Source organism: Strongylocentrotus purpuratus, unplaced genomic scaffold (genome assembly GCF_000002235.5).
Source record: "Strongylocentrotus purpuratus isolate Spur 01 unplaced genomic scaffold, Spur_5.0 spur5_scaffold_1, whole genome shotgun sequence".
NCBI lineage: Eukaryota > Metazoa > Echinodermata > Echinoidea > Camarodonta > Strongylocentrotidae > Strongylocentrotus > Strongylocentrotus purpuratus.
The window spans coordinates 51,222,640-51,294,728 of record NW_022145594.1 but is presented as its reverse complement, the minus strand read 5'-3'; the positions used below and the strand labels follow the sequence as shown (position 1 = coordinate 51,294,728).

General features: G+C 36.7%; 3 protein-coding genes and 1 long non-coding RNA gene across 4 annotated transcripts; all 4 read left to right on the top strand.

The window, feature by feature from the left end:
* Nucleotides 1-19,037: 19,037 nt before the first annotated feature.
* Nucleotides 19,038-30,940, top strand: LOC115921516. Its single transcript, XR_004062924.1, has 4 exons — nt 19,038-19,134; nt 20,691-20,812; nt 28,901-29,089; nt 30,899-30,940. It is a non-coding gene; the product is annotated as an uncharacterized LOC115921516 (long non-coding RNA).
* A 42-nt stretch (nt 30,941-30,982) lies between these two features.
* On the top strand, nt 30,983-40,171 carry LOC115921439. Its single transcript, XM_030978924.1, has 5 exons — nt 30,983-30,992; nt 34,833-34,991; nt 35,893-36,069; nt 39,211-39,426; nt 40,146-40,171. The coding sequence occupies exons 1-5, from the start codon at nt 30,983-30,985 to the stop codon at nt 40,169-40,171; spliced, it is 588 nt and encodes a 195-aa protein (XP_030834784.1).
* On the top strand, nt 39,450-53,740 carry LOC115921209 (lactadherin-like). Its single transcript, XM_030978443.1, has 5 exons — nt 39,450-39,530; nt 40,146-40,302; nt 49,818-50,038; nt 50,717-50,866; nt 51,383-53,740. Exons 2-5 carry the CDS (start codon nt 40,263-40,265, stop codon nt 51,524-51,526), a joined length of 555 nt encoding a protein of 184 aa, XP_030834303.1. The 5' UTR covers nt 39,450-39,530; nt 40,146-40,262; the 3' UTR covers nt 51,527-53,740.
* An 11,633-nt stretch (nt 53,741-65,373) lies between these two features.
* Nucleotides 65,374-70,094, top strand: LOC115918450. The gene is made up of 3 exons (XM_030979013.1): nt 65,374-65,693; nt 68,340-68,455; nt 69,753-70,094. The coding sequence occupies exons 1-3, from the start codon at nt 65,612-65,614 to the stop codon at nt 69,909-69,911; spliced, it is 357 nt and encodes a 118-aa protein (XP_030834873.1). The 5' UTR covers nt 65,374-65,611; the 3' UTR covers nt 69,912-70,094.
* Nucleotides 70,095-72,089: the final 1,995 nt, after the last annotated feature.

Here is a 72,089-nt window from a genome sequence, read left to right as displayed (position 1 = left end):
GTATTATTTACTTTTATTTCTCCACACTTTTTTGTTGCGACGATAACTCAAGATCAGTTCAGTCAATTTTTTTTCAATTTTGGCACAGTCATAGATCATTGTCATGAGACGTGACAAGAACATTTTCAAGGTCATCAAGTCTTCATGACGTCAACTAGGCGCCATTTTTTTTTTTTTTTTTTTTTTTTTTTTTTTTTGGGGGGGGGGGGTACTTTCAACTCATGATCATATCTTCATAACGGAAAGGCATTTCTTATTCATATTTATCATGATTAAAACGCGCGCATGCATACGTGTGGGCTTCAGCGCGCGCGCAAAAAAAATGCTCAAAATCGTCTCAAATTTGTTTGCATACGTTTTAGGCCATTTTAAGCATTTCGCAAAAAAAAACTCGCACACGAGCGTGCGCGCGCGTTTTCGTGCGTCCTGGCATTTCGCAACATAGAATCATCGAATTTCTTCTTTCATCATATTTTGCACATTTTTCCAAGCATTTTGATATTTGTTCACTTTTTTCTGACCATTAATAACGGAATGAGCGTCCGTTTAAGATACATGTCCGTGCGTGCGAGCTCGTGTAATACATAGCATATATGGGCAGAAACATGACTATACAAAATGCATTGTAGCTCATTAGGATGTAAGAGGACCTAATTTTTTTCTTCATGTTTTGATAGAGTATGAATTGGAGATATGATTTCATGTCTCATTTGACCCTCAGTTAACTCATGACGTCATCATAATGGCCTCTGAACTCAAAATTTCAATTTGCATATTATGACATTAGCATATTTCGTCGCTGTTTTCACAAAATGACGGTAGTGAAAAAAAAATTGCATTCACTTTGCGTGACGATTTTCCTCACTACCGTCACTTCGTGAAAATAGGGACGATTTTATTTAAAATTGATTGTATATCTGTAAATATTGATCGATTTTCTTCCAAATGTTGATAGCTTCTAGCTAAGACAAATCTCTACAAAATGTAGTCACCACAATTTTTCATTTTGACAAAAGCATCATGGCGTATCTTTGCGATTAAAGGAGGCATGTCAATTTTTCACATTTTGCGTGTATTCTCTACAGAACATGACCTTCTTTCTCAAAACTGGATTCTACATTCCCGTCTTTCGCGAGCAATATCATCATGATCATCATTGTTTACATGTCTATATAACTTCTTCCATTCTGAAATATATCATAAGAAGTGAAGAAGACCACCTTATTCGTCCCCATGACGAATTAAATTTCTAGTTATATACTATTTTCATTATTGTTATAGAAATTATTATGATTATTTTTAGAAATATATATCATCCATTGCTTTCGTTATTTTTCAGACATATGCAGGACACTTTGATGCTGCTACACATGTGACCACACTGTTTCCAGTGCCAGTAACAGCACGGTACGTCAGGTTTCATCCTTTAGCATCATTTGATGATACGTCTTTGGGATTCGAAGTACTTGGTATCAACACCTGAACAATAACGAATTATCGTTGAATTGATTTATTGATTTATTTAATTATTTTGTTATCCTTGTTTATACTTATTTATCTATTTATATATTAAAGAGAGTGTAGCATGGCAAACAATTGTTAACGCCATCTACGTCTTCTTTCGAATTACTGCACGTAAAAGAATGGACTTCGTAGTCAGCGACCTAATCTCTACTTGGTCAGCGCGCGCTAGCGTTTGCGAAACAGACCGAGTTTCTCCTTTGCGCTTGGTTTCGCGTATGTTGCACGCACGTGAATGCTGCGGTCGCGTCGTCCGTATTCGTTTTATACACGATTGGCCCCCAGTCAGGCCACGGGAAAAACACATAGTCTCGTCATGCTACACTCCCTTGAATCTATTTATATTTGAATTGATTAATTAATTTATTTATTGAAATATTTATTGTGCTATAGCATCTAAATTTAATTGTGAGTAGATCACCATTTTAAATGATTACAGTATAGCGCCATAGTTTTGCTGTCATACGAGTACAGGTATTCACGATTACACGATTACAGGTGACAGCAAGATCCTTAAAGACAAATACAAATAGTCTACTTCCGCTTTTTCATGGAGATTTTGAACTCATGTTTGAATCGGGTGTTTATCCGATAATAGCTGTATTTGATAACCGAGAGTAGACTTCACATTTACGATGGAGCGACAATTAAGTCTGAAATTATCAACAATATACGGCGAACTTCAATAAACTCTACTCGTATGGAAAGCTCATCATAAAAAAATGTCCCTCACCCGAACGCTCTCCGAGAAACGAAGACAAGCTCGAGCAAGTTCCCAATGGGACATCAAGTTTCGCTGCTTGCGATATCGAGATTCCTAGTCGTGTACAATCTTATGCTTTTGTTTTAGTTCTCATTTACATATTTCGTATTGCATGACTTATTCTTTATTTAGAAAGGTGTTGTAAATGTTTTATATTATGTTTTATATATCGATTGTTGCATTACATTGTAAAGTGATTATAACTATGTCTATAAACAGAATATTGATGTACATCAATGATGTTTAATAAATACAATACATACACGATTACTAGTAATATCACCTCACCTACCATCCCAGTTTAGCTTCCTGAGTAAGCTGCCAAAGGAATTACTCATCAAAGTACCAAGTACCAAGTTTGGTGTAAGCGAATTAAAATGCACTGCACACGGATACTATATTGTGTATTTCTTTTAATTATCTATGATAAATTGTCTTATTTGGAATGAGTAATTGCTTGCATGTAGAGTAGGGGAACTCTCCAAGCAGAATTATGGGATCCCTGATGCCACGAAGGAGAACTGGTTCATGCAGAGAAACCTAGACGTACATGCATCTCAATTGACAAAGGTCACATATTAACAGACGTCAAAGTCACCACCAAAGATGTTGAAATGCTACATATGTAAAATAAGCACAACAAATGCTTGGCAATTTGGTAAAGCGTTTGCTAAATGTGGGAAAAATAACTACTTCTCCATCATGTGTAAAACTAAATAATAGCCGGAGAAAGTTCGTTAAGAAAAAAAAGAAACGGTGTTAAATAAATTGTTTTGAGCATTTCACATGCATATGAAAACCACTCAATAAAACCCAAATTATTATCAGGGTGAACTTTCCCTTTGACCCATGATTTAGATGCTCACTGAAAGTGGCAAATCCGAAAAGTACATTTGCATTGTTATACAAAAGTTGTTTTTCCCCCTGAATCATTCTGCAAAAAGATTGATATGTGGTTGACAAATCTGACTTGTGGTGTTTCAGTAGACGCCTACGGCCAGTAGAGTTTACAGATATTTGCAAAGGCACCTTGAATTTTAGAAAGCAATATACATCTGTGTTTCATGTATCTATTACTACTCCTACTACTACTACTACTACTACTACTACTATCACTAATACTTATAATAATGTATTTATGTAGCTCATTTTCTATATACATGTTCAAATGCGATTCATAATTACTCAATATGATAATGCTTATTGATAATATAGGATACGATAAAGTCATTCTCTGTCAAATGTTTGAGATTATATTTTGTATTAATAGATTTTGATGAACGGTAGTTTGTTTGGCAATTCTGTCAGAAAGGTCGATTCGGGTCACGTTGGTGACGAAGGCATTTGAATATTTTAAAGGTACAGATTTTGTATTGAGTACAAATGTACTTTCATGATTGTTTTGTAGATTGATTTAATCTTTCTTTATCTGAGATCTAAAGTAAATGTAACATTTGATTTTTAGAGGTGACGTAGTCGAGTGGTTCAATCTCTTGATTGGGTATGGAAAGGTCGTGGGTTCGAACACCGGCACGGCTGTTATGTCCTTGAGCAAGACATTTTATCTTCATTGCTCCTCTCCACCCAGGTATCAAATGGGTGCCCTGTAGGATACAACATTTAAGGCAACCAGCTGGAATGCTCCCCAGGGAGACGAGAACGTACACCTTAACATGCGGAGTATTAATTGAATCCAATGATCGTGGTAATATTAATACTGTAAGCGCTTCGGTGTTTTATAACTGGTAAAGCGGTAAAAAGAAAAAGTTATTATTATTGGGGTTAAAATGATTTCAGACATGCCTTTAATAACATTATGTGTCCAATTCTCAAGCAAAGGACAGTACTATTTGTTTTCATATATGTGTCTAAATGTTTGTGAAACTGCTGAAAGTTATTGCATTGTATATTAGCACGTTATGCTAAAAGTACTTAACTGGACTGATAACTATTTCACTATGCTGAAAATACGGCAGTAGTTGATTTGTGATTATGCTTCTAGTAGGTTTGATGAAATTATTGATTATTGATTATTATGCGTGCATTTGATATTCTGTGAATTCAACAATGTTTGCATTTCATAAACTCATTAAGTAGTGCTAAATTTAATCATTGGCGGCGCTTATTCATTGTTTTCACACCAAAAAAAGGAGAGAGGAGAAGGGAAAGGAATTATCAGAATTGTTTAAGAGAGTCTGAGACAATGACTCTTGACGTAAGGCTTCAATACATCGAAATATGTTTCTTGTTAGTTATGTGGGCTTGGTTATTGAACATTTCATAATTTTGGGTAGAAATTTTTGAGCCAAAGCGTAAAGTTTTTTTTGTTGGAGTTAGCAATTTTAGTTAAACACAAGTTTTAAATAGAAATGCTGTTTATCTAAAGCAACCGAAACTTTGAAATTGATATGTCAGGAATTTCACCTAAACATGAACGATTGAGGTAATATGGTATATTCGATGGGAGCTGAAGAGTGGAAAATGATTGCATGTGCAAAAGTCAATTCATTCACCTTTGTTACCATGGTTTCAGCAAATGTGGATGATGCAAGTGGTGAAGCGCCACCTCTTGTCGGAGACAGGACGAAATCAATTTATTTTGACTCAGACGATGTATAACTATACTATATTGAAATATCATTGTTATTTTAGATTTTTGAATAGATGTGAAATAAACTAAATTGAAATGAATTGAATCATGTTTATTGCCTCACTTGTATAGCCTTAAGGCTTGTTCAGATATGGCGCGCTGAAGTGCCGCAAGAATTAAAGCCGCCATGTAAATAACTGGCAACTGCGGGCCACATAGGACTTGCGGTATTGAAGCGCATTAAATTCTACATCGTTATATACACACATTATACTGGTATAATATACTCTTTTCCCCCATATATATATTAAATATATGGGGAAAAAAGGTAAAACAACGCCTCAATTTTGTTGTGTCATATCTGAAGGAGGCTTAATTAAGAATAACCCGATTTCCATGTCACACTTAACAGAACAATTACATTTCACAGCCGAGACTGGCAGCATGAAATAATAATCATCTGTGAGCCCGTTTGGCGTTCATCTTGCTTGTGAGTTGTGTTGCGTGTATATGATTTGGTGAAAAAAAACCTAGAATTGGGGATGGCATTGAAATAATGCCATAACGTCACGACTTGACACTCAGACGCGATCTCAACCCTTGTCAACTACATAATAAATATATATCTGATAATTTGGCGAGATATTCGACTAGCCTAAAAAAGGTATTAAAACTTAGATTAAAATTATATTTAACTTAAACATGATCAGTAAACGTTGTAGCGAATTTATGTCGAATACTGTTCGGGTTTTCAGTTTGTAAAATATCGGACTAGTGTAAGATAAATATTGTGAACCAGTACATATACGAAGGGCTTTCTTTTGCAATTAATAAATATAGTTGATTTTGATTTTGGCGCTGGTGGCCCATACTGAATTGCAATAATAACAGTAATATCAATAAATTATAAAGTATAACACGCGTATACCATGGGATTTATTTTTTCATTTTGTTATAGTGGTGGTGGTGGTCATTTTACCCGACTGCTATTAAAGAAAGCATTAATGTTTGTTAGTGAGGAACCAGAGGACAGACGGCTTTAGGTCCTCTCTCGAACTTACGGGCTCAACAGGGGTGAAATTTGCCACAGTTAATATGACGACATAACATGTGGACCCGATCGGTTCGTTTATATATATATATATATATATATATATATATATAAATATATATATATGCATATATATTTCATAATGTGGTAACTTGTAAAACGGCCTTGTATATGATGAGAGAAAATCACAAGTCTTGCAAATTGGAGGTTGTAAAATACAACCCCTCGTTTTAATTAATTGAATGTCAGAGGAGTAACAGCTCTGTGAAAATTGAAAGATATCAATCTAAAACAGATTATCGACGTGGTGACAATGACGATTCACAGTGACTTGTCATTAATTAAGTACGGCTCATGCTCCAGCTATATATAATAAAAATAATCAACGTTATTTGTATAGCGCATATCACTCACACAAAGAAAGTCCCGGTGCGCTTTGAAAAGAAGGAAATAGAGATACGGCAGAATAGAAATGAACTTTTATGCCTGATACATATACATAAATAATTACAAACAACAATAATGATACGTAATTCCTATATAGCTTACATGTACAAGATTATACATTCCGGTAATACAAATTTAAAAATTAAAATTAAATGAAAACTAGATTTTAATTCGTCATGAGGACGAATAAGGTGGTCTGTCTTCAATTATTACGATAGAATTCAATATTTACTATAAAGACAAAGGGAGAAGTTAAAAAGACATGTAAACAATGATGATGATGATTATGAACATGATGATGATCATGATAGTAATGGTGATGATGATTATGATAATGTTAGATGATGATACTAATGATAATGCTATAATGATGATGATGACAATGATAATGATGATCATGATGATGATGATGTTGATGACAATGATGATATTGATGATCATGATCATGATCATGATGATGTTGATGATACTCATCATCAGACCATAATGATGATGATCATGATGATCATCATGATATTGATCATGATCATGATCATGAGCGTGATCCTGACAACTGATTGGAAAAATGATTCAGATACCTCATTGTCTCAGCTACAACATACTCAAAAATCGGCAAAAACCAAGCAGAAATAATGGCGATATTGCTCGCAAAAGACAGGAATGTAGAATCCAGTTTTGAGAAAAAGTCATCTCTCATAGGGATTACACGCAAAAAGTAATGGATCAAGTGAAAACAGGGTAATAATAAAGTAAATAGGGTTTTATATAACATTATTTGCGATTCTACGTGTTTTAATATTCAAAGGAGACGGTACAGTGAAAGGTCAAAAAGGACAAAAAAAGTGAAGAAAACAATTGTTGGAGACGCCGTGACTCGAACCAGAGGTCTCGAGGACGGAAGTCAAGTGCGTTTAATACCGATAGACCAAAACATGTCCCATAGCAAATACACGTAAACGGATTTGTTTCTTTCTCAAATCCCACATTGCAGGCGAAATATGAGCATGATCCCGGCATCTGATCGAAAAATAAAGGACACACATATGATAGCTTATTGTCTCAGCTACAACATACCTAAAGCTCAGCGTAAACAAAGATAAAACGACTGAGATATTGCTCACAAAAGACGGGAATGTAGAATCCAGTGTTGAGAAAAAGTCATCTCTCATAGGGCTTACACGCCAAAAGAAATGGATCAAGTGAAAACAGGGCAATAATAAAGTAAATAGGGTTGTTTATTACATTATTTGAGATTCTACGTGTTTTAATATTCAAAGGAGACGGTACAGTGAAAGGTCAAAAAGACAAAAAAGTGAAGAAAAAAATTGTTGGAGACGCCCGGACTCGAACCAGGGGTCTCGAGGACGGAAGTCAAGTGCGTTACCGAAATACCAAAACGTGTCCCATAGCGAATACACGTACAGTACACGCCGAAAATCTCCGCAACACGATTTACACGATTCAAAATTTACACGATTCGACTGCTCGCGGGAATCGTGTAACCATTTATTTTTACACGATTCGTTTTTTGCCAATGAAGCGAAATTTGAATCGTGTAAACGTGTAATCGTGTAAAATTACACGATTCCTCAATTCAGGTCGAATCGTGTAATCGTGTAATCTTCCCGCCGAAAATCTCCGCAACACGATTACACGATTCAAAATTTACACGATTCGATTGCTCGCTGGAAATGTGTTACAATTTATTTTCAGTGGTGATGGTGAGCAGGTTAAGGATGTCTAGTTCAGTAAAAGCAAGAAGTTACTTCTTGGTTGAACGAGGACAAGTGGACGATACGAGCGGATAGCGAACATTACGCTTTCTTTCTCTTGTATATATTTTTAATTGCAGTGTCTTGTCTCTAGTTTTATTATAGACTGTTTGAAAGTTAAAAAAATCAGTCCACTTCCCGAAAAGCACTCTCGGATTCAATCCTCGGTGAGAAAAAAAGAAAAAAGCGATGAACGACGAAGGAAGGGGGGAATTCTGCTATTCCTAAGTTGTAAATAAGTAAAAATGATTACAAAATGTAAAGGAGGGCTAACATAATTAAGTATGTTGTGATACTCTTACATTACAAGGCTGTACCAATTAGAATTATGTTCACCAGCTCATTCGTTACTATGAATATCGTTATACTTTTTTTTAATTCAATCATTATCCATTTTACAAACCTGGTTTGTAAAAACGCGTCAAAACGCGTCATATGACGCACAAAAACCAAGGTTTGACGACAAACCTCCTTTGTGAATTCGGGCCTTAGACTTTGATCACTTATTGCTTTTTTAGCGTTCCTCATTTTCGTAAATTACCTTTTACAACATTGCATTATTCAGCTATATGTATAAAGAGCTACGGTCAAGGCTTAAGGGCACACTTCCTGTCACATACAAAAGAAGCTTACTCTGAATGTGGCCTGCCATTGACCCTCGCCGGGGACAAAGGCCGTTGCCCTAGCTACAGGCAGAGATCCTTACATAATACCTATTGTTCAGGGGGTTCCCCTTGAACATAGGATCCCCCTGAACAATAGGTATTACATGTAAGTAAGTATGTAAGCCACTGGCTACAGAGTGTAGGGAACAGTTGCAAGCCGAGAATGAATAGAATAAGTGAATGGCCAACTGTCTTTGAGTTACGTTAAGCTAGCGGCACATTGTCCCCCCACTTTTTCAAGTTCCCCCAAAGTGCCCCTTTGAGTGTAGGAAAAGTACCTATTTTACTTTGAAAAGTGTCCCTATTAATTTGTAAAATTGCCCCTTCCCCTTTCAACTCTGATAAGTGCTCCTTTTCTTTTGACACACGCCCCTTTTCCTTCGACGAGTTCCTATTTTACTTTGCAATAAGTGTCCATTTTCCATTCTCATTAGTGTCCTTTTAATCTCTAGTAAGTATCCCCCTTTAAGTACGAGAAGTGCCCCTCTTCACTTTTGATAAATGCCCCCATCATTGAACTCCGATAAATGCCCCTATTAAAATCTGATCGGTTCCCCTTTTCTTTCAACTAAAGCTTTTTTTATCGCTCTTTCTCTCTCTCTCACTCTCTCCCTTTCTTTCAATATCTTTCCATTCCCCCATATCTTTCTCGCCTCTCTTTCCCTCATTATGTTCCCCTCTTACCTTATTAATTTGTCTCTTTTCCTCTCCGTTTCATAGCCTTCTCATTTCTGTTAATTTTACTATGTTTCGCCCTTTTTTTTCTTTTATCACTCTATTTCACTCTTTCTTTTCTTCCGGTCAACTTTTTAGTTTTCCCATTTTTCTCTCTTGCATAATTTTTTCTGTTTATCTTTATCGTGCCTCCCAACCCTCATTTTCCTTTTATATGTTCCCTTCTCCTCGTAGCTATCTTTTTTTCCTTTACTATTTCATCTGTCTTCCTGTTTCTGACGTTTTCCTACCTTGTCTCACGGATTAGTATACGATACATGTTAGTGGAAAGTGCTGAGGTTTATATACACGAATATAAAGTACAGTAATTAACTGATGTACACTGAAGGTAAGTTGTGTATAAAGCAATTGGTGTCAGCAGGATACGATTTAACGATTGTTGCAGCTTGTCGCATCGTTCTACCAATGCCCTTATAACCCTAATAACTATTTACACGATTACACGATACAAAGCGACATTCTTCAATCGTGTAAATTTACACGATTACACAGTTACACGATTGTTGCATCTGGTCGAATCATCCGACCAACGCACTTAACTATTTACACGATTACACGATTCAGAGGGACATTTTTCAATCGTGTAAATTTACACGATTACACAGTTACACGATTCAGGTGAATCGTGTAAACCGTGTAATCCTAAAAATAAATCGTGTAATCGTGTTGCGGAGATTTTCGGCGTGTACTGTAAACGGAAAATGGAAAATGGAATTCTCAAATCCCACATTGCAAGTGAAATATGAGAATGATCCCGGCATCTGATCGAAAAATAAAGGGCACATCAGTGATAGCTTATTGTCTCAGCTACAACATACTCAAAGCTCAGCGAAAATGAAGCCAAAAACAACGCAGATATTGCCTGCGAAAGACGGGAATATAGAATCCAGTTTTGAGAAAAAGTCATGTCCCTTGGAGAATATAAACAAAATGTGAAAAATTGACATGCCTCCTTTAATCGCAAAAATACGCCATGATGCCTTTGTCAAAATGAAAATTTGTGGAAAATTTATTGTAGGAAATTGTCTCAGCTAAATCATTTTAAAATTTGGAAGAAAATCGATCGATATTTACAGAGATACAATCAATTTTCCGTAAATATGCTGACGTCATAATATGCAAATTAAAATTTTGAGTTCGGAGGGCATTATGATGACGTCATGAGTTAATTAAGGGCCAAATGAGAAATGAAATCATATCTCCGACTCATACTCTATCCAAATATGAAAACAAATTGGGAGTTCCCATCCATGCTGAAGAGTTACAATGAATTTTGTATAGGCATGTTTTTGCACATGTATTGTGGATATATATAGCGAAGGTCCGCGCGTGCTTTTAACTTTAACGGACGCTAATTGCGTTTTTACTCGTCAGAAAAAGGTGAACAAGTTATCAAAATGCTTGGACAAATGTGGTTAATATGATGACAGAGAAAATTTGGCGATTCTGTGTTGCAAAATGCCAGTACGCGCAGGTACGCGCGGAAACGCGCACGCATAAGTGTGCGCGCGCAAATTTTGAAAATGCCTTAATTTTTTGAAACGTGTGCAAAAAAAATTTGGGACGAATCAGAGCATAATCAAATTTTGATGCGCGCGCGGATTTTATCGACATTTCTTGTTGACCTCTGACCTGAAGTTGATGTATACCAAATATGGTTGATTTTTGATGACTCGTTATCGAGATATGATAATGACCTGATTTTTATAAAATAGCGCCTGGATGACGTCACGATGATCCCATGACCTGCGTTTGGTTCTAGCAGGGAGGAGTAGAATCAAGCCGCTTTCCTTTGACCCCATGCTCCAAGCCGCCGAAAAGTTATGCGCTAATCTGCAACTGTTGACCAATTTCAAGATTTGAATTCCTACATCAGAAAATGGTATCACAGCTACTGTTCGCTGTCCCTTTCAATGATTTATCATTAATTATTGAATGTGTAGTGAGTAGAACAAGCAGATAAAAAACTTGTGTAATTTTATCCTTTTTTCATCTGCAAAAATACAAAAAAACATGCGAAAACACGCTTTAGCAAACTTAAAGTTTACTTATCGAAGATTGTAAATCATGGATTCAATGACGGGACATTAAACCATGCATAAACTAGAGCATTATCCTAGAATATTGAGTTTTTGTCAGGATCTATTTTTTCTTTTACCAACTGTAAAGCACACAAATGATAGGAAGGGCGGAGCGCCTGGCCTCCGAAATTTCCCGCAGTGCAAGCGCGGCTCGGAGCATGGAACTTAAAAGCCAAGTGGAATGTTACATATCCCGTGGTTACACTTTAGAACTCACGAATGCGTTTGAATAATTTACAAGAGTTTTTATTCCTTTCTGTCACCTCCCTGGTTCTAGTGATTAATCTGGCTGCTGAGTTTTGGATTCTTTGTAATTTATTGGTGTGAATATCAGGATGAGCATATAGAAAAATATTGCACAAATCTATGTGAGATATTATCAGGGCCTCAACCAGCGGCTTGGTAGCATCTTTGTTTAGGAATTGGTGGATTTTTCCAATATTATGCAGAGAAAACGAACGTGTTTTACACACAATATTGATACAAAATATATATAGATATACATATATATATATATATATATATATAGTTCATAATGTGGTAACTTTTAGAACGACCTTGTTTATGATGAGAGAAACCATAAGCCTTGCAAATTGGAGGATATAAAAAAAAACTCATTTTAATTAATTGAATGCCAGAGGAGTAACAGCTCTGTGATAATTAAAAGCTATCAATCTAAAAACAGATTATAATTAACGTTATTTGTATAGCGCATATCACTTACACAAAGAAAGGCCCTGGAGATAGGGCGGAATAGAAATGAACTTTTTTGCCTGATACATGAACATAATTAATTACAAACAACAATAATGATACGGGAGTGTGAAAAAGATTAACAGAGTGGAATTGCAGAGGGAGTGAGGGAGACTAAGACAGATATAAAGGGGAAGAGGGATGGAAAGAGAGAGGGAAAGAGAAAGATAGAGATAGGAAGAAAGAGGGGAGGGGTAAGGAGAAACGGAGTGTGAGACAGTAAGAGAGGAAGGAGGAGAGTTAGAGAAATGGATACGAGGAAAATAGGAAAAGTTATACATTTTTGAAGTGTTACTGGTATTTACCCCCTACCCATAGGATTTCAATTCAATTCAATTCAATTTCAATTTATTTGCTCATAAAAATCCAGAAAACACATTCAAACATTCATAAATCAACATGATACAAAGGGTAAAATTCACAAGAAAAATTGATAACAAAGTATACATTGGATTAAGTATGAGAAGGACAGCAAAAAAGGAACAAGCCTTGTGATTAGCTGACCCTGTAACATAATACATTAAGGACGCTACAAAAAATAACAAATCACTTACAACAACATAAAGGGGGGGGGGTATACCTATACATTTAAACAAACAAACTTGGTGAATACCTGTCTAAAATAAAGTGCCTAGATTTTGACTTAAAAACATTTAACGAAACTGCTTGTTTAATATCTGAAGAAAGAGAGTTCCAGATTTGGGGTCCTTGAAATAATATTGAGTTTTTAAAAGATGAGAGCCTCGGTTTGGGTAAATGAAATTCATTAGCATTTCTTGTATTGTATCCATGATATTCATTATTGAACTGAAAGAATGTTTTAATATAGTCTGGCAAGAGGTGATTGTTACATAAGTACATAAATATAAGTACCTGAAAACATACATATCATGAAATTTCAAAACACCTGATTCAATAAATAAAGGGTTGGTATGGGCAAGGTAATGAACTAGTATGGAGCTTAAGTATTTAATGATTTGTTTCCTACGGGTTTATAACTTTTCCTCTTTTCCCCGTATCTAATTTCTCTATCTCTCCTTCTTCCTCTCTTAATCTCTCGCACTCCCTTTCTCCTTACCCCTCCCCATCTCTCTTTCCCTGTCTCTCTCTCTTTCCCTCTTCTCCCTCCTCTTCTCTATATTTACCTCTTTCTCTCTCTCTCTCTCTCTCTCTCCATCCCTCTTCCCCTTTATATCTTTCTTACTCTCCCTCACTCCCTCTCAAATTCTACTCTGTTAATCTTTTTCACCCTCCCGTATCATGTTTGTTGTTTGTAATTAATTATGTTCATGTATCAGACATACAAGTTCATTTCTATTCCGCCCTTTCGCTATGTCCTTCTTATGTAAGTGCACATGTACTTTCTTTTTGTTGGTGATATGTGCTATACAAATAACGTCTACTATTATTATCATACATAGCGGGAGCATGAGCCGTACTTACTTAATGTCACTGTGAATTGTCATTGCCGTCAAGTCGATAATCTGCATTTAGATTGATCTTTCAATTCTCACAGAGCTGTTACTCCTCTGACAGACAATTAATTAAATTGAGGGCTTGTATTTTATAACCTCCAATTTGCAAGGCGTATGGTTTTCTCTCATTATATACAAGGCCGTTCTACAAGTTACAACATTATGAATATATTATATATACTAGCAGGACCCGCGGAAATCCGCGGGATTTTAGAGGGGGGGGGGGTGTAAAAAGATATATAGAGACTGTCTAAATTAAAACCACCAAGAACTTTATTTGCCATTCAGGCCAGTAACAAAATATACGTGTTTAACGTCCCCGCCCGCTTCCTTTTTGGGGGCCGCCTCCATTTTTTTTTTTTTTTAATTTGTTTAATTTTGTTTTTTGTTTTTGTTTTTGTTTTGAAATTTTTTAAAAACAGCGTCCCCGCCCGCTTCCTTTTTGGGGGCCGCCTCCTATTTTTTTTTTTTGAATTTTTGAATTTTAAAAAAAAAAATTGAAAGAAAAAAAACATGAAAAGCACTGCTAAAATTTATTTCTGATTTAAAAAAAAAAATAAAAATAAAATGTCGGCCGCCATCTTGAAAAATAGCCCGAATGTCACGGAAAATGTACGGAGCGGCCATTTTAAAAGAAAGAAAAAAAAAAAAAAAAGGGTCTCCTCCTTCCCATTTTTCGAAAAAACAGGACGCTGAACATGTTTGTTTTTTTAATTTGGCCTTATATAAAAAATTAAAAAAAACGATCCAACTGTACCGGTACTTATTCTTTAAGCCACTGGAACTGCGTAGAGTTTCGTAGTGTGGCGTACCGACTACGCAGAAATTAGGCTGCGTATTAATGGGAAAATAGTCCCTGCGTAGGTTATGCGTAGGCTGGCGTACAGGTTTGCTTATGGTTGCTTACTGTGTGGAAAGCTTTTACTGCTTTGTCGATCTGGCGTAGGGTAGCGTACTGTTGCGTAGGCATGTAGCGTAGTGTTGCGTAAAAAGTCGTACTTTCTGCGTCAAGTTTCTACGCCGAAAGTACGCGAAAAAAATTAAACATGTTAAATTGTTTTCGTTCATCTTGCGTACCCCTTTCCGTCCCTCAGCATATAGTAACGTAGGCCAGCGTAGTTGGTACGCAACACTATATACGCAACTCTACGTATTGACCCCACGCCAATTAGTAACCCGCAAGTGTCACAAATAAAGTATTAAAAATATGCTCATCTGACCCTAATTAAACGCCTAAAACCCCCCAGATTTCGGGGGTTAATGGCCCCTTGAAACCCGTGGACCCCACGCCTATATACCCGCTGCGATCTAACTGACCCCCCCCCCCCCCCCCCACTTTGAAAAATGTTTCTTGGAGCCTTCATGTAACATGCAAGAATGGTGCATGGTGATGCCGATTTTTTTTTCTGCACCCCCCCCCCAAACAATTTTACTCATTACGCAACTGATTGTTTTGCAATGTATGAAGTCACATGCTTCTGTCTGCATGGTTGATATTGAACTATTAATATGCAAATGTACAATTTATAACCTTATTCAATGCTTTCTTGTAATTTACTGTAAAGATAAGAAACAAATTTTTGCCACTTCGGCCCGGACGCTGTTGTGTTGACGGGTTCTTCGATGGATGGATAGACGTACGTGTAGTTATGTAGTTGTACGAATATTGGCCTGCTTGGCCCCCAAACTCTTCGACTCTAGCGCAGCTCAGTCTTGGTCAAAGCGCCCCAGCGGCAGCACCGTGTATACTGTATGTGTTGACTGAAGTTAGCTTGCGACTGAACTGTCAGTCCAATGGTTTTCTTGTGAAAAGTTTCCTTTAGAAAATGATAATCAAAATTAAGTATAAATGGCCGTAATAATCACAAAATAAGCTTTGATTTCATACCTCCATTCACGAAAACTATATAAAAATCGCGGCAATCATGATGGAAATAGGTCTCTAAGTTTGGACGTCGACGGGAATTAGCCCCGTGTATCTCTCTGGCTTGTGCAGCGAGTACAAAGCACACCCTATAGTAAGATGGCTTACTCGGGGGTTATCCCGCCCTTTGAATAGAGCATTTCATACGTAACATAATGTGAGTTGATGGTCATCTGTTGTGTGTCTGTTTGATACAGCTACTACAAAGCACATCATATAGCAAGACGCTTTACTCTGGGTAATCCCGACCCTGTGCATAGTGCATTTAATACGCAACTTAATATGAGTGGATAGTCATCGGTCGTGTGTCTACGGATGTAATGTTGAATATCCATGAGGTATCTCTGTCGTCACGCATATCCTGCATTATGCATATCGCGTCTGTTTTCGCCCTGGACGTCGACACGGAGGAGGACCTCGGGCGGAGTATAGCCAATTCCACAGAGTAGACTCTCCCGCGGACGATGGCACCGGGCACGGGTACCCCGAGGGGAGGGTTCAGGAGGAGATAGCTGCACCAATTTCGGTCGGCGATCTCATTAAAAAAAAACAATAGAATACAAAGGCTCGCGGAGACGTCGCGCCCCCCGCGGAGCCTTAGCGTATTATTATTATAGATATATATATATATATATATATATATAAACCCTTAGGAAGAACTTACTGAAGCTCCTATGGGTGGGGGTAAATACCAGTAACACTTAAAAAATGTATATCATCCATTATTGTTATAGAAATTATTATGATTATTTTTGGAAATATATATCATCCATTGCTTTCGTTATTTTTCAGACATATGCAGAAAACTTTGATGCTGCTACATATGTGACCACACTGTTTACAGTGCCTGTAACAGCACGGTACGTCAGGTTTCATCCTTTAACATCATTTGTTGCTACGTCTTTGATATTCGAAGTACTTGGTATCAACACCTGAACAAAAACGAGTTATCGTTGAATTGATTTATTGTTTTATTTAATTATTTTGTTATCCTTGTTTATACTTATTTATTTATTTATATATTAAAGAGAGTGTAGCATGGCAAATAATTGTTAACGCCATCTACGTCTTCTTTCGGATAACTGCACGTAAAAGAATGGACTTCGTAGTCAGCGACTTAATCTCTACTTGGTCAGCGCGCGCTAGCGTTTGCGAAACAGACCGAGTTTCTCCTTTGCGCTTAAAAAATGTACAACTTTTCCTATTTTCCCCGTATCAATTTCTCTCTCTCTCTCTCTCTCACTACCTTTCTACTTACTACTCTCTCTTTCTCTCTCCCTCTCTCTCTCTCTCTTCTCTCTCTGTCTTTCTTCCTATCTCTCTCTCGTTTGCTCCCTCTTCCCCTGTATCTCTTTCTTTCCCTCCCTCTCCCACACTGCTTCCCAAATTCCATTCTGTTAATCTCTTTCCCCCATCCCTTCCTTTCTAACTCTATTCCTGTCTCTTTCTCTCTTTCTCTCTGTCTCTCCCTCCCCTCTCTTTTGTTCTCTATCCATCCTGTTGTACTGTAATTTATCGCTTTCATCTGAAGGTGTCAATTTTACTCAAATAAATGTTTAAATACAGATTAAATAGGCGCATGTTGCTATGTTGGGCAAGCACGAATCACATAATGTGAATCTATATATGCATGTGTTCCATGAAAAAAAAAAAAAAAAAAGCAAATGGTTATTGCGAACAAGCTATAAGCGATGTTAATTGTTTTTTTTAACTTTTCAATGAGTAAAACTAACATGCTTTTAGTATGATACATTGAAAAGATTGAAGATAAACTCCAGTACTGGTAAAAAAAAAAAAAAAAAAATTCTCACAGAATCAAACGAAACTTACACTGAATGTTCAAGATTACAAATAAATGACATGTGCCAAACAGTTTTGGAAGAAAATGTATACTGGCTGAGTAATGAGCATAGAAAGACAAGGAAATCAAGGTGGTACTAGCCCCGACACCGTGTGTGTTGTCCCATATATAGCTTCCTATGTGAGTGCTTGTTACTTTACCAAGACTCGGTCAAATTTATTACGACTTTGATGACTCCAGAACCTTGCAGTGCACACCAATACTTACATGCTACATGATCAACTGTTTCTGATCCTTTCCACACCTTTTCTTTCACATTGCAATCGCATTACCAGTACTAAAGTTTATCTTTAACCCTAAAAAGGCCGGGCTGTTTGAAATCTTAGTACGGCCGGGTGGGGGCGTTATGCCCCCCTTAAGATTTCGGGCGTAAAGCTGCCGATCTCCGAGAAACTTTGAACGTTGAAGTTTGAAGTGAAGTGTATAGCATAATATGATAATTTTTTATAAATTTACTTATTTGCAAATTTATGATAATTTATGCAAACAAGGTCATTAAATCACATTCGTACTCATAAATCATAAATTATTCATATTAAAGCATGCTTTTCCACTTCATATATTCATCAGACCATTTGGAATAAAAATACAACAAACAAATTATATTTCATTTTTTTTCCTTATGTATTTTATTGTTTTTTGTTGTTTTATTTCATATCTTACTACAATTCAATTATTTTGACTCCCAAAACAACCAGCTAAACTTTAAACAAGTCCCGATAACCAATGTTTAATCTATTTTTAGGAAAAATGACATTCCATATGTTTTGTACACAAATTACAAATATGCGCAATTTTCGGGCTGACATGCAAAGACAAAACCTTGTAACTAACTTTAGGTCCAATTTTCATTGTTTTTTTCAAGACTCGAAAGAAAAAAATGTCAGCGAGCGGCGGGGCGCCGTCCATATGCCAAATTTGTTCTTTGGGCCCTCGAAAATTTAAAAATTTGCACCCCCCCCCCCAAAAAAAAAAAAATGAGCGCCATGGGGGGGGGGCACATCCCCCCCAAAATCCGTCGGTCTCCTGTTTGCCTACTCACAAGCATTCACATGATTTCTTAGCAGCCATGGTAAAACGAATAAACCAACCAACCTTCAACGATATACTTGTTTCTGTTAACATTCTCTCTGCTATTATATTGAATAAATAAAGTGTATGACAAAAATTATATTTGAGACATGTCTCCACTATATATACGGTATTCGCTCGTCGTCCAGATTATTGGTTCTAAACAACACAGCCTACGCATGTGATTCATCCCTACGTTCGAGATGATTGGTTGGTTGCTTATGTTGTGGGTGCTGTTGTAGCCCCGCCCAACATTGATTCTGAGTCGCCAGACAACATGCGCACGATGAGTTGAGGAAGACTGGTTTGCTGATCAGTATCACTTTCAGTTAGCATACCTCGGGCTTGGACTTGTATTCTAAGCATCTCTTAGTGATCCTCAATTTTTAGACGAACTGGTTGTTATCAAACATCTCTGTATTAAGGTAAGACACCTAACCTGCTTGATATTTGAATGCTATGGATGTGTGTTATTCTAAGTACAGTGGCCGTTTTTCTAATATAATGAAGTAAAGAATGTATATGTTTATTATCATATATTTATTAATTTAGTATTATTTAGTCAGCTTAGCATTCTTGTGCAAGAGAAAACTCCTTATCAAACCTCATCATATAAATACAAAATTTGCAAGTCATACTATTCTAAATGTACTAAAATATGATTGTAAACTTTCTGTTATAATCAATTAATCAGTTCATAATTGGTTTTCACTTCAACTCGAAATCGAGATCGGGTTTTCACTTTCTACACAATTTAGACTCCACTAGGTTAAATTTTAAGTCCGGTCAGACTTGTTTTCAGAAATTGTTTGCGATGGCGATGGCGACAATCTGCTGGCACCAGATTTAGATTGACGTAAATTTACTTCATCAGGAGCAAACTTTTGAATAGGGTATCATTAAACGAAGAACGTTATTACGTTGTCATGAAATGATTTCAACTTCACATTTATCGTGAAATGTTAAACATAAGCTATCAAAGTTTGGTTTCCTATTTCTTTATAAGCACTGTATTGAGGGTAAGTTGCTTTTTAAAAGGTAATACAAAGTGTTGGTATGGGGTCACGAATTTGGTTCAAGTGAGCATATTGGAAGCATATGCGACCCTACAATGTACAGTTTCAAGTTTCAAGTTTCAAGTTTCAAGTTTTATTTATCTTTCTTTCATAACACACTTTACAAATATGACATGAATCTAACAAGTTTACAAAATATGGCGATACAAAAAGATCGTTGTCTCGATTGAAATCGAGTCTAAAGTGATGAAATTGTAAATAATAAACTCTTTTCGCCGTATAGGTCCCTCACAAGGCCAAGATATTAATTTAGCTATAAAACAATGTTTATTGACTAAAATTGACCAATTGGCTATTTCCGTTTGAAAATTATATATCCCAACTACATATTCTGAGATTTTCATCGTCGCAGCAACCATTTATGGCCGTAGGCGCTATTTGAAAGTTATCTAAATTTACCGGGAGCACCGGTAAATTTTGATAATCATTTTTTTTCTTCTCAGAAGCAAAAGTGGTTAAGGGGCTTATTTTGTTTAAGTGCTTATACATCCACATCCACATCCGCAACCTTTGCACGGAAGCTGCACGGGCTCCGTACGATTTTTGTGCGGAGGCTGCGGAGACTGCACGGCTACTGCATTCAAATTGCACGATTTCCGTACAATCTCCGAGCAGCCTCTGTACGGATTTGCCCCGGCCTGCCCCCGAGGGCCAATACAATAAATGACAAGATGCTCGTAGATAATGTAAACAAAAACATTGTAGCCCGTAGCCTCCTACGATGTCTACGAAAAATCGTAGACTAATTTATCGTACGGCGACCGGGGCAAATGTAATCCAGGCATGAGCTGTGGGAGACTTTTAAAAATCAGTATAGTTTAGATACTGTAATCATATTTGCCAGTCTCTCCTCACCCCATAAGGCTATGACACCTTGCAAATTACACCTTTTTCTGTTCATGTAGGATACTTGAAATCGCCTCTGGTAGAGGAAGGACGCCCTCAAGCATGGGGTCCATACTAAAGCTACATGTAGTTGCAGCCATCGTTGTGATAGTGAGTGGAGTTCAAACAGTCAGAGTGTCAGGTAAGACCACCAACCCGATCTCCCCCCATTTAATGCTAGCCACAGTTGGCCAGGCTGGGCGTGCGGATTCGTGGATCACGTCATTTTCGACTTGCGGCAGTTAGGGAATTGAGATCGCAATATAACAATTAGGCGTTGTGGGTTGCCTGTAATCCAGCTAAAAGTGAAAGTTATAAACTGATTCAGCCGAAGACACAGATTTGAAACTGAGTCACGTCTTTCGGATGGTGACGTTTAAAGGTCGGTTCCCAGACGTAAACAATCATATCTGATTGATACACGTCTTTAAAAACAATACCCAATACACATACACGCACAGCATTGACAAAACGGCCATATTGTTGACGGTGGAGGGGGGGGGGGGGGAGGGGGAGGGAAAGGTCATGAACTACGCACTTTACCTTTATAGAAGACTGACATTTACTCAGTATATAAAACACATGAATGGGGGGGGGTGTGTGGCTGCTTCTCTTTAATAAATTTAGAAATTTGAATATTTCAAAATAAAATCCATATGATCATGGGTGTCGATCCCGGGGGGATGGGGGGGGGGGATATATCCCCCCCCCCCCAATATTTCAGGTGGGGGGATGGCCTGTACAATCATCCCCCCCCCCCCCCCCCAATAATTCACCATTAAAAAAATAAAAAAATGAAGAGAAAAATTAATGATGAGAGTCCGATGAGAGTAGTTATTACTCGCAAGATGACCATCAATACACACATTTTGCTATCTCAATTTCAATATACATACATAATATACGAAGTAAATAAGACAACCGTATATGAGACAAGAATAAATTGAATTCTCGCTCATACGACTTCATCAGGAATTGATGAATTTATTCAATTTGTTCAATCAACAGCATCATAGAAATGCAGTGCGCCAAATGCAAAGACGCAGCATCAAAAGCAACGAGCTAAAATGTTAAGCGCGAAGCACAAAAGTAGCAATCTGCAATGCACATCAGACAATCCTGGACAGTGTACACATAGATGAACTCTGCGACGACTTCGTGATGAGATCGGAGACAAGGAGAACAATTTTCGGACATTAGTATGACATATAAAATAGTTCACTAGTTGTTATGTTGTTTCCGTTCACCCTTTTTAAAATTCACGTCATTGTATCTTTATTTTTATTTTTTTCACTCATTTTATTTCCTGATATTTCCTAAAACATTTTTTATTTTTGGAGAAAGATTATTATGTCACAACTTATTTGTGACACAACTTATTTTCAGTGGGGACACTGAATTCAGACAAGGATTAATACAGAGAACAGAACAACGAATCGTCTTCTTTCTCTAATAATTTAGCGAACAGGGCAAAGCTGTTAGGGGGCAACTGAATTCAGACGTGGATTAAGAGTAATAATCAAATGAAATGTCAAAGTACACGATAAAACTAATCGTCTTCTTTTACTAATAATTTAATGAAACGTGAAAGCTTCCGCGCTACGCGCGGAATGGGCGAAAATGAATACAGACAAGGATTAAGAGTAATAATTTATTGAAACATTAAAGCTTTCGCGGTTCGTGCGTTAGGGGGGAACCTGAATTCATGAAGGACACGATACAACAAATCGTCTTCTTTCTCTAATAATGTAATAAAATGTGAAAGCTTTCGCGCTTCGCGCAAGAATGGGCTAAAAAGAATACACCAGTTTACAGTTGTGTGCGCCATTTTAAACAAGACCAATGACCTAGAGGTCATGTATTTATCGTAAATTAAGATTGCGCCCATGCAAATTATGATAATATCATTGCCTACGCGCTGCGTTGTGCGCGCAAATCATCATTTGCATGGGCGCAATCTTAATTTACTCATAAATACCAGAGGTCAGAGGTTATTGGCCCCGTTCCGGGGCCAATGACCCGAGGTCAACTGTCTGCGCATGCGCACTGATACAACTGTAAACTGGTGTATTCAGACAAGGATTAAGAGTAGAGAATGGTACATAGAATCGTCTTCTTTCTTTAATAATCTAATGAAACGTCAGAGCTTCCGCGCTATGCGCGGGGGAAGGGGAACTTGATTCAAACAAGGATTAAGAGTCGAGAATGGTACATGGAATCGTCTTCTTTCTTTAATAATCTAATGAAACGTCAGAGCTACCGCGCTACGCGGTATTCAAACAAGGATTAAGAGTCGAGAACGGTCCAACGAATCGTCTTCTTTCTCTAATAATTTAGTGAAACGTCAAAGCTTCCGTGCTTTGCGCGGGGGGGGGGGGACTCCTCCTCCCTGCACCCAATCCCTAGGAACCGCGCTTCGCGTGCTCACTACCGCCCCCCCCCTAAAATTAAATCCTGGCTACGCGCTTGGGAGGGGTGCACTTTCCACACGCTTCTACCACTTTGGTTGCTTTGATCCACTGCAGAAAATATGTTGGCACCTATCACCCCCCCCCCCCCCAACCGCGGATACAAATTGACACCCTTGCATATGATTAATTTAATTATCAACATCCTATGGAAAGCACAGGTCTAAAAAATGATGTGCTAAATCTCGGGTGCTGTGTACTAATTTGCACCACACATGCCAAGTATAGCCCTTGGCCCCGGCCCCCCCACTCAGGTTTCAAAATGACCGCATGCGTGTTGCCAAAATGTCCTTTTCGTAACAAAAGAAAAAGGTCGAGCCGTATTGACTTTACACACCGGACTTTTGCTGAAAAGGGGGGGTCCGGAAAAAGGCTCGTATACAAAAGAAAAAGGTCGAGCCGTATTGACTTTACACACCGGACTTTTGCTGAAAAGGGGGGGTCGGTTGGAACACGCATATGCGTACCCTAAATAACACTGAGTGGGGGGGCCGGGCCCTTGGCGTGCATGCAGCGTTTAGGAAGCGATGGCGAGCAGATTAATGAGTGCTGGAAACACGTGCTATTCGAGAAATTGCACCCAAAGTGTGACCCTGCCTGTTTTAGCACTTGACGAAACACCGGTAGTGCTGTCGCTCCATGCGCAAGCGCACTAGCGTTCCAGGTGCTAAGGCTGTGCTTCACACAAAATAAATTCATAGTAATTTAAAATTCAAATGAGATAGGTCGCCACTCGGCTATAAACACTATGAATATGACTGACAAAGAAAGCGGACAAAATATACAGTTCCTCAGGTAGACAAAAGAACATCCCTTTACTGCTATTATGTAAACATGTGTAGAACAGGTGTCACATGCTTGTTCACATGTTTACATAATAGCAGTGAAGGGATGTTCCTTTGTCTACCTGAGGAACTGTATATTTTGTCCGCTTTCTTTGTCAGTCATGTCCATAGTGAAAAGAGCGGGGATCTGAGAAGGTATTCATATTTTTGGAGAATGTAAGGTGGAAGGAGATTGTGTATGTACAAAGAAAGTGTATTGAATGCGTGTGCATATTCCAGGTGCTAAGGCAGTGCTTTACACACACACAAAATCAAAGTAATTTAAAATTCAAATGAGATAGGTCGCGACTCGGCTATAAAAGAGCGGGGATCTGAAAGGGTATTCTTTTCATTGTCTAATAATTGTGCTTTTGCATGATGATACCATTTCCAACATTCTACATGGCCGCAAGACTACCACTGCATGTATGCATGAAACAGTTTTGTGTTTTTACCCTTGGATACAAATACATGTATTACTTGTTGAAGGGATGTTGTGTTTTTACTATGTTTTTTTGTCAATAAAGAAGTGAGTCTTTTTAACTGACATATCGTCGGCCTTATTAAAAAAGGGCCTTAACTGCTTATGGCCATTCCGAGATAATCACGTTTAAAGGTTTTGGCCTCTCTAATAATCAAAAGTTTGTGGTCGTTTTTTTTTTTTTTTGAAGCCAATTTCGAAAAATATGTTAAGTTATTAAGTTTTACATGAAATGTGTTAAATGTGTTATAAAATATTCAGAATTGTACATGCTATGTGCAAAAAAACATGTTAGTGCCTTTTTTGCATCAGGCTTGAATGCAGCGTATTTATGCCAGAAGGGCCGTAACCTACTCGGCATTGTGCCAAAAGGGGCTTAACCTACGCGGCGTTATGCCAAAAAGGCCTTAAAGGTAAAGACCAGTATTGGCAACGCCCCAATTTCAAAAAATGAAATGGAAGCTCTCATTACCAATCATGTGAAAGAATATGTTTTGACTAATACATGATGATAAAAAATTTGCCGGGAAACCGCCTACTAATTCATATATTTGGTAAATTTATTTCTCTCATGGTCTGGTGAGAGAGATAGGGTAGTCCCATATACATCTTTCTGTGTATAGTGCTTGTAACTTTACGAAGAATGGGCCAAATTTCTTATCATTTTGATGATTCCAGAACCTTGCAGATGCTAGATGCTAGATGATCAACCTTTTCTGATCGATTCCACAACGTTTCTTTCACAATGCAATCGCATGACCATTACTGGTCTTTACCTTTAACCTGCCGTTATCGTACGCGCGCATAGTTAGCGCCCTTCCGGCATAAGGAAATGTTTGTTTGTTTCGGCTACTGGATTACGAAAACTGATAAAACTGGTTAATTAAAATGTTTGAACAAGTATTTTTGATATCTGAATATTTTTATTAATATAAAATGCAGCTTTCGGTAAATTTATTTGTTAGAGATCGTACATTTAGAACACCTTTTTCGTTGTTTATTTTTCATCACAGTCCCATACGTTGACATCTGCGTATTTCAACGAGTCGGTTGTATTTCATGCATCCACACCTAATTTAAATCTCACTCAGATTTCATGATCTAAATTCATGACATGTACTTTCAGGGATTATTTCAAGTACATTGTGTCTATTCTAGACTAATCATGTTTTTAATGGTGTTTCTACTGATATTTATTGAATTAAATGGAAATTACGAAATAATCTGTCATTGATAAAAGATTTGCCGTGTAGGTTAAGGCCCTTTTGGCGTAAGGAAAAAGATGAGATACGCGTTAAGGCCCTTTTGAAATTCATAATTATCTTCATAAACAAATCGAATTTCAACAAGTGAAGCACATCATTTTAAAGAGAATGATGAAATATACAAGGTCATGATAATAACTCAATAACCCCCAAAATCGGGTTAAGGCCCTTTTGGCATAAGGCCGACGATATGTGAATACCCATTTGTTACCATAAGTGTGACATATGGCGTTTTGAGAGGTATGTTTTAGGTGCTTAAAGTAGACTGAAAATAATGTTAGGGCTGTTTAACAGAAGGGTGAGTTTTCAGCACTACAGGTGTGATTTTGTGCATGCTGTTTGTGTGTGTTCTTTAGCACTATATTGGGTGCAAAAGTGTTAGCACTAGTAGTGCCGTTTTGGGGGCTCTAAAAGGGGTTATTTAATGCACTAGACGTGCGGTTTTTGCGAGCTGCATGCGTCTAATAGCACCAAAAGAGTAAAAGGGCTTACACTTAAAGTGTTTAAAGAAGCACTTGGACTGGTGTTGAAGTATAGCATGTGTACACGTGCTACTTAAACACAATTTGGGCAGTTCCTATGCCTGCCCTTACAGGTGCTGCTTCCAAATCTTGAGTTGCTAAAATTAGCACTTGATTTTTTAGAGTGTATGGTGGGAGCTATGCCTCTGGTTTATAGGTTCCGAGGGGTAGCTAGTTTTGAATTAGTCTTTAAAAAAGATGGAAGAGGCAAATAATGTCGATTGTAGCAATATAATTCGTATTTCCGAAATAAGGGCAATGCTAAACTGTCGGGATCGAGATGTCAGTCGTTCGATGTTTCAAATAAACCATGAGGGTAATGCACTTAAAGCCCTCACTCTGATCGCCCTAGAGCGCACGGCGAACGTGACAAACGGATCCCCTTGCAACAAGTCACTGCCCCCAGCAGCCAGAACACCCAATATACAAAAAATATCGCTTCACCAGGCAAGCCATTATTCTCTGCAGATACAACAGGAATCAATGAGCCGTGGCTACCTTGGCGCTGCATTTCGCGACAGGGGAATAAATGAAATTGTCCCTCAGAGAAAAGACATAACCAAAGATGGACAAATAGACAAAGGGTTGTTGCAGATTAATTATTAGCACACTAGAAGCATTGTATTGTTGCTTCTGCCTGTAATCTTTAATAATTTTGAAGGAAAAGTTTCAGTTTCCGTTTGAATCCGAATAATGATATAGATTCAGGGATTTTAGTTGGGAGTTCATTCCAATACTCTCAAAACTTTGATTTAGTTTATTTATTTATTCTTTGAATTCACAATAAAAACATGATATATATATATATATACACAGAACATTTATATCATAATATGAATAGACATTTAGAACAAAAATAGTATACAATGTTAAAAATAAGAAAAGAAGAAGACAATAATCGGAAAGACACCAAGTTCAGTCAATCCATGGAGACAAGACTGTTCTTCCATGGGGTCCAAGATGATTGTTATGATATTAAAAACTATGTTAGGCAAGCTATGGTAACAAATCTGAGCAGCGAACGACCGATTAGTAGCCTGCTCGGTCGCCGCTGGAATTTAGGCATGGCCTAACGATTTTTTTTTGGAGAAGTCGAGCAGGCTGTAGAGCCCCAGCGATGCCTGGGCAGTGCCCTGTCGATTTTCCGTCGGTCGCCGGTCGGTTTTATGTCAAGACAGGGCGAAATCGGAGAGCTTCTCCAGGCGGCGTCCCGGCAGTGGCCGACCGATGACCCACCGATACCCGAGCGGTCTCCCTACGGCCAACGGCTAATTTTTAGGAAATTGCCCGGCAGCCGGCCGGTGATCGACGAGGTGCCAAAATACGCTCGGTGCGCGGGTGCTCGTCGCCCGGACACCGACCTAATCGAGCGATCGCCGTCGAGCGATTTAGGTCAAAAATCAAAGCCGCTAGGTCAAAGGTTGCTGACCGATTTTGAACTTGCGCCCAGTGACCGACTGATCTCCCAGCGGCGACCGGGCGGCGAACGCTCACCAGCCTTTGACCTAGCGGCTTCGATTTTTGACCTAAATCGCTCGACGGCGAACTCTCGATGAGGTCTGTGCGCGGTCGGGGACCGCCCGGGCACCGAGCGTATTTTGGGCGGCGAGTGAGCAGGCGCCGCCCAAAGTTTAACTCCGCGCTAAAACTTTACCAGCGACCAGGCGATACCCTAAGAACAAGCGGTGCCCGGGCGGCCGCCACTCGGTGCTTGGGCGAAATTGGCCCCAAACTCGCCGTCCGGCCGCCGAGCAGGCTACTTTTAGGTGATGTGACCATAGCTGCAGCGTCTCACACTATAAACATGACGGACAATGAAAGCGGACACAATATACAGTTCCTCAGGTAGACAAAAGAACATCCCTTCACTGCTATTATGTAAAAAGGTGAATATGCATGTGACACCTGTTATAGACATTTTTACATAATAGCAGTGAAGGGATGTTCCTTTGTCTACCTGAGGAACTGTATATTTTGTCCGCTTTCTTTGTCAGTCATGTTCATAGTGTCAATAGCATTTACAGATAATTGTGACACTGCTTGGTGTTACACCACCAATCCTGGGATTAGATGGAGTAGTGTGATGTAGGTTTCCTCGACCCCAGATGCAAAGGTAGCGTTGTAGTGTTAAAATGTGAGCAAAGCGCTGTTCAAAATTAATTAATGTTCAATTCCATTCAATTTAGTTCAATTATTCACTCAATATATAAAAACATATACATGTACATACAGTTGCGTATGAACGCATATGATAAATATAAAAAGATGGAAATAGTCAAATCAGGAGTTGGAACCACTAGTAACATCAATTGAGTGGGGATCAGATTAAAGATCTGTTTAAAAAGTTTGTGTGCTCGACCCAATTGTGATGTATAAATTTCATTAAATATTGTTGCATGTACAACACACTGTTATATTGGACCATTTTGTTCGGTAACCTTAACCTATGTGAATGAGCTTTTAAAGAACAATATTGGCAGCCAATGTTAGGTGTTGATCCTTCATCTATTGGTTGTTTATCAAGAATATTTCATTCAAACGTATATTTATATATTTATTTGTTTCCTCATTAATTCATATATTTATTTATTAACATCTGGTTATATGCGTATAAATTCGTTTAAGTATGTATTTGTCAATGTATGCATTCTTTAACTCACTTTCATTGTAGCATTACATGGCGTACATGATGCCTGTCCTCATGTGACTATGTCATGTCCTTCGATCACTCTGGAGAGCGGTGAGACTGTAGAATTGATCCCGAAACCGATGCAACCCGATTTGGACTGGTTAAAAGCCAACCTCCCAGCAGGCCTGCCAATTTCTGATGATGTCCGGCTTTACTTTTGCAGCGAACCAGGTAGTATTTTTATGCAAAGTCCCCAGCATTTGTGTAATACTGAAATGAAATAGTTTTATTAATATATGGAAGGTTTATAATTCCGATAAATAATATACTGTGCTACCTCGTTTTCGAAATAACAAATCCTATTTCATCTTCGGAAATATGAACCTTCGGAATTACAAAAATATCGGATTAAAAAATCTCCGGAATAAACGAACTATCGGAATTACAAACCTGGTAGAAGGTTGGTACGTGTCATATACTTATTTGTTGGAATGTCATTTAGCACTGTATATACAAGCTACAATGTTTATTGTTAATTTGTGATTACTCGAGAAACAATAACACTTGTTGATTTTATTGCTTATATGAGTGTTTTATATATGTATTGTGAAACAAAATATTCATGTATACCAATAAAGTTTACTAATGAAATTCAAATTCAAATTCAAACCTTTGGAAAGACGACATGTAACCGAAAAATAAGGCTGTATCCAAAACAATGCATTTTTGTTTCAATTAATATTTATATGGCACTGAAGAAGAACCATTTTTTGTGTTACTTGTGGATTACCCTATTACTTTGACCAGGCATTATATAATTATAAAGATGTCATTCATTCAATATAATTACAATTTTATATTCAATAATAGGGGATGTCGTGATAATTATAGTGGTTAATTCAACCATACAGGGTTTGAATCTCAGCCTGGCACTAAAATTTGCTTTGGCAAGGCATACTTGTCCCTCTCCACCTAGATGTAAATGAGTAAGTCTTTCGTCTACTTTGTGCATGGCTAATCGTCAACAAAACGGAGTTAAGTCTTTTGTCAACTATGTTTGTTGCTACGGCAGGTAGACAGTGAAAACGAATTTGTTTTATCAAATTATGGAAAAGCAAGCATTACTTTAAACAAAAAATTTTGATATTCCTCGCTGATTTTTCCTGATTGAGGAATCATATGAAAGGGTAGAAAATGGACTTTCTAGAAATGTGATTTTCTCGTTGAAATTCAGATACCGCCCGCCAAAAATATTTTTGGTTTCCTTTCTTCAAGTTGTTTTTAATCAGTCATGTGTGAAATTATATGAGTTACATAAAAAAAGATGAGGATCTAAGCTTCACAAATATGTGTCATTTATTAATTATAATTGTGATTAAGTTATTATAAAACATCGATACTTCTCGGTTTCGTTTTTTTCTGGGACGCACTGCATATGACTGGAAGTGCTTTCAACAAGACGCAATTTCACGGACCGCATTATAAATGAATTGCCCCTTTCACATGTTAAAGGTGTCAATTTAAGTTAATCGAAGATCATAATATACCAGGGCTGCTGTTGAATAAACAGGAACGGAAGTTTTCCGATGTGCGCTACAAAGCACGCAGATCAACTACGTTACAACGAACAACATGATCAATAAATGACGCACGACTGATTACAGACATTCTGAAGTGGCTGTGTCCGAAACCCAGATCAGGTCCGTCATTTGTCAATTTGAATGGAACTTAGGGCACACCTCCGTCACATTTGATGGTTGAGGGGGGGGGGGGGGCGGCATCGGTCTAACTCGAAAACGAAATAAGAATTTACAAGACTACTGTTTAGGGAGATCTAGTTGCCCAGGCGTATTTGTTTCAATTCATGTCACCCCCCCCCCCTTCCCGTTCTCTCTCAAGTTCTCGCTTTCTTATTTATTTTTATTTCTTAGCCATTGGATTGGACACGACCTCTCCCGTCCCTTGTTTTTACACCACTGTTTTGGGTTATTCACTTTCTTATCAATGTTTTTTTTCTCCCTGTGTTATTTCTGTCACCAGCATGCCTCTCAAACCCTTGTCTTCATGGAGACACTTGCGAGGAGACGGATACAGGATTTACTTGTCTCTGTCTAGAGCGCCACCATGGTGAAAGGTGTGAAAAAGGTAAATGGGAGTTGAATGATTTGTTGTGTAAGGGGAGGGACCCTTGTCTAACATCGAAATGATTGTACCTATGAAGATAGCGAGCATGGCGAGATAATATGACTAGCATGGTTTTTACAAAAGTAAAGCCCCGTCTTAATATAACTTTTTTTCGATCTCACCCGAGTGACATGTCGACGAGAAACAGTGGAGGTCTGATCGTAAAACACACGGTGAGCTTTTGCCTGGCTCATGGACACCGTCTTAACCAGCCATCCGCAAAAACCTCACCCGGGTAGGTTACCATAACAACCGCACCTCCCTCATCGCGATCAGCTGGCGCCACCGCGATATCACCTTGGCCCGACTAGGGTGAAATTTACCTCGATGTCACCTCGATATTGTCCGGACGTTAACCCGACCAGTATTGGAAACGCCCCAATTTCAAAAAATGAAATGGAAGCTCTTATTATCAATCATGTGAAACAATATGTTTTGAATATTACATGACGATAAAAATGTTGACGGGAAACCGCCTACTCATTGATATATTTGGTAAATTAGTATATCTATATACTGTTGAGAGATACAAATGCACGTGTCGCGCACTTGTGTTTAGCCCCATATACATCTTTCTGTGTACAGTGCTTCTAACTCTATGAAGACTCGGCCAAATTTCTTATACTTTTGATGATTCCAGAACCTTGCAGTACATCTATGCTAGATGATCAACCTTTTCTGATCGATTTCACATCGTTTCTTTCACTATGCAATTGCAAGACCATAACTGGTCTTTAGCTTTAAAACAGGAAGGTGGTAAATGTCATCCGGACAACATCCGGGCGGCGACTTTGCGTTTTACACCCTGGCCTGGACCTTTTCCCAATAAATTTCAAGGAACCGACTGGGAAAAGTCTATCCATGACAAGATATTGCGCGCGCACGTAGCTCTTCTGCAATGCTCAACGTACGTCCTATATGTCCAGTGTCGCGGTACGCGGTACATGTACTTTTGTATCGAGACGTACGAGTGAGAGAAAAACAACGAATAACAACAGAAGGAAATAGAGAAAAACAATAAATAATTAAAGAACAGAGAGGAAACAAAGAATGTCATAAGCAGAGAGAGAAAACAAAAACTAACTTGAAAGAAAGAGAGAAATTAGAGAAGGAATTAATCAAAGTAAGGAAAGAGAGAAACCAAATAATATTATGGTTTTTGTGGTTTAATTCCGCCTTCTTCAGGGTTTCAATTTTTGACGTGTAGCCTACTTTCAAACCATTTGCTGATTCGGACCCCCCCCCAACACACGTGTACACATATCGACACATACACAGACTACACTCGACATAATATGTGTAATGGTAATGTAATACATAAACTGTGATTTAAATATTGCACTCGTACCATTTTCTATTATTGTGGGATCACGTCTTTCATTTTTTAAATTCATGTCATTTGTTTCTAAGACCTAATTTCTCTAATTCTCTTGACCCCTCTCCCTTCATATTTGTTTTCTAAGACCTCCCCCCCCCCTCATCTCTCTTCATATTTGTTTTCTAAGACCCATTTCTCCCCCGCCCCCCCCCCCCCCATCTCTATTCATATTTGTTTTCTAAGACCTCTCTCTCTCTCGACCCACTCTCTCTCTCGTATGTATTTCTCAGACCCCTCTTTCTTTCTCTCTCATTAACCCCCTCTTCATATTTGTTTCTAAGGCCTCTCTCTCTCTCTTCATATTTGTTTCTAAGACCCCCCCCCCCCTCTCTTTCTCATTTCTTGATATTTGTTTCTAAGACCTCTCTCTCTCTAGCTCTCAATTCATGATATTTGTTTCTAAGACCCCCTCTCTTTCTCACTCCTTGAATTCATATTTGTTTCTAAGACCTCTGTCTCTCTCTCCCTTTCTCTCTTTCTCATTTTAAATTCATGATATTTGTTTATAAGACCTCTCTTTCTCTCTTTTTCCATTCATCACTTTGTCTAGTGTAATGTACAGACACATAACATATAAAGGAAATTATACACCAGTTTTACATGAATTCATTTGCACTTTATTTACTGCTTTACATTCATATACTTTTTTTTTTCGTGAAGGTAATCTAATCCTTCAATGTCAGAGAAGTAATACAAAAGATACAGGAGTATGTGTATGCATAAATAGTTATATAAAGTGCGACTCACTTAGTCTTACTCTTAGTTTTGCTAACTATGGATGCCTAACAGTTACAGTTAATCGTACTCATATAACTACAATTCAAAACTGGATTTACAGTATTCATACCCGCAAAGGCGTCTGCATTGCCACTCCGTCATCATCCTCGATGAATTCCATCGTGCAGCAAGCTTCTTAACTTGTTGTTCTGAACTTGAAATCCTATATCTTCTCCCTTAATCTTCAGTATTGCAGCTGCGTACGGTGTGTATAAATGCTGCATCGACGTACGTCTGTGCATGTACGATTCGATTTGGAACTGGCGCGCCCGATCGAGGAGCGTAGACTAGACTCATTCAAGCAGTTTCATTGCTATTTACCGGGAAAATGTCCAGGCCAGGGTGTAAAACGCAAAGTCGCATCCGGGCGACACAGCGACTTTATTTTCCTGTTAAGAAGGAGTTTAGATGCAAGTAAGTGCGACATTGCAAAGTCAGATTTAGATATTTGTAAGCAAGGAGGGGGAAGCAAACGATTGTTTACATAGAGGCACTTGTTAGGAGAGCAAGACAGCTACTACTGTTTCTGCTTCGATAAAAGTCGTGGTAAAAGCTGTGAGGATGGTAAGACATAGGTAGAAACGAAGAAGGGTTTGTTTTTTCGATGGGGAGGGAGGAGGCAAATCTTGGTCAAAATATTTGTCTCCATTGAGGACTCGGCGAGTATGAGGATGGTAAATGAGAAAGAGACATAAACGGAGGTTTTATTTAAGGGTGTAAATCCTCGTTGAACCCTTTTTTACATGTACATGGGGGTGACTGTACTCTTGAGGAGAGCGATACAGGAGTTTCCTGCCTCTGGTTTGAAGACCATTATGGTAAACATCTGAGGAAAATTATTGGCTAAGTATATGAAATAATAAGTACGGTCAAACCAGTTTAATAGTGGCCACCCCTATATAAACGTCACCTGTCTATAATCACCATGTATTTTGACTCCCTTGAGGAAGAAAAGAAGAAGATTATTGCCTTGGATGCTCTTACTTGACAAGTTTGACTGTTTTAGAAATAATCTACTGTTTTGTGTAGTATGATGAACACAATGTTTAAAGTTGATCAGAAAATGTGGTCATGTGACCTTATAGATCTCCATGTCTGCGCTATTGTGATAAACTATGTTTCTGCAATAGTTCCCAGGGGGATTTCACAGGGACTCCAGAAATACGTTTGTATGAAGTGCTATTAAAATGAACTTTAAGTGGAATCTATATTTTCATGCAGTGAAGTAGTGTATCGTAATAGTGACATCCTTTTCGTTGAATTTCCCTGCGCTTCGTCCAACGGGAACGAATGTTCAATTTAATTACATATTGACATCCCAGTTTTCATTTTAGCAGCAGGCCCTAGAAATATAGGAGTGGTAGATCACAAATCGTTCATTAACTATTCATTAATTGCAATCACACACACAAAAAAAGTGTTCTAATACGACTAAGGCTTGAGTACTTAGTGACTTTGATCTAAATATACAGGTAAGTTGGTCAATTTACGTATCTAAAAAGTACGTATCTATGACACTTTACATCGCCGTAAATTCTTGTTTAAAACTTGTTTCTCCCGGGTCACTAATTGAGTTCCGTTTTCTCTCTTTTCCCCCATAATATATTCGTCTTATTTTCATTGTAAACTATATAGATGTAACCATCAATTCGTTAAAGCTTCTTGGTGAAAAGAAAAATGAAGGAACGCTTGCCTTGACATCCCGCTCCAGTCCTAACACGTACGTGCTGGTGAATCAAGATCATTGGAACAAGAACTTATCCCAATTGGCATGTCAGTATCTAGGGTTTGAAGGTAAGACATTATCATTATCATCTTAATGGTCCTCCACTTTTTCCTATTATCATATATTCATAAACAGCCGTTTTCTTAACAAGCTTCTCTTTCCAGCAAACTTCCCTGTTAATATAAATATGATTTTTGTTTCCCTTCTAAATTATACTCTCTGTATGATTATGTTACCAACATATTTAATTTGCCTCTTTATTATTGTGTTGATGAGTGATGGTTTTATGAGCACTTGTTCATTTCTTATCTTCTCTGATCATGATTTATTCATAATCATTCTCAACAACCAGATCTTTGTGGCCTGTAATCTTCTCTCAATCTCTTTGTTTATGTCCAACACTCACACCCGTAGAGAAAAACTTATCAGATATAATGACTCAAAGCTATGTGTTTTGGTTTTCGTGGTAGTGTTCTAATACTTTTATTACGGATTTCATTTGATTAAATGTACCCCTCGCAATTACAATTCTTTCATTTATCTCATGACTACTATTTTTCGAATCCGATGCTAAATTTACCCAAGGTATTTGAAAGTGTGGACTTCCATTATTGTTTCCTATTATTTTTGAGATTCCATAGATGTGTTTGAGTCTTTGTAAAAATATTACCATACAATTATTTATTGTCAAACACTGGTGTTATGATCAAGACTATATATATTCTGGTCGAGTTGGAGATTTAAATTCCATTTTCTGGTTGATTTTCTCCCTCTTTAGTCTCTTATCCTTACCAGTTTTCAAAACGTTTGTTTCGGGAGCCTACCATAATTATGTTGTATGTCATCACAAATCAATTTTTGTGGTACTCGATGAAGTTAATAATTTTGTTTTGGTTTGCATTTTTGTCTTCAAAATAATATTTTGACCACTCTTGTATACTACTTTTTACTTCAACTTTATTGAACAAGGAGTATTTGCGACAGTGAGCGGTCCACTGTACGAGTCCCCGTCCGTCGATGTTCCTGCTGAAGCCGAATCAGTGGTTTGTCCTGCAAATGCCACAAACATCACCGACTGCTGGTACAGTGAGATTAAAGTGGGACATATAAACGCGAGTGAAATTATTTCCATTGTGTGTTGTCCCGGTGAGTAGTACTAATAATGATATTAATACAAATAATCATGATAAAAAATAATAATAATAATGATACTAATAGAGCAATGATTACAAATATGATGATAATGGTGATGATATTACAAATAAAATGATACTAATAATAATGATGATATGCCTCTTCTACACAGGGTAAACAGAGAGTTACTTCGTCAATAAAGCTTCATGAAAATGAAAACGTGTTCTACGTATACAAGGAGTGTTAACAAATGGAGACATATTTTAGTTGGCGATATCTTTATAACCTGCAGTGATATTCTTTAGTGTTCCTGTGATTTCCAACATAATTCAAGCGAAAAATACTAAACTAACGATCATTTTTAAAGGAATTTTGTAATATTGTTCAGATGAGAGAAAAGGGTGTTAAGGAATTGACGTCAAAGCTAAATGTACAATTTAAGTTAATCTGAAAGTTTGAGTAAAAGCGGATCATTATTAAATGATGACAATTGTGAAAAACTGATCCGATCGATTCCAGAATTCTCAAACTATATTATTATAACTTAATTAAATTCCAGTTGAATGTAAATCATCACAAAGCAATGAATCGGCTCTATAAACGATTCCAGACATTTAAGTGTCTTTGAAAGATTTTGTCAAGCCTCTCTCATATCTTATTTAAAAAAAAAACGGTTGGGAAATTCAAAAATGGTTGTGAGAATGTTAATGTTAATGTTAATCGGTTGTTAGAGCCCCCAATGTATTACTGGTAGCTACATGCTCCCTCTATATAGAAAAGTTCCCCAATCGGTGCATGTTGGTCCCCCATTATCCTCTTTTTCTTATTCTAGTTGATAGCTGAGTTAATGAAATAGCAACCTGTCAGTGACCTCGCTGTGTGTCGCTCTGTGTCTAATCCCTATGGCCCAGTAGTATTGACGGTCTTTAAGGAAAACCGTAAATATCTACGTGGTTCCAGAATTTTTTCAGGAATTTATGCCTGTTAGAGATATTTACAGTAGAAAGAAAATAATAATAACTTTTTATACAAAAATTACACATTTTTTCAGCAATCTTCAACAATGTTAACGAGTCACTTTAAGAAACGTAGCATTTCAAAACTCTTATTATAATTGCTTATTTTGCAAACAAAACTTGAGGTTGGATTTTAAAGATACAGTTGAATTCTGGTCATGCGATTGCATTGCAAAAGAAAAGGTGTGAAATGGATCAGAAATAGTTGATCATGTAGCATGTAAGTTTTGGTGTGTACTGCAAGGTTTTTGAGTCATCAAAATCATAATAAATTTGGCCCAGTCTTGGTAAAGTAACAAGCACTGTACACAGAAAGATGTATATGGGACTACACACATGATATCGGACCTACTTACATGGATTTTCTTATCTTTCTACGTTCATAACTCGGCCAGTATATATTTTCTACTAAAATTGTTTGGCAAATGACATTTATTTGTAATATTGGACATTCAGTGTAACTGTATGTTCCGTTTGATTCTGTGAGAATTCATTTTCTTTTTGTTTTTACTAGAACTCAAGTTTATCTTTAAAGAAAAATAAATACACAAACATTAAGACAACAATAATATTTTAGAAATAATGTACCCAAGGTAACAAAAATGTAGAATCTCTTATACATAAATAAGTGAATAGCCATGTGCAACAATCAAAATAATAAACATTATTAAACAATTTATTGTAAGCTCATGAGTACAACATTTCATAACGATGTTATTGTTAAGAGAGAAATGCAATGAATTACATCATTGCACAGTTAGCATTCCCCTGGCGCCCGAATGTTTTGGCGCAAGCTCCCAAAATAACATCAGTTATTGATACAAAAGGGGTTATGAATTAAAATTAAAAATCATTTACACGCAGATCAATGTAATGTAATGTATTGTTTTTGTTGCATAACCTAACATATATATCCATTTGAATACAGTATATTTTTCCTACAATATATTGGTTGCCATAATGATTGAAATAGAAATGAATAGAAAAAGTACGAAACTTATAATACTCCAAAGCCTTCTTCAGATAATTTCTTTTGCAACTTGTTTTTAAAAGATGTTTTAAATACAGGTTTAAAGGTTCAAAGGTTCAAAGGTTCAAAGGTTCAAAGGTTCAAAGGCTCAAAGGTTCAAAGGCTCAAAGGTTCAAAGGTTCAAAGGTTCAAAGGTTCAAAGGTTCAAAGGTTCAAAGGTTCAAAGGCTCAAAGGCTCAAAGGTTCAAAGGTTCAAAGGTTTAAAGGTTCAAAGGTTCAAAGGTTCAAATGCTCAAAGATTCAAGGGTTTACGTTTATTCTCCACTTTCTCATTTCGGATAAACATATATAATAAAACATAAACAAACAAAAAAAGCGCATTACCAAAATCGGTACAACAATAATGTTGCAACTCTTAAACAATGTACATACTTCTTAATCAGTGAACATAATATGAATGTAAGCATTATAAGATAGTTTTAAAAGATAATCATTCTTAATTAACATCACAATTTGAGAAAAAGTGGAGGAACCTTAAAACAAAAAATAAAGCTACTGGTCCTTCTTTAAGGAAAAATTCAAATTAAAAAAAAAAGGGGATAACGAGTTTAGTGCTAGGGCAGAGAGGGAAAAGAGACGAGAATAAAATAGACAAGAAAAATGGAGGAGAGAAGGTGAAAGAACAGGAAGGATGGGTTTGAAGAGAGAGCGAGCTTGAGGAGGAAAAGAAGAGAATATGAATTACAAGGAAGTAGAAGGGGAAAATGAAAAAAACAGGAAGAAGGAGGAGAGAGAAAGTTCATTTGTCACGAAATACAAAAGCGAAATGTGTACGCCTGATATATTAGGGGGCACTGATGCGTAATGCCATCTCTTTGTAAACATTTGAAAAATTGTACATTTTATTATTTACTTAGATGTTATAACCTTTAAAAAAATTAAGGAGAAGTTAGGGGATACTACAACATCCCTCACCTACGAAATTTTACCTAGGACGGTAAAATGCATTTTAAGATATCAAAATGCAACACCGCGTATACTGACGGTTTTATTACTTGGTATGGTGTGAAATATTATTTTCACTCTCGTGTTTTATTTACACTTCTAGGCCTCTGTCTTTCTACTCCGTAATATGTTTTTATTATTTATTGACCTTATTTTCAACAGTAAACCCGTGTAATATATCTGGTCCACCTCTCGGTCTTGAAAGTGGTGCTCTTCCCGATTCGGCTTTCTCTGAATCATCCTGCCACTTGGCGCATTGCAGTCGTGGTGGCCGCCTGAACTCTAAGTCAGCCTGGCTCCCAGACTCGACCGACCCATCCCCTTGGATGCAGGTTCAATTTGAGTCTAGTTATATCGTAACGGCCATAACGACTCAGGGTAAAGTAAACTACGACGATTGGGTGACGTCATACACTTTTTCGTCTAGTTTTAACAACACGTCTTGGACTGATTATTTGAACGTATACTCTGGATCAATCAAGGTAATTCCAAAACTGCGGTTCCTCACTTACATTAAAAAAGCTATTAATCATTGGTCTTTGTGATCAGAGATATACTGTGTGACCTCGTAATAATACCATGGGACAAAAGATCTCACATTTCTCGTTTTATGTAATAATGGGTGACTAAAAAAGTATAATGGGCAGATAAAAGGCAAAATAGCAACATACATAATATATGTTTAGGCCTATGTATATAAAAACAACAGAAGATTATTTTTACAACCCATGCAACTAAATGAAAAGAATATACACAGAATTAAAAGAAACAAGAAACAAATCTCTCACAAATAACGCCTTGGTTAAGCTAGCCATGTTGATAGGGAGCGCAGGAACTCAGGTAGCTCTTCTCCATTTTACACAATGTTGTTTAGGGTACTTAGATATGGACTTCATAACAAATGGGGGGAAAAAGAAGAAGAAAAAAAAGATGGCCATGATATACATAATTGGCTCTTCTTGACAACAATTCGTGTAGTCAGCGTTTTATTAATTCACAGGCCGTATATGGTTATGAACTAACGATGAGCTTCATTAAGACTAAGTTTTCTTTCCAATATTACTTAATGTCATTCTCATTCAATTTATTTTTTACAGATATTTCCGGGAAATTACGACCATGATAGCCATGTGACTCACACGCTTGCTAGGCCGATAGTTGGACGCTCTTTTCGGATCTATCCAAAGACCTATCACGTTTACTTTTCTTTGAGGATGGAACTATATGGGTATGGACCTCTAACTGATGCTATAGGTAAGTGCAGAGTACATGTAGGACTGATACTGCAAGAGAAGGTTTATATATAAATTTGCTGAGAAATTGAAAATAAAATAGTGAGCTTTGTATGTCAGTGGGAAAAAAATTGTCCCCTTAACTGCATTGCTCTTGAATTGCTCTCATCATTCTGCTAGAGACGGTCAAAACTTGAAAACTCTCGACGAAAAACTTGTGTGTAGTCCCTATCACCCATTCATGTGGGGAATGCATTGACTTCAGGCGCGGTTTGAAATCCTTTTTATTTCAATTTTTGATCATGTTAAAACCCCCGAGTATATATCATTTTGATATGTTCTACAAGGCCAACCTTTCGCAATTCTTCTGGAAAGTTTATGTCATAATGTGATGTTATGGCCAGTTCTGGTCATATTTTTGTTAGGAAACAATGCAGTGGGTTATCATGGGGAATGTGAAACAATTTTAATGTTAGTCGGTATCGAGTTTATCAATCGCACAAATAATGTAGTGTTCTATTAAGACCAACCCTTTATCATTGTCAGGAGAACCGCCCCATCGCACACTACCCCATCCTCCTGCGATCCGATTTTCGAAAAAACGGCAATTATATTAGATATAGAAATCTAAACAAACATCATATTTTTAATGTAGGTTCTGAATAATGATAAGAATAGTATTAACATGAATTGTTATATTTTTTGTATTTATTACACATCTTTAAAAAAGAAAGGTAGCTCAATCAGCAAATAAATGCTGGTTTTTGTTGAGGCCCATCATAACAAACAAGTATATACATTTTATCAACACATGAAAATATAAATAAATATAGAAAATTACAAAACACGATTTTAACAAACACAAAATTGCAAACCAGGTTATAAATAAGGATTTGAACATGAGAATAACGAAATAAAAAATATATATAAATGAAACAAACATGTAATTGCCATATATCTTAATTGAAGCAAACAGGAAAAAAAAAAAAAACAGCAACATACAACCATAATAACAAACCAATAAGAGAAAACAAGAAGAAGATATAATAACATATATACAAAGAGGAGGGAAAGAAGAGTTATATCATACCATAATCATATTACAACGTGTATGTTTTTTGCCATTTTGCCAATTCTTGTTTAAATGGTTTCATATTTTTGTATAAATCGAATGTGTTCGGGTAGTTTATTCCAGTTTGTTGGACCTGTGTCAAGAAATTACTTCTGATAAAAGGTCGTACGAGCATGTGCCATCCTAATTAGCATCTTATTTGTGCTCCTTGTTGTTCGAGATGATATCGCTTCAATATAAATAAACTTATTACCGAGTTCATCAGGTGCAGCTTTATGTAAGCATTTGTGACTCATACAACAAGATGCTCTAACAAACAAATGATCTATTTTCGGCCACGTTAGAATTTCAAAAATGTGTTCAGATGGGGTTTCCAACGAAAAACGAGATATCATATATGCTGCCCTTTTATGTAATCTGTCCAGTTTACTATGATCTGCTTCAGATCTCACCTACCAAACGGTACACCGGTAAATTAAATGGGGCACTACAAAAGCCAAGTACAGTTTGTTTAATTGTGCTTTATCAAAATCGACGAATAGATCGTAATTTCTGTTTCAAAATAAAGCAATACCTCCGATATGTATTTGTTTAAGTCAAGACTGTTCTCATTTATAACTTCCAAACATAATTCAATCGACAGCATACTGTTATCTAATGATCTAAGCTTTTGCTTTGATCCTAGCAGCATCAATGTTGTCTTATCACTATTCACTTTTTTCTTTTTTAAATTCAGTTATGAGTTCTGAGTTTTTGATCGATCGGGTGGGTGGTACATGCGCAACATTACTTATTATAGGCTCTGTATAAGCTTGGCTTGTTAGAACTCTTTTGAGTAATGTGCCACGGGATTCCATATCCTCAAACTGCTGGCGAACAGAGCAACAAGACCAAGCTCTGTAATTATTAGGATCTCTGTCCAGTAGTGCCGTGTCTGTGCCGTCGAACTGGGACGACCAAATCCATTGATTCATACATAATTTCTTTTCCCCCGTAACATGAGAGTAATTTTAATAGTTTCATACTATTAATTAAATGTAAAGTTGACTGTTATTGTATATATTTTTTTTTTAATGGGGGCACGCTACAATAGTCCTATCTCGCAACCTGGGGCAACGTGTCTGGCACGGCCGGTTGTAGCAACTACTCCGAAGATCAAGATACTTTAATCTCGATCTAAGGAGACACGAACGAACTATTCAAAATCAACTTATTTTTATTCAGCCAAGAATTCAGTTTATCATGAGCTTTTGTCAGTTTGAGTTCTACCTCTTGCTTAGTTTTTCCCATGGACATTCATCGTTTTCTTAACGAATTCATTGTAATTGTCCCCGTCAATGTCGTCTCAATAGCATTCCGTACATGTTTCTTCCCTTTGGTCTCATCATGTTCGCCGGCAAAAAGCCGGGACAGAATCAAGATAGTGATTTTACACATGTTAATCTACATGCGCAGAAGATAATTACTCGCCTAAATCATGGAAAATAGATGTGCAGTTTGATTGAAAAACATGCTGATATTACCAGGTAGAGGTTATTTTTAGATTTTTTGGTTGTGATTTAAAATCCCGTTTCCCCCTACTTCCTTATAATATTCCAGAGTTACAACGCACAGGGCTAATACAGATCATGGCCTTCTAATTGTTTTATAAGGTCATAGGTGTGTGCGAAAGTTTGCGAATCAGTAATAATACATTTCATATCACCCAAAATCTTCTGCTTTTCAACTTTGCTGCTCCCCATTGAGGATGCTTTTATTTAAGACACACTCTTACAGAGCACACCATCCAAACAAAACCCAAGCGAGGGAAACTGCTCCTTTGGCAATGACCGAAAATGCTTACGCAGTCGTTAATGTTAACACAGCTGAATGTTCTCATTAAGACGCACATAATCAGAAGGCGGCGACTATGATTGGATCAAAGAAAGAACACGTTGAATGTCCATCCGTATAGTCCATGGTTTTTCCACAAACAGAAATAGTAGTATCATCTGCATATATATATAAACAATGCCATTTGAGATGGTACATGGGAGGTCGTTAACATATAGAGTAAAGGAGCGGGGCCAGGATGGACCCTTGTGGAACTCCCATTGTTATATTTCTAAATGTTGATTTTTCTTTCTTAATGAGACAAATTGTTGGCGATTTTCCAAGTATGATTCAAACCATTTAATTACATTAGGGGAGCAACCACATTGATGTAATCTATTTAAGAGGAGAGAGTGGTTGACTGTATCGAATTGAGTGCAATTAATTCTTCTTGTCAGAATCGGCTTCAGATCGTAGACAATCGCCTGACGTCTACGAGTCTGAAGCCGATTTAGCTTGTCCTCAAGAAATCGTCAAATCCCTCGAAATCAATTCAATATTCAATTCAATTCAATTCAATAAGGGTTTATTCATATGACGTTCTTGCAGTCGAAGCTGAATTGCAGGTCATTTATACAAGGTAAAAGCATCATGATATTTAAAATACACTGAGCATAAAATAAAATAAAATTAATGACATATACAAGGAAAAATATACTAAATACATTTTTATACACATAATAGGCAACATCATTAAGCATAAACATATAAAAAAATACATGAAGCTTACTTTTTTTAATAATAATCGTTTAAGATACGAACAAAATAGGGAATAGAGCTATTATTAAAGCGATTGGTTTTACAAATAAATTGAGAATATTTCTGTACATTTCGTAAATTAAATTTAACAATTCTTTGACTTGGTAGCCATAAAGAACACAATTCATGCTTTCCCAACTTAATGGCGAAATCCAAACAAAGTTTATTCCTACGTTCTTCCAACGTTAACTAATTGCACAATTCTAGAGCATGATTATATGTGTCATAATTAAGTCCCAAAATAATTATAAATGCCCGTTTTTGTATTCGTTCAATATTATCTGTTTGTATACGTGTTAGGTTGGAATGAAAAAGTGGTGCACAATACTCTAATATTGGTCTTATGTATCCATTATAAACAATAACGAGATCACTAATAGGTCAATTAAAACGTTTCAAGGTACGTAACATTTATAACTTTCTATTGCACTTCTTAACATTTCCTTTACTTGAGTATCCCATTTTTAACCACATTGAATATAAACTCCAAGAACTTTGATTACATTTTCTTCATTTAAAAGTGTCTCATCAATATACAACAGTTGGTGAGTTTGATTTTTGTATAAAAGAGACCGTCATAGCAATGCATTTAGTTGGGTTAAGTTTCATATTATTGAGTAAAGACCAATTTTCTAATAACAATAATTCCGATTGCAATTTTGATATTTGTGTACAAGTCCGGCTTTCAACTATAGTTAAATCATCTACATACTTATACAAAGGGAGTAAACAATCTTGACATGCATCGTTAACCATAATTAGAAATAATATATGCCCCAATTTTGTACCTTGAGGGACTCCTACATTGTTATTTTTTACATTTGAAATACGACCTTTATACCTTACTACTTGTTGGCGGCATTCTAAAAAAATTACTATTAACGAAATGATACATGGTCTTACATCCAATTTAACAAGTTTGCAAATTAAAATATTATGATCAATCCGGTCAAACGCTTTAGAAAAATCGGTTAAAACTATGGTTGAAATTGTTTGTTTTTTTCATCTGCATTTTTGCATAAATTATGTAATATTCCAATTAAATAATGGCAAGTAGAAAGACCACGACGATTTCCATACTGGTTTTTATCAATCATATCACCAATATCCTCCCACAACCACTTAGTAATGAAAGTTTCAGCTATTTTAGCAAAGTAAGAAATTAGGGCTATGGGCCGTAATTCAGGTAGAGTTGGTGGATAGGATTTGGGTACTGGTATTATCTCGGCATACTTCCATACTTGTGGAAACACCCCTTGCTTAAATGCAAAATTAAGAATATAACATAATATATAAGATAATTCATGAGCAAATTCACGTAATATTCGGACAGGTAAGTCGCCTAAAATAGTAGATTTTTGTAAATTAAGTTTACGTAACAGATCATACACTTCTTTCGGTTCTATTATTGAGCAATCCACAGGTGAAGGTAAATATGCTGTTAACTTCGTTTTATCAAGTTTCGGTAGGTCTGCTGCCACAGATAAAAACTTTAATGCAATCGGCTGCTTCCGGCTGCTTCCTTAGAATGTTCAGGCTGATCAGTTGCAATACGTGGTATGTCAATGGATGGTTGATCTTGAGGTCCTTGAGTGATGAATTTTATATGACGATACCAATCAGCGGGATTATGTATTTTAAGTGTATGAATTCTTCTATTATAAAATGAGTCCTTAGCTAATATTATTGCATCTATAACTTTGTCTCTAAAATATGTCCACAGCTCTTTATTACCAGAGTGCCAAGCTTGCTGTCTTCGTTTAATTATCTCACAAGATATCCAAGGTTTATCGCTTGCGTGAAATTTGACAGTCTTAGTAGGTAGGGACTGATCAATATGTTCTCGCACAACACTATAAAATAAATGACACATATCCGACGGGTCGATGATTTGATACAAATCTTCCCACGTGTGATGGGTTATCCAAGTGCCAAACGCTCGGATTCCACTATATGTTAGAGGGCGCACTCAATTAAGATTTGATAATTCATATGACGATTCGGATCTTTGATCATTAGGATTCAGTACATGTTGAATATTTTCTATGAAATGTTGTTACATATACATGTACCTCGACAATAGGGTCGTAGTCAGATCGCATGGCGTGCGATTGTTTTTACTCATCCATCATAAATTCCCGGCGTGCGACATGCTTAAACATGTGAGTTGGTAGTGGCACCTTAACCGGTGTAAGCGAATAATACCCAGAGCACATAGGATCTTTCCGCCGTAGCCAATAGTGCTGCGTTGTGATGTGGTAGGGTTCCATTACTTTAAGATTCCAACGAATACGGGGATAATTTGATCACATTTCGTCTAGCGCGTATGCAAAGAATAATTTAATTCCATCGGCAATTGCCGAAAGGTGACCCTTAAAAAAACTAATTATTATCTTTTCCCTCTATTTGAAATTCTCGTTTAGGTTACGAGTTGTCGCGGGTTTAACTCCCGGACAGGCAGCCCCCCCCCCCCCCCATCTGTAAGAACATGAATATTGTAGATGATTAAATCTCACCATGGACCTGTCACATTCACACATTCACTGTCACATTCATGCTCAAGCAATACAGCAAAATATTGCTTAAAATAACTCATGTACACCTTTTACAGGTATTTTATTAGCAAAATAAACATACCTGTTTTTTCATAATCATTATAACTATTGATTACAATATACGTACCATTCTAAATTACAAATACCTCCCTTTGTTTGTACTACATGTGTTGTTTTTGTTTAGTTTTTTTTTTATCCATTGCTCGTATGTTTTTTGTTATTTTATTAGTACGTTATTTACCTTGTTGACAGGGTAGATTTCCGGATTACATTTAAGGACAAATATATTGAAAGGACAAACTTGCCTTGCAAATTAGTAGGAAATATAAGAAAAGTAGTGAGAATGTCCAGTTAAATTTTTAAAATCACTTATCACATTATCGATGAAAACTTCTGAAATCTTTGAATATCTGAAAGAAAAATATAGAATCAACTCTCGAAAATATTAAAGGGACTTTGTAACATTGTTCAGATGAGAGATAGTGGTGCTAAGGGAGTGACTTCAATGCTAGATGTACAATTAAAGATTATCTGAACATTTGAGTGAAAACGGATCATTATTCATGGTGCAAATTGGGAAAAACTGATCCAATCGATTCCTTAATTCTCCCAACTATATTATTCTACTTCTATGCTGCTACTTGTCATAGCCTGTTCAGCATCAAGACAAGGACAATTTAATTACATTTTAGGTGAATGTAAATCGTCACAAAGCAATAAAATGGCTCTAGATTCCATTCTTGACAGTTAAGTGTTGACATATTTTTATAACCTGTTTTATGTATTTTTCTCATGGAAAAACGGTTGAGAAAATTCAAAAATGGTTGGGAGAATTTACTGTTAATCACTGTTAGAGGGTGCCTCACATCAACGCCTTCAAAGAAAACCATAGATATATTTGTGGTTTGAGAATTTGTTCGGGATTTTTTGCATGTCAGAGGGTTAGTATAGTAGAAGGAACATAGTAAGTAACATTTTATACAAAAATTAAGCAATTTTTTTCATCAACCTTCAACAATATTACCGAGTCACTTTAATAAGTGTAACATTCGAAACGAATATAAAGTATGTTTACTCCCTAGATATGCACTCCTGTCTCTCCGTTACATGCTTACCGTTCATGATGTTCATGCAACGCATCTGAAATCTCTTGATATAATATTAGATATATATTAAGATATGGTTAGGAATACCGTCACGTGGTGCCAACCTTGCTGTGGTCCACGGTCCTGATGGCTTGAACATACCTTCCATTTCGGACCTTTACCGAATCTGTCATTGTCTGGCTTAAAGTAGATCTAGGGTCAAAGACGACGATGTTGTAAATCACGCCATTGACCGAAGATTAGATAGGGAAAGGGGTGGTCACGACAAACGTCGTTCACTTTGGAAGCACATGAAATTCACTCAAAAATACCAGACTCTGTAACCTGGAACCAGACAAAAAATGTGATTAAAAAATCAGTTCAAGATGTATGTAGAGAAAATTGGAAAAGGTTGATCGAACCATTACTTGTACAGAGGGAATTCATGAAAGTTGTTCATATGGAAAATACTGATGTAACCTGGAAGTCGATTATTTATAACTTACCTCAGAGCGTAATGAAGTTCACTGTTAATGCAGCAAAAACAAAAACCTGTACCGGTGGGGAAAAAGAATCTCTGATAAATGTAACCTTTGTAATTGTACTGGCACTCTGTACCATGTTCTTAATAATTGTGAAAGAATGCTCGACCGATATACCTGGCGCCACAACAATATACTACGCATCATGCTCAAACACATTATAAGTACTACCCAAACCTCGATGCCATATGTAATATGTGGCTGTATCAGAGCTTTATACAACAGTATCAATATATGTTTAGGGACAAAGTGCCGTAATTTAAAGAGGATACCGACCTTTCTCCGTATACAGTCATTAACAGATTTTATATGTGAATTCCATGTTAAATGTCTGTCAATGGTAATGCCAACAAATGTTGCTTCCTCCACTTCTATTAATTCTGCCCCAGATATTTTTAATCTCCCTTTAAGCACAGCCTTTCTTCTACGACTACTGAAGAACATGAAATTGGTTTTTGACGCATTGATAGTAAGCTTATTTGCAGTGCGCCAATTCTGTATTGATTTTAAATTTTCATTAACTTCACACTCATCTATTTGATCTACACCTTTGGGAAAAGTATGAAAAATATTAGAATCATCTGCAAATAGTCTGAAATTTAAATAATTGTTCACAGTTGGCAAGTCATTTATATAGATTAAAAACAGAGTTGGTCCTAAGACAGAAACTCTTCAAACAATAACATCTAAGTATATGCAGACATGGAAGGAGAAAGCATCAATGGGGGCACCATACCACCAAACATAATACGTACCCAACACAAACCAGACATCTGCCACATTGACAACAAAAATAAGGACATTATCATCATCGAACTCACAGTCCCCTTCGAAATAAACATGGACAATGCACATCAACGAAAACAAGACAGATACACAAGACTAACACATGACATAACAGCAACAGGGTGGAAGAGCACACTAATCTGTATTGAAATCGGTTCACGTGAACTCATAACCCCACAAAATAATTACCGTCTAAGAGAAATACTCAAAGTCACTAACTCAGCTAGGTACCCCGAATCCAGAGACGAACTATGGAAGGCCGTTCTATTTAGTTCTTATGTTATATTCCAGGGAAGACGTGAGCCAGCATGGCAACTGGATCAATACCTCACATTATAATTTATCAATTTGTATACATTAATTTTTAATCATTTCCTGCTTATCAATGAACTTGTGACCATTTAGTACCAAACTGGCAATATTTACCGTAATACGTCACTTATTTCGATTCAATTCCATTATTGACTAATGTATCATTTATGGGGATCTTTCCTTCCTCATCATAATGTTACAATCTTCTTCTTTTACCCTGTTCTGTACTATACCACTTCTGTTTTCTCTCCTTTTCTCCCTTTCTACTTTTCACCTCTTCCCTTTCCCTTTCTCTCTATCTTGGTGCTCCTTGTAATCATTGTACATTGTAACTACAATGACGAATATTTTGTATTATAATGTACTTTCCTATTGTATATATTTTTTATTATAACCTGCCGCCTAACTCACTGGGTTGACGGGCCTGGTTTTCTGTATATGCATGATCTCTAATAGAGACTTGATTTATCATCAAAGTAGTGAGAAGGTCAGTTAGGTGTTTTCGTGTTTGTTTTTTTCATTTTTTTTTTTCATTTTGTGTTTCTTTCTTGCAGCGTCGCTGAACCTCGATGCGAAACTTGGTTGCACTCCTCCTGTCCTCGGCGAGGGGCTCGGCGTGGAAGATGGTCGGATACCAGACTCTAGTCTGACCTCGTCATCGTTCTACGGTTCCACCCATGAAGCTTACAGAGGAAGGCTGAATGAAGTTCCCGTTGCAGAAGTATCCGCCGGTGCGTGGATCCCCGCCCCTGGTGACAACACTAAGTGGATAAAGGTAATTAACCCTAGCATGTTTTAAATGTGCGTTGAGATAATTTTAATTGAAGCGGACCCATACACTGTTAGAACAATGATCATCATCGTCGTCATCATCTTGATTTTGATTTGATTTGATTGTCCATACATCTGTTTTAATGTTTTCAATGGTGGTGAATAAATAAATTCAAATCAATATTATCACATAAAACGTACATAAAAAAATAAGCACCGCTTGAGGTGACGTCCTCTTCATAAATAATAATGTAAACAATGTACAGTTGAAAACTGAAGGTCAACAAAGAAAAATGAGAGAGAGAGAGAGAGAGAGAGAGAGAGAGAGAGAGATAGAGAGAGAGGGAGAGGTGCGTTCAGATATTAGCACCTGGCAAATATCAAGCCTGTATACACCCAAAACCCTGACAGAAGACCTGACTACTCAAATGATTATGTTATAACGTACAAGGATACATGCTACAAAATGATAGATATAGGTGTATGTACAAATACCGATGTTACAAAAAGAGGTATTAATAGAAATAATTATTTTTTGTTTTATAAACAAGGTTAAGGGCTGGTCAGACCCAATCTACAACGAAAACGAGATATGACCTTAGTATTGTTATCAAACGCAAGATAATCTGCCATTTTATAAATCAATATATTTTCTTGTTGTCATCATTAAAATCTCACAAAGGTTGATCTCGGCAAGGATACTTTGGTAACTGGTGTTATCACACAGGGAAGGTCCATATTTATCCAAAGGATGACGTCATTCCAAATCTCCTACTCAAGGGATAACACAAATTGGACCTTTACTCTGGAAGAGCAGTGTGGAGTACGACAAGTGAGTTTCATTTTCGCGCGTCCAGAATTTTTTTTATATACTTTTTTATATATTCATGGTCTTTTTACTTATGTATTTGTCAAATGTCTGTATTGTGTTTGCATCCAATTTTTTCCCCATATCTACATCATTATATAATTACATCCAAAAGGATGAACTTCCTTGTATGCAAAATGAAAGGATTAAAACAAAACTATTGAACAAATATAAACAGTTCCATTCTAAGTATGTATGTGCCTTGGCGATGAAGTCTCTGTGCCATGTTGCGCTTCTCATGGAAGAGTTATACCAAGTGATTCGAGGCAAGACATTAATCAACATTTGCCATCCTCCTTGGAGGTTTCCGGGGGTTATATGAATTGCATGGCCCTTGGGAATAGCAGCAGTGATACTGATGAGGCTTTTCTTGGTTAATACAAAATTATAGATTATTATCATCAATATTATTATTATTATTATTGTTTAAATTATTATTTTAAGAAACTAACACTCTCAATCACTTTCGTTCTCTTTCAGACATATGCAGGAAATTATGATGCTGCCTCAACTGTGACCATAGTGTTTCCTGAGCCAGTAACCACACGGTACGTCAGGTTTCATCCTGTAACATTAATTGGACCTGGGGCTTTGAGATTCGAAGTACTTGGTATTAACAATTGAACCTTTTAAAATCCATAGCTTTATTCGTATTCGGACTTTCACTATGACTTTCTTAACTGCTTCTATCTGTTGTGTTCTTTAAATTTATAAAAAAAAACTTATTATCAGGATGGATGTTCATTTTAAACCAGAATGTAGATGTTCGATGAAAGTAGTAAAATCTAAAAGTCAACGAGGAGGATTTTTCAGTATGAGAAAAAGTCGTTTTTCCCCCTGAATCATTCAGACGCGAATTGGCAGACTGAGATAAACCACCAATTTCCCGATCGCCAGTGGTTGTCGTTTCGGTGATTACAGTGTGTCAGACAGCTGGTATGCGCCCCGTCCGGGTTCATGCTGTCAGGTTGCGTTTGATCCAGATAGCTTCCTGAATCCTACTCGCCCAATCTTGGTTCTCTCTCGCTACCAGCCGCGTGTCATCCCAGACTATAACGTGATTTTATCTGACCGTGTGATTTGTTACAGATAAATGTTCCTTTTGAATGTAATAAAAGAACTCTAAAATCATTATCACAACCATCCTGATGAAACTCTTTCATAATGGACTTTCATGATTGTTTTTGTAGATTGATTCAATCTTTATTCACTTGAAAAATAATGTAAATATAACGTTTGATTTGTAGAGGTGTCGAAGTCGGGTTGCTTAATCACTTGACTGGGAATGCGGAGGTCGTTGGTTCGAACTCCTGCACGGCAGTTATGTCCTTGAGCAAGACATTGTATATACATTGCTCCTCTCCACCTAGGTTTTAAATTAGTGACCGGTAGGATACACAGGTAAAATGGCGACCAGCTGGATTGCTCCACAGGGAGTAGAGACTGTGCACATTAATGTGTGGAATAGTAATTGAATCCAATGACCGGGGCAATATTAATATTCTACGCGATTTGAAACATTATAACTGGTAAAGCGCTTTAGAAAAAAAAAAACAGTTATTATTAGTATGGTTATTTTTTATTAACATGTCTTTAATACCAACATACCATTATTTGTCCAATTATAAAGGAAAGGAGATTATTATTATAGAAGAGTATTTATGTTCAATTTGTCTAAATGATTATGCCACTGCTTAAGTCTATTGCATTGTTTACTAGCCCAGTATGCCGACGGTATTGCACTTGACCAAACACCACCACCATTCATTTCAAAGTGCATTTGTTAGAGTAAGCACTTTCTGTTCAGCGCATGTTTAAATACATATGCTATGTTATAAAACAACTGACAATGTTATGTTGACATTACAGGAATTTCACTTATACATGAATGTATAAGTTAATATGGTAGGTTTGATGGGAACTACAGAATTGAAAATGATTGTATGAGTAAAGGTCAATTAATTCAACTTGGTTATTAGACATGTTTTATTTTTAAGTGGAAGATGTAAGAGGTGTTGCGCCACCTCGTGCCGGAGACAGGAAGGGATATGTATGATGTGTTCAAATTTAATAGTTATTTTTATCTTGTTTAATAGATGTGGATTAAACTAAATTGAATTGAATTGAATCATCTGTATTGTATTACGTGTATAACATAATGGCTTGTTCAGACACAGATAATGTATGATGTGTTTATTAACATTTAATTGCTATTTTTTATCTTTTTTAATAGATGTGGATTAAACTAAATTTAATTGAATTAAATCATCTTCATTGTATTACCTGCATAACATAATGGATTGCTCAGACACAGATAATGTATGATGTGTTCAAATTCAATTGGATTTTTTTTTAATTTAAACGTGAACTAAACTAAATTGAATTGAATTGAATAACCTATATTGTATTACCTGTATAACATAATGGCTTGCTCAGACACAGATAATGTATGATGTGTTCAAATTTAATTGCTAATTTTTATCTTTTTTAATAGATGTGGATTAAACTAAATAGAATTGAATTGAAATTTCTTCATTGTATTACCTGTATAACATAATGGCTTGTTAAGACACAGATAATGTATGATGTGTTTAAATTTAATTGCTATTTTTATCTTTTTTAATATATGTGGATTAAACTAAATTTAATTGAATACAATCATCAGACAAAGGACTTGCATTTTTAACAGATTTTAGAAAAGCATTTGATTGTCTTAGTTGGGATTTCCTTTTTGAATGTTTACGGAAATTTGGATTTAAAAATGAATTTTGCAGATGGGTCAATACTCTGTACAAAAATGTTAAAAGCAGTGTCAATGTAAACGGTTGGTTAACACAGTGGCGGATCCAGGGGGAGGGGGGGCCCGGGGGGCAGGCCCCCCCCCCCCCTTGAAAAACAAATCATGCAAAATCACGCGATTTTTACCTTTTTTTTGGGGGGGGGGGGGTTGGCCCCCCCCCCCCCCCCCCTGGCGCTCAAGGGGGGGGGGGGGTGCAAATTTTAAAATTTTCGAGGACCCAAAACAAAAGATTGTGCTCACTACCCCTCTCCCCCCCCCCCCCCCCCCCCCCCCCCCACTGAGCGACTTTTCGGCTGGCTGAGTCGTTGCGATTTTTTGGGGGACTCCAAAAAAAAAAAAAAATATCCGCTTTTCGGGAGCAACAAAAAAAAAAAAAGGTGGGCCCCCTCCCCTAAGAAATCCTGGATCCGCGCCTGGGTTAACAGAACAAATTAACATAACAAGAGGCGTACGCCAAGGGTGCCCTCTCTCGGCCCTGCTTTTCATACTCGCTGTCGAGGTATTAGCTATTAAAATAAGAAACGAAGAAAATTATATACAATGCTCAAATGATTTCCATGCCGGAAAATGTAATGAAACTCATTGACTCTTTACTGTATACTTTTTTGTGGAATGGAAAAAAACACAAAATAAAAAGAAAAGTGGTTTGTATGAGTTACGAGTATGGAGGATTAAAAATGGTTGATTTGAATGTTCTGTTACAAAGTTTTATATTAAAGTGGATATTGCACTACTTCTCCCACGAAAACTCAAAGTGGAAAAAGATAATTGATGGTTTCTTTAAAAAAGTGGGCAATTTAGAATATGTGTTAAATAGTAAATGTACAAAAGATGATATGAAGTTTTGTTTAAAGAATATAAAAATGCCCCAATATTACAAGAATATGGTATATACTTGGTTTGACTTTAAAGAGATAGTAGAATGTAAAACGCCAATTGATGTACAATGTACTAATGTTAGAAGTGAAAACATATGGTTTAACTCAAATATAAGAGATCACAATAAAAATGTATTATTTATTAAAAAATGGTTCGATGTAGGCTTTTTGAAAATTAATGATATCGTAAAAAACTCTAGATTTATGTCTTTGAGAGAAATTGAAGAAAGATTTGAGAAAAAACATGCTTCTTTGTTTCAAGAATATTATATCATAGTAAATGCAATCCCCAAAGTTTGGAAACAGATTATGTTAAAACAGGTACATGTATATGATGAGACACGAGAAGAAAATGAAGGTGTCATGAAAAATGTTTTAATGAATGTTAACACTAAACGAAAGTCGAATTTGTTTTACTCTACGTTGTCTATTCATTCAATTGTTAGTCCTCCAATAGAAGAGAAATGGGAAGAAATGTTAAATAGTACAGAACAAATCGACTGGAAAGTCATATGGTCGTTTAATTTACAAGCTATGAAAGAAAACAAAATATCAGAATTCAGTTTTAAGTTATTACACAACTTATTACCAAATAGGTATAATTTATTTAAATGGAAATTGTGTAACAACCCCTTATGTTTATATGATGATCAGTTACACGACAATCTCCATTTATTTGTAAAATGCAAGCACACAAGATTGTTTTGGTTAAAATTTGGAGACATAATTCGAAAACTTTACAATGTTAATTTTTCTTTTGACAAGTTCGTTTTAATTAAAGGTTATAAATTGAAAAACAAAATATTTAAAAGTTTAAATTTTCTTATCATATATGCAAAATACGCAGTTTATTTAACATTTATGCAAGCAGAAAATCGCAAACTCATGTTTCATGAAGTCTCTTTTCTTTGTATTTTCAAAAGACTAATCCACAATCAATTAAAGATCGAAAGGAACTGTAAAACAAAAAAGATATGCATTTTTAAAAACACTGTTATTCAAGAAAACGAAACATGTTTTATTTGAACTATGCTAAGATGCTACGATGTTATTTCAATTGATTGTGTATGATTGTTTGTTTTGTTCAAATGCATATATTTATCAATAAATTCATTTTACAAAAAAAAAAAAAAAAAAATTAAATCATCTTCATTGTATTACCTGTTTAACATAATGGATTGCTCAGACACAGATAATGTATGATGTGTTCAAATTCAATTGGATTTTTTTTTTTTTTAATTTAAACGTGAACTAAACTAAATTGAATTGAATTGAATAATCTATATTGTATTACCTGTATAACATAATGGCTTGCTCAGACACAGATAATGTATGATGTGTTCAAATTTAATTGCTATTTTTATTTTTTTTAATAGATGTGGATTAAACTAAATTGAATTGAATTAAATCATCTTTATTGTATTACCCGTATAACACAATGGCATGTTTAGACACGGATAATGTAAGATCTGTTAACATTTAATTGTTATTTTTATCTTTACTGATAGATGTGGATTAAACTAAATTGAATTGAATTGAATCATCTTTATTGTGTTACCTGTATAACATAATGGCATGTTTAGACACAGATAATGTAAGATCTGTTAACATTTAATTGCTATTTTTATTTTTTTTAATAGATGTGGATTAAACTAAATTGAATTGAATTGAATCATCTTTATTGTGTTACCTGTATAACATAATGGCATGTTTAGACACAGATAATGTAAGATCTGTTAACATTTAATTGCTATTTTTATTTTTTTTAATAGATGTGGATTAAACTAAATTTAATTGAATTAAATCATCTTCATTGTATTACCTGTATAACATAATGGCATGTTTAGACACAGATAATGTAAGATCTGTTAACATTTAATTGCTATTTTTATTTTTTTTAATAGATGTGGATTAAACTAAATTTAATTGAATTAAATCATCTTCATTGTGTTACCTGTATAACATAATGGCATGTTTAGACACAGATAATGTAAGATCTGTTAACATTTAATTGCTATTTTTTATCTTTTCTAATAGATGTGGATTAAACTAAATTTAATTGAATTGAATCATCTGTATTGTATTACCTGTATATCATAAAGGCTTGTTCAGATATGGAGCGGTGAAGCAGGGGCGAATCAGCGGGAGGGGGGGGGGGGGGGTAGTGGGCACTTTTTTCTCCTTTTTGGCCGACGGGGGGGCGTCTTCTCTTCTTTTTTGAAAAGGTGAAATTAATGTTACCATCTTTTTTAAACCTATTCTTTGGGAGCTGGAGACCCAACTTGCACCAAATTATTCCAAGTAGCTGCCGTTTTCTAAGGTTGCACAATAGAATCTACAGGAGTTCTGTTACCTTTGATGTTGGAATGTTACTTTCGATGTAGGAAAGCTTGAGTATAGTGATTTTGTTTACTAAGAAATATCGTTAATATTTCACCGTTTTATTTGAACTAACAAAGGGAAAATCGAGCAGACGATAAAACATAAATAGAAAAGCCTAATTATGTTAAGAACTTTGCTTACATTTTTTAGTAGCAGTTTTAATTGGTGAAACATAATTAAAAATTGTCAATCCTAAAACCTGCAACTTCATGTGCAGTTCTTTATGATGTTGTATTTCAAATTAGTGCCCACACATGCCCAGGCGAGTCATTTTGAGAGAACCGGTCAATTTGTATAATTTAATTTTTCGAAAGCTGAAGTGATTTTATTGGCTAAATTTTCTAGTGCTTATAGAACATCTATAGGGGCATCCAAATATATCGATACTTTAAAGAATTACTATCCAGACAAACACATCTTAGAGATTGTCTCATACAAATAACTCCTGTTCAAAAATCTGACCCGCCTATTGTTCCTATTCCCATCCATTCCTATAATTTGACCCTCTTTAATTCTACGATTCCGTTTTCCTTCATTTTCTCCCCATGTCTGTGCTTTACTCTCATGCCTGTAACCCCCTTCCTCTAACTAATTTTCTCCCTCTCCCATCCCTTTCTACCTCTGTACCTTTCTGTCCCCCCCCCCCCCCCCCCATCACTCTCGCCCTCATGCTCTCTCCATTAACCCCTTCTCTCTCCCTGCCTCTCCTCTATCTCAATTTCCCTCTCTCTTTCACTCCTTCTCCCTTGTTATTATAACCTTGTATCTCTCTCTATCTCTCTCTCTCTTTCTCTCATACTCTCCCTTGTAGCGTCCCAAAAGTGATGAATACAGATACTTCTTACAACAATACTCAGAACACACATTTAATCATTGTTTAATTCTACATTAATACCATTTATTTCAAGCTATCCAAACATTCTTTGATCCATATATAACCATTGATGACATGATGTGACGTCACACTTAATACTGCGCAGTAATTGGTCAAAACAGCTTCTAGTCTTCTCTCGGGTCGTATTTGTGCATCCCTAAAGAGTCCATGGTCGGGTTCGTTGGCTGTGAGATTCAGGGGGTTAATCTAGATTCCATCACCGCCTCCTTGGCCTATAGAAAAAACAGACAACAATATGACATGTAAAATGCGATAAACAAGATATGGCCAGTTAAAGATAAAGGTGAGTTCTGGTTTAAAAAAAAATTAAACAAATTCTCACAGAATCAAACGAAACTTTCACTGAATGTTCAAGATTACAAATAAATGTCATTTGCAAAACAACTTTGGTAGAAAATGTATACTGGCTGGGTAATGAGCATAGAAAGATTATTAAATCAAGGTTAGTAGCCCCGACATCATTAGTTTAGTCACATATGAAGAGCTTGATTCCAAATGGAGCTAAATCCATAATTTATCAAAATTGAGTTATTTGTCTTAAAATACTGATTTCCTACATGGGGACGAAATGCACTATATAACTTTCAAAAATTTCATCAGGAAGTATGCAAATATTTAGGTAGCATATATAGCTAAATCCAAATCGGTTTCATTCCAAAAGGAGCTAAATCCACTTTGGGTACTTCTGAGTAAATCCCCTTTTTTATATCTCCACTTTCCCTTTAGCCATGTACCTTCATGTTGTTATTTATGTTAAAGGTGTCACCCTGGACCACTAAAGAAAACAAATCTACCCGTTATTTTTTATTTTTACTTAATTTTTAGATGTTGTGGATTTAGCTCCTTTTGGAATGAAACATGGATTTAGCTCCTTTTGGAATGAAACGGATTTAGCTCCTTTTGGAATGAAACATGGATTTAGCTCCTTTTGGAATGAAACGGATTTAGCTCCTTTTGGAATGAAAACTGTGATATGTTAGTCTCTTTCTTGTCAAAGATTTTTTTAGTTGTGATTTCACTATTATTATTTAAAAGGAAAGGTTTGCTACTAAATTTGAATAAATTTCAGTGACTTTATTGAGAAAATATGAAAAATTTCAGTTATAATATCGTGTTTCATTCCAAAAGGAGCTAAATCCGCGAGAAAAAAACAAATCTAAAAATTTAGTAAAAATCAGGAAAAACTGGTAGATATTTCCTTATGATATATTATTGGTCCAGGGTGACACCTTTAACATACATAACAACATTAAGGTACATGGCTAAAGGGAAAGTGAAGAAATAAAAAAAAAAAGTCTACTCAGAAGTACCCAAAGTGGATTTAGCTCCTTTTGAATGAAACTCTTCATAATACATCTTTTTGTGTACAGTGCTTGTTACTTTACCAAGACTGGGCCAAATGTATGATGATGTTGATGACTCCAGAACTTTGCAGTACACACCAATACTAACATTCTACATGATCAACTTTTTCTGATCCATTCCACACCTTTTCTTTCACAATGCAATCGGATGTCCAGAACTCACCTTTATCTTTAAACCCCTCAACAACAATAACCACGAAGAGAAAGCAAGCAATAGAGAACGGGAATAAGGAACGGAGAAACAAAGAAAGAAATGAAGAGAGAAAGAAAAACTATAACATAGAGAGAGAGGGAGAACGAAGCAAACAAACACATCAACAAAGAAACAAAGAAACTAAGAGTGATGACCACTGCAAACTAAAATGTTGTGAGCGTCACTTAGAAAGGGTTGGAACAAAGTTTCTAATTATTTGATTTATTTGAGTGCATGTAAAGCCTGCAAAGATGAGAGACTATTGCTGCGACCAGCTCTAATGATATGATTCCCTCTTGACATGAACTTGCGAATCAAAAATGTACGCTTCTTGTGATAACTATTATGAATCTAAGCTGTATTTCTTTGGGATCGATCCACTAACATCAAATTAATCCATCAAATAGGCCTATGACAAAAATATACTAGATGGCAGATTCAAATCCACTGGTTCCGAGACTTTGTCTGACTTGTCTATAATTACAAGATCGAGCACTCGATCTTCGTTTACTGGATGCGAGCAGAAATGTATTTTGTAAATTGAAATTACTTAGAAGTCTAACATTGTACAACCCTCATAACAATCCCTCCCCCCCCCCCCATGATAACAGTGCCCCTTCAATGGCTGGACTCACTCACGCCTCGCCATTGGGAGTAAATTGGTTTGGTTTGAGAGGAAAAAACAAATTAAATCTAGACCTACTTCGTGAATTCGAACCATTAAATATGACAGTGACTTACCAGCGCAGAAAGCGACCTTGTTTCCTCGTCTACTGCACCAACAGTTCAACATGGTATCACAAGCTGAACAGAAATGAGAAGAGAAATGACTAGAAATGCAATCGTGTCACAACGATGTGCGTGCAATGACGCCATGTTTCTACGTGTCGAACGAAAGAGCTTCTCTCGGACTATCCAGAGCAATTTGTACGAAGTCTTTAGCTTCTGTAATATTGGAGACAGGTAGGGCGAAAGAAAGGCCTCAATAGTGACCTTGATGGGATGGTAGTGACTATGCCTACGCTATTTGAAAGAAATTGGGATAGGGGAAACAACCTAGAAAGGGCTCGCAAGCACTGCGTGCAAAAACAAATGGGATTAGTTGCATGTTCGTCATTGCAATCAAGATCGTTCTAGGGGTCAAAAGCGTGAACCCGATTTGCCCCATAGACAATGCGTGTAATGCATGGGCGGAAAACGTAGAGGATCTGTATCATGACCGGAGTTAAATTGTTTTTTCTCTCTCTCTTTAAGTCTCTTTATGGGCCGTATATGGTATCATTGGAAAGAGAATTCCATGGTCGTTATTGTAAACTACTCTTTTTTTTTAATGATAATCCTATCGAAACATGTGATGTAAATAGATTTAAAGGACAAAATGGCGTCTTAAATGGCCCCCTTGACCAATTTTAAAAATCCGGCCACGAGGTGCCCTGCGTATTGCATCTCGGAATGTCATTGCAAATTTTCAAGGAAAAAAAAAGGATGTTTAGGGGGCGAAAAGTAGTCTGAAAAAAATGACGTCATGGCCGATAAGTGTTATAATCGGGCGGAATTCGTATAGTGACCCTTGTTCAAATGCGATTTACTCACAATTTTCTGTGTAAACATATACCATACTTGGTATCATTCGAAAGGGCACTTCATTACGGTCAGTTTGACACCATTGTCATCTGCACGCAATGTACTGCACGCATTAAAGGCGCTATTAAATGCATAGCAAATTCATCATTTTTGGCGATAACTTTGCGCTGACGTTATTAAAATTTCCTAAATTTAGCAGACAGTTGTCACGTATATGGATACATGTGTCTGCCAAGTTTCAACGACGTAGGTATAAAGATCGCTATTTTAGAGCAAGTTGAAGTTATTTCGGAATTTTCTTGAAAATGGCGAATTTGGAGGGCAATTTTCGCATATTTGGTCAGTGATAGGGTATATAATTTTGTATATGGCTGGAAAGGGCATATCCTCAAGTATCTAAATCCAAAAAAGGGTACGGGTCTGCCAAGCCATAATGGAGATACGGCCACAGAGAGAAAGCCAATTTCCAGAACTTTAGAGGGCGCTATTTATGTTTTGCAAAACCATTGGAGCGTGAAATTTGGCAGGGCTATGTGCATTTATGAGATTAAGATACTGTGAGATTTAAATACAAAACGGAATTTATATGAGAAAGTTATGGCAGTTTTAGATTATTTAGGGGTCCATTTTTCAAGAATTTGAGAGATTTTTGACGGAGTCGGTTTCAGATTTGAATTTTGAGTACAAACATGTCATTTTGAAGGTCAAGTCATACGTCGCAGATGAAAGAATATCTCTCAGACTATCTAGAGGAATTTGTTAGAAATTTGTAGGATCTAGGATAGTGGAGATAGGAAGGAAGAAAGAAAGGCCTTAAAATGGACCAGAAACGGACAAAATGGCGCCTAGACGGTTATGCATGAGTGATTTCGAAAATCGAAGAATGTAGTGACCTTGATAAGATGTTAGAGATTATGCCTATGAAATTTGAAAGGAAAAGGACACGAGGAAAGCACCTAAAACTAGGAATAACAAGCACTGTGTGCAAAACGAATGCGATTTCCGGACGATAAGGAAAAGGAGGAAAAGGAGAATATTAATGGGGCAGAATGTGAACGAAAACAAGGCAATGACGAAGGTTCGTCATTGCAAAATTTGATATGCGTGAATCATAGATTGAGGATGAATTGCACGAAGAAGGAATGTATGGATAGAGAGGATCCACTACGAGAGAGGTTTTGAACACGTATAGGCTAAACGTTCCGGAAATTGGGAGTTGTACTTTCTTTCTTTCTCTTTTTTCTGTACAGACGTTTTAAGACATGTGCCCCTTAAAAATTCCGCGCCCCCTTTTTGCCTTACACGAATGGCTGAAAAGGTGGAAATGTGCCCCTTTTAAAATGTTGTTATTATTAGTATGTTTGTGTGTTGTTTCGTTTTTGTTTTGCTCCATTGTCATTGCTGTTTTGCCTCTCATGATCGGATAATGTAGTAAACACTTTTCCCCCCTTTTTTTAACTTGTTGTTATTTTTTGGCTTCAGAGATTATCAGAGGTGCATTTAACTAAATCGTACATGTCTCTAGATATCATAATTGCACATACATTTCTTCACAAGCTCTGTATGAAAAGGAATATACGCCTAAATCGTTATAAACATGATCCGTTACAGAGTTATTAGTTTGTGTTCGATTGATTACAGCTTCTTTTTATTTGTAATTTAATTTTGCGCAATCTATCACCGACCAGTTTCTCGCATTTTCCCGCTTGTATTAAAATAAACTAAATGATTGGGTGGACTTCGATCATTGGATTCGACCCTGTTAATAAACTAAAAGATAACTCACGCTTGTATTTCTTCATGGACTGCCCTCTCTTGACAGCTAGATAATAGTCTTGCATGACAGGGTCCCTCTTCATGAACTCGACATCAAAATCCTCATCGGTCTCTTGGAACTCGAAGGCCATGGCGACCACCAGCATGGCCATGAAAGCGATCAGGATCTTGGAAACCATTGTCTAATTTTAAAAAGGACAAAATAGTTCATAATGGATTCTCGAAATAGGTTGAATTTTAGACAGCTGAAATACAACCGATAGAGAAAACTCGAGATCGTTGCAAAAGGGGGGTTTAACTTTGACATGCTGGTTAGTACACAAAACAAAAACAAAGGAAAAACAAAACGGAAAAAAGCAGTAGTACATTTTTATAAGTGCCCCTTTTTAAGACTCTCTTTTTAAAAAGGGTATTACCTTTACGACCTTTAAAAACATTGGGATGGGTGTGTCAATTTTCTCAGAGAGCACTCTTTTTCTATAACTGAAGTAATGCCATCATTGAAGAAAACAAGGGCAGGGATGGAATTACGTTTTTACTAGGCAAGAATAAAAAGGGTACTGTACAGTTTGATGTCCTCTTATGATATTGATCAAATAAAAAATATCAAACATAAAATGAAGAAGAGCAGACGCATCGTAATGTCACAAATGGGATACAGGATTATAAAACTATAAAGCCCATAATGTAGGTTTGTTTGTTATATTTGTATACATGTATCTTAACAAAAGCTCTTCAAAAATATTATCATTTTAATTGTTCCAATAAAGCCCTTAATACATACTTCACAAAAATGAAATAAAGTATAGGAAAATTATTAAAAAACGATTTATAGTAGTAATAATTATTTCCTTATATTGTTCAAAATTTTGAAAGACAGCAAAATGTTGTAAGTCGCAACAATACTTACGATTTTGTGAAATTGGCTGGCTTGGTGAGTAAAGTTGATTGATGCTCGTTGGTCGCCTTAATAGCTCTTGTTCTTCCAAGCCCAAACCATTCTCCCTTATATACTTTAATCCCGTCTCTCATGACTGACCCATCTTCGGTCGCGGTAATGAACCTGGCATTTGATTGGTTGATTCTTTATTAAGTTAGATAAATGGAGCTTGTATAATTACTCAACCAAGAAGTTCATTCCTTTACTTTCTTTCGTTCTAATAGGGTAAGCATTACCAAGGTTGCTTCATATAGGCATAAGTTTGATTAGTCTTATTGGCTTAATCGGTGTCAGTGTTCTGTTCTGATATTCTCGAGTCACACATACCAAACCAGGGGCGGCGGAGCGTCTTTAATCGGAAGGGTGAAGGGCATCTTCTAAAAAAGGATACTCACGAGAGATGAAAGAGTGGAAAAGCCCGCACCAAGGCAAAGACGCGCTTATCCCGTGCAGGGCTCCAGTTTCCAGTGGGACGTGTTCATCGGCACTTATGGAAATATAAAAGAGGCGCTTATTATAAAGAAAATGGTTCTTTGTTGAAGTAAAAGGGGCACCTACCAGAGTTAAATCGGGGCATTAATTAAAGATGAAAAGGGGGCAAATATGAGAAGGGGAAACGAGAAATAAAGGACCAGGGGCATTTATTAGAAAGGAATGAAGTACTTCTTACAAAGGATAACCTAAGTTGGCCCGGACAGCGTAGTGGCACTCGATAAAGTTTTTCGCCCTTATCTTACACATTTAAATATATGTTTCAGTATAATTACGAAGTATCTCGAATTAGCTCTGCTCTCTAATAGTGACAGTATTTGTAGGCCACTTTTTAATCACTCTACGTTTAATATCTGCTCACTAAACAACAATTATTTTCTTTCTCGCAATCACTTTGCAGCTTGGCCTGTTTGTGTATTGAAAAATGCTGGTAATTAAAAAATGAGGGTATGCATGATTTTCCGAGGAAGATAGGTTCATTACCTTTCGTTCAAAGGGATACGTGTCAAAATAAAAGGGACACGTATCAGAGGTGAAAATGGGCACTCATAATAAGGTAAAGGGGTACTTCCTACACAGGAAAAGGGGCCATTGTCAAAGTAAAAGGGGGCACCTCTCAGATTTGAATAGGGTCAATTATCTGACACTATTAGGGGCACTTTGCCTAAGAAAAAAGGGGCATTTTGGGGGTACTTACAACATTGGCGGCACTGGACCCCCCCCCCCCTCCTGCCTCCGCCTCCCGCCTCCCACCTCCTTACAATAAGGAGCATGGTCCATGGTTTCCTTTACCTATATCTGAACGTCCTCCTCTTTGGATAGATTTCTTGTTTCTCCCTTTTTTTGAGCGGACCTCTTGTCGCCTGCAATTTAAATACAAATGATTTCTCACATTGTGAAACAATTTACCCCAAGAGAGCCGCCGATGCAGAAAATCCACACATATTATATTTTCTTTTGTTTACCATATGTTATAAGATACACATGTTTGAAGCCTTACAAATACACTGGTTAATTTTCGAAAGGCCAGACCAACAATTAAAAATTAGCAATTATTAACAATTTATTATATAGCTATCGAATCTGCGTAACCCGGTATGACTTGCATGAGTGTAAGTTTATTGGGTCAACGCTTCAGTTAATAAGTTAATAGCTGATTACGTGACATGGGCATTCTTCGGTTTATCAAGTAGTTGATACGATAATTAAACATATCTAAGCCGCGTCGAGAGTCGTTGGTTTGTAAATTGGATCACAGAAGTCAGACTTCTATTGTTATTCTTATAATCCCATTGATGAACATCTCGTCGGACTGTCAAATTGAATAGCGATTCAGTTGGTTTTACTCAACAGACAAACAGACATATAGACATAATCGAAGGAGACAAAGAACTGAAGCTACACAATGGCGTCATCTATGAGTATGAGTTCTCAACTGGTAGCTGTGATTCTGGCTTCTATTGTTGCCGTTGCTAGTGCAGGCTTTGGTACGTATGTTTTTATATATCAGTTGTATCAATTAAAAATAAAATGCGGCACACAGTGTGTGCGGGCAAGCACTGAATCCAATGACCGGGGTAATAGTATATTTGTAAAGCGCTTAGAGACATTTGTATTAAGCGCTATATAAGAATTAAATATTATTATTATTATTATAACATAATTTCGAATTATTATGATAATAAAAAGGTGTTACTTTATCCAGGGTAATAATAATAATATATTAGATTTGTATGGCGCCAAATCCTCTTGAAATCAAATGCTCAGTGCGCACTTCTTTAGTAGCCTCATTAGTTCCATTGCTGTTCTTCCGGTGGTCGCGGCCCTGTAATTATTATTACTTCTGCCTCGCCAAGTACCCATTTAACACACCTAGGCAGAGAGGGGCAGAATAATTTGTGCAAAACGCATGTCCAAGGGTGTAAGCACCGAGTAACGATCAAACATAGGCCCTCTCGTATAGGAGTTGAGGCTGCTTTCTTCGCTACACAAAATTGCCTCCACATTAAAGCAGTATACAGTGTGTAAGTGTAAAAACGTATGTGGTGACGAGTTGATCTCAACTACGTGTAATTAGAATATGAATATTTCATGAACGCATTAGTTTTTTTGATGGATTAAATGAACTTTGGACTTGGAATTTAAAAACAAAAATCTGAGTGAACTGAAAGTGAATAAGATCACCTTGAAATGTGAATCCCTCATAAGACTAATAGTATGGTACGGTATGTCACTGAAACAGCTCCCGTAGGACTTTTGTGGCAATTTTTTTGTTTTGCATTTTTGGATTCATTGGGGTCCAAGCTATCAGAAGTTGATGGGGTTCAAATTTTCCCGAAGACACCAAATTTCCCTATTGCGCGTTATATAAGCCATTTTGGCGCCCAACATGGACCCCCAGGGAAATGAAGGAGGGGTCTGAAAATTTGAGCCCCATCATTTTTGGCCAATTGGGACCCTTTTGAAGCCAAAACAGCAAAAAAATCAACTTTGGGGAAAAAAATATTACGGGAGTACTTACCATACCGCACTATAAGGCCCTTCTATAGAGCTGAGCACAGCAAGCTCAATCTTATAGTGTCTTCGATCAGCCTTCTGTGAATTCTCAATAACATGCCATTAGAAATTCAATTTGATTAAATTTATAGATACACATATATCTACCCTAGCCCAAATGGTTATTCCTGTTTTATAAATATCAGTCATGTACACACAAAAATTGACCTTGGGTGAAAAGCTTTAGGACTGAGAGATTTGTGTATTAAACTAGAAGACTAAGTTTGGTCATTTCTGATTAAAGGGATCGTTTAACAATTTTAAATCTGAGATGCACGGCCCTATTTGTTATCAGTGTCGGTGATATGGTGTTATATTGAAGCCCTAAACAAAATTGCTCTTCAAAATGATCAAGAAGTGCCTCAAAAAAGCAAAAGCCTTTAAGTGACCGGTTTTACCATATTCGTTTTCCCAAATAGACTGTAGTGTTATGAAAACCGTTTGGCAAACGCATAATTTGATTTCGATTTTCAATCATAAATGTCTTGATGATCAGATAGGCGATCGGCTTGTTAAAGTCATGGGGTTCCTGACTGACCTAAAAGGTTATAATTATCATTGCACCATGAGCTAAATCAAGGATTTGTTTAAAGGATCCGATTTATTCATACGAAAAAAAAAGGAAAAAAATTATCTGCGCCCACCACGATTGAAATTTATGGTCTAGTCATAATATTCACAAACAGAAATAATGATAAGCAGTTTCAATATATGAAAAGGATGGGCTATATTGAAGTCAAAACTCTTTTAGCCTTGCAAAAAACGCCACCCGTCTATAAAAATTAAAAAATCCACCCCCAAGTGATGCTTCCTCATATCGTTCAGTCATGATTGAAGCCTGTTATTGAGCGGTCTTTCTTATTTAAAGATGCGGGTTCCACTGTAATTACTAGTTAATAGTGTCTGTCTTATTAGCAACGTTTTATAGGGCTTATGTAAACAGTCGATATGAAAGGTTACTGTGTAGATCGTAGCATACATCTTATCTCATATTATTGGACTTTATCTGCAGGTGACTGGTGTGGTTATTAACAGACCTTCAAGATTGTGGTTGGTTTAAAGTTCATGTTCGTCACACCCTTTTTGGTATCCCTATATGAACTCACCGAGGAAAAGACAATTAAAGCATCGCAGATTTTTTTTCTAAAATAGAGAGCATGGAGGGCGGGGGAGGGGGGAGTCCGATTACACAAATTTCCTGACGAGCAACATAAAAAGGGAAGAGGATATTAGGAGAAGGGGGAGGGGAGGGGAGGGGGTTCGATTACCCGAATTACCTGACGAGCAACATAAAAAAGGGAGACAGATAATTGGAGATGGAGGGGGCGTCGGGGGTTTCGGACCCCATTTGTGCATTTAGTCAGAGCATTGTTTCTACTAATTGCCCCTTCCTCATTTTAAAACTATCAATGTTGTTTTTGATTATTTTCCTATTCGTTATTAAATTATTCTTTTGTGGATGAGACCCAATGATCAAACCCCTGAAGTCGCCCTATCTATGTTGGACATAATATAAGAAATGTTTTCCCTCGTTTTCTTGAAAAGTAAAACCATTTTGTTCATCTTCATCTATATAGGTCCGTCTGCCGATGGTGAATGGACAGATGCCGATCTGGTTTCTTACAGCGTGGTTGGGGGCGTGGCAGGAGCCATACTCCTTGTAGCAATAATGCTTTATTGTCAATTACAAAACGTAAGTCAATTTAATGATTATTATTATCTCACGTGATTTTTTAGGAAGGTTGTACATTATTGATTACAAAATATTTGCAATATAATATTGAAAATGAAGGAATAAATGGAAATGGATTAACCTAAATACACTGAGTGGTTTTAAAGGGGTTGTGTGTCCCTATAGATTTTCGAGGCAACCCCTTAAAAAATTGTGAGGCATATGTAGAAAATTAAAGGAAAAACAAACAATGATAGCAAACTACCCTCAGGGAAAGACGAAATATCAGAAAGGTAGACTTTGTGAAAGATTGAAAGAAGAGATATCCGTGACTATGTCACAATCCATTGACTAAAACTGCCAATTTGAGATTCACATAGACTTAGTGATCTCATATTATAAACATTCTTTGCTTTCTGATTTCTGTTCCGATATTCTTTCAAACTTACGCCATTCTCGTTATATTATTTGTCTGATTGAATACCAATTAACTTATTACAAGGACTGGATTGCCCTAATGACCATCAAGTACCCACAGCCTCCAAAAGCTTCTCCCTACAATATCTACTAGAACTACTCCAGCCTACATAGACAAAAAGTGCTGTTTATGGGTGTTGTGGTTCAGTGGATAAGTCTCCTGATTGTGATCCACAGGGTATGGGGTTCGAATCCATGTCGCAGCACTAATGTCCTTTGACAAGATATAAATATACCATTTTCACAGACCACCCAGGTGAGATGCAATATGGGTACCCATGCAGCAGGAATTAATTCCTGAATTAATAAATTAATTAATGACCAGGAGTGGCAATGTGCCAGACATGAGCGCTGTACAAGATTCTACTATTGCCATTATTATTATTAATAATATTATTGTATAAGAGGAGGCCCAGTATTCTTAAAATGTGAAGATTAGCAAAACAAATAAATAAATTACGGAAAGGAATTTTGGAATAAAATGAACAAGAGAAAAGAGGAAACAAAAGATTATCAGGAGGATATTCCAGATCCCTTTATATTCAATACATCACTTACAACTCATAGGTATGGAAAGGGGGAAAGCACAGTATCGGAATTGTGTACTGAAGGCATATGACAAAGATAGAGGGTATAAACGGACCGATTATTACCCCCCCCCCCCCCCCCATACACACGCATTCCCACTCCCCCCTCCACGATGCGCCACTTGCAGACAGTTGAAGATTGCGGTAATACTCACTCTTTTCTTTGACATGTCTTTGAATCTCAATGAATTATATTTTTTTCTATTCCAAACCCTTATTATTTGACTAATCTATTTTTGTGTATTTTGCTACAGTTTATAAAAGTGGGCAAGATCGAAGAGCATGCGCAGAGGAAGGCTCGGCACGCGGTGGCTACACAGGAAGCTGAGATCAAATCTAAACAAATCGCTGCCCAGAAGGATAAAGCCAGGAAGGATGTCGCTGCACAGAAAGCCAATCAGAAAACCAAATAAGATGGGACTGAAACAAACACTTCCTTACAATGATAGCGAGTGAAGACTGGTGCGAGAAGCTGAGAAGTTAATGACCCGCTTTCATCATCAGTGACCTAATTATATCGATAATATTGAATAATACAGGGTGAGTCAGAAAAAATGTCCTACTTTTTAAAAGTTGTAATTTTTGAAGTATGAATATTTAATCAAAGGTGCCATGATATGTCTTGATAGAGTTATCCTCCCAGTACATTTAGGTACCATTTTCATTTTAATCTCTGCATGCATGATTGAACATCAGACAATCTTTACAAGACTGCCATATATCACTTGGGCTTGTGTGTGTGTTTTTGCATGTCTGGCTGTCTTTGTTCAAAAAAAAAATTTATTCCTCACCCAGCAACTTCGCACAAGTGAGATATGGCAGTCTTGTAAAGATTGTCTGATATTCAGTCATGCTTGCAGATATTCAAATGAAAATGGTACCTTAATGTACTGGGAGGATAACTCTATCAAGACTAATCACGAAACCCATGATTAAATATTCATACTTCAAACAATACACTTTTTTCTGACTCACTCTGTATATGAGATTTGTAAAGCGTTATCCACTAGCAATCAGATGCTTTATTTTTTATGTGGACTGGTTCAGGAGCTGAAATCAGATATACAGAAGTAATTAGACAAAAGTACATCATGAGTTAGGTATAACATAACAAGAAAGAAACAAATTAAATAATGCAAAATCAAACAGTACGTTTTTATACTTTGTGTAACACTTCAACTGGTATACTAGGTTTAACATAATACCTAACATATCGAGGGAGAGCATTCCACAGCGGAAGCCCTGCAAGTTGGAATATTGTCTCCCCCACTTTGTATTGGGATTAGGAACAAAAAGCAATCCAGAGCTTTGAGAGTGTATACTATCTAGACGGAATGTAATCATTTATTGCAATAATGTTGCAACGTGGACCAGAGTCATGAATATAATGCATAAAATGCACTTGGAGAAACTAATACAACGCATTTATATGTAAGAAGTAAAGTGTTCATTTATTATTAAAGCAATAATATTTGTCATGTACATATAATATATACGATAACAAACTTCTTTTATACCCAGATGTCCAGAGTAATTTTGTTATAATAGGGTTAAAATATCCACAGCGCATAGAGACATTATTTAATAATGTATTATGCGCTATACGAGAATTGAATATTATTATTATTAATATAATAAACCTCAGTACCGATCTCCTCTTGGACGATTAGATACAAGATGAAACTTTAAACAAATAATAGGAGTATCTTTAGTTTTAACATTTAAGGTAGATTCATCTAAGACAAATAACGCAGTATTCTGTCGTAAGAATCAAGTGTAAAATTAATGATATCCTTTTTTTGTACTTCAGCTTGGGTAGTGTTCAGTTGGGAATATGAATTACTCGCAATGTCATTACTTCTAATTAAAATCTTCTTTATATAGAGAGAAGTAAATCATTTGAAAGGTAAGATTAAAGGGAATTAAGACTAATGGCGCCACTGTAAATATTGTACAAAAATTGAGTTTTACACATTTTGAATGCCACGTCATGGCAGAATAATGCAGGGTGTTGCTTATAAAAGATAACGAGATGTTATGATATGCGTGTATATTCAATCAAATGCAAATTTTAAAGTATACAATGATAAGTACATTAATCGATGCCTACGTCTTATTTATATCAGTGTGAAAAATATCATCAATGTGTCAAGGTGTTTTATAGGGTGATGGTCAGAGCTTAGAAGAAATTCAATTCAAAGAGAAACAGATAGTCCATGAGAGAAAGAGAGAGAGAGAGAGAGAGAGAGAGAGAGGGGGAGAGAGAGAGAGAGAGAGGGAGAGAGAGAGAGAAAAAAAAACTTTACACAATGTTTGAGCATGGATGGTTTGATTAAGGAATGACAACAAAAAACATAAAGCGATGACGTCAATTTGTGACCCGCGTCCTTTCCATCTCCCCCCCCCCCCCTCTCTCTCTCTCTCTCTCGTTCTCTTCCCCTCTCTCCCACTAAATGTACTAAGACTTAAATAGTAGCAACACATATGAAAATGACAATAATGAAGAATACAAAGAAAACGAAGTACAACAGAATCTATCAGCGAAATATATATATATATATGCCAATTTGCAAAGCCCTCCCTCTCCATTA

Excerpts from the sequence above, each read along its gene's own strand:
- LOC115921439 (XM_030978924.1), top strand. Across the intron at positions 34,992-35,892 it reads TCAGTATCTAGGGTTTGAAG|GAGTATTTGCGACAGTGAGC; the intron begins GTAAGACATTAT and ends TTATTGAACAAG. Across the intron at positions 39,427-40,145 it reads AACGGCCATAACGACTCAGG|ATATTTCCGGGAAATTACGA; the intron begins GTAAAGTAAACT and ends TATTTTTTACAG.
- LOC115918450 (XM_030979013.1), top strand. The coding sequence starts at position 65,612 with ATGGCGTCATCTATGAGTATGAGTTCTCAACTGGTAGCTGTGATTCTG. Across the intron at positions 65,694-68,339 it reads CGTTGCTAGTGCAGGCTTTG|GTCCGTCTGCCGATGGTGAA; the intron begins GTACGTATGTTT and ends TCATCTATATAG. Across the intron at positions 68,456-69,752 it reads TTTATTGTCAATTACAAAAC|TTTATAAAAGTGGGCAAGAT; the intron begins GTAAGTCAATTT and ends ATTTTGCTACAG.
- LOC115921209 (XM_030978443.1), top strand. The coding sequence starts at position 40,263 with ATGGAACTATATGGGTATGGACCTCTAACTGATGCTATAG. Across the intron at positions 40,303-49,817 it reads ACCTCTAACTGATGCTATAG|CGTCGCTGAACCTCGATGCG; the intron begins GTAAGTGCAGAG and ends TCTTTCTTGCAG. Across the intron at positions 50,039-50,716 it reads ACAACACTAAGTGGATAAAG|GTTGATCTCGGCAAGGATAC; the intron begins GTAATTAACCCT and ends AATCTCACAAAG.